At 36.4% G+C, this 72,089-nt stretch overlaps 4 protein-coding genes across 4 annotated transcripts; 2 read left to right on the top strand and 2 right to left on the bottom strand.

Annotated features, from left to right (window-relative positions):
• Positions 1 to 24,763: 24,763 nt before the first annotated feature.
• LOC141443049 (uncharacterized) lies at positions 24,764 to 32,960 on the top strand. Its single transcript, XM_074108267.1, has 6 exons — positions 24,764 to 24,850; positions 25,437 to 25,534; positions 25,709 to 25,754; positions 27,646 to 27,741; positions 30,212 to 30,340; positions 32,857 to 32,960. The coding sequence occupies exons 2-6, from the start codon at positions 25,458 to 25,460 to the stop codon at positions 32,899 to 32,901; spliced, it is 393 nt and encodes a 130-aa protein (XP_073964368.1). The 5' UTR covers positions 24,764 to 24,850; positions 25,437 to 25,457; the 3' UTR covers positions 32,902 to 32,960.
• Positions 32,961 to 36,355: 3,395 nt separating this feature from the next.
• Positions 36,356 to 37,287, top strand: LOC141443040 (growth-blocking peptide, long form-like). The gene has a single exon (XM_074108261.1). It carries the CDS (start codon positions 36,610 to 36,612, stop codon positions 37,063 to 37,065), a length of 456 nt encoding a protein of 151 aa, XP_073964362.1. The 5' UTR covers positions 36,356 to 36,609; the 3' UTR covers positions 37,066 to 37,287.
• A 443-nt stretch (positions 37,288 to 37,730) lies between these two features.
• Positions 37,731 to 42,258, bottom strand: LOC141443030 (uncharacterized). Its single transcript, XM_074108252.1, has 2 exons — positions 41,915 to 42,258; positions 37,731 to 38,518 (listed from the first exon to the last, which is right to left on the bottom strand). Exons 1-2 carry the CDS (start codon positions 41,985 to 41,987, stop codon positions 37,755 to 37,757), a joined length of 837 nt encoding a protein of 278 aa, XP_073964353.1. The 5' UTR covers positions 41,988 to 42,258; the 3' UTR covers positions 37,731 to 37,754.
• Positions 38,527 to 40,689, bottom strand: LOC141445379 (uncharacterized). Its single transcript, XM_074111222.1, has 2 exons — positions 40,677 to 40,689; positions 38,527 to 39,813 (listed from the first exon to the last, which is right to left on the bottom strand). Exons 1-2 carry the CDS (start codon positions 40,687 to 40,689, stop codon positions 38,705 to 38,707), a joined length of 1,122 nt encoding a protein of 373 aa, XP_073967323.1. The 3' UTR covers positions 38,527 to 38,704.
• Positions 42,259 to 72,089: the final 29,831 nt, after the last annotated feature.

The raw sequence follows: 72,089 nt of genomic DNA, 5'->3' as shown, positions 1-72,089 counted from the left end.
ACGTAGCTTATAACGGAGAAACAAGTAAATATTGTTGTACAAACATTTTAGCGTGGAAAAGTAATAATAACAATAAATTAAATAAAAAACCCGCCTGCAAAATATATCTAACAGTTGTTAAGGTAAAATGAACTGAAAAGATCGAAACAAGACGAAAAAATTTAAATAATCAAAAGCTAACAGAATTGAATGAAAGAAATCGATACAAGACCAATCACAAACGGTTAACTTAACGCACATGTCCATGTAGTCTTTCAAAATTTAATGCAATGTTATGAAATGCAGGCGGAGACAAATGCAAATGTCTCATTTTTCTGATCTCATTTTTTACGAATTGGCTGTAGATTTTAATGTCATTTTCGATTATTTGTTAGTGTTCCGTATTTAAACCAGATAACTAAAAAACTGTATGAGAATATTTGGCCATTTTCTTATAGAAAAGCGTCCAGAAAAATGCGACGATTAAAAACGCTCGAATATCGCCAACTATTAGTGTTTCCACTGTATTTAACAGCGTCGCTATTTCGGTGGAGGGCGTGCTCGGTGACAGTCTGTACAACCGTTTCTAGTTTATTTGTGGTTTAGGGCCTGGGACGTCTGGTCCCGTCGGCTAGTGCTCATTCTTTGGCTCTCTTGGAGCCATAATGAAGCGAGTAATACACGTTCATAAAGCTACTCCAGAAAGCTTAGGAAGCTGATAAGCCTATAACTGGAGAGGTTGGCATCAGGCTTACCGGGTTTGTGGTTGCCGATCACTTCCGCTGTTTTCTAAACAGCATGGTGGAAAAAATAACGGATTTTAGGAATCTTCCCAAGTCCCAGTAGGCTAGGGTAGGGTAGGGAGTTTAATCCAGGACTCGTTCCTTGACTCACACACGCGCTTCTTTGTTTCGTTTTGTAAGGTTAGAATCTTGTCTTGTTTTCTTCTGTCTGGTATTTGTAGTAGGCTCTAGCCGCAGCGTTTTTTCTATTACGAGTATTAGTAACCTAAGTTCGTCGGGAAGTGGTTGTCTTTTGTCATTCGTGTCCGGTATTATCTCGGAAGCGTTAGTTGAAGTGGTCTTTAGGTAATTTGTTGGGCTGTAATTGCTTGGTCTGTCTGATTTTTCAACTGAATCACCACTTTTTTTTATTCTACTGGATGGCAAAAACGAGCAAGTGGGTCTTTTAATGGTAAGAGATGACCACTGCTTCATGACCATTTTTGATTTATTTATTTACCTAATTGTTTCGTAACACACACACATTGTTCTGTTTTTCATACCTATACGAGTACAATTTAAGAGTACCCTATACAAGTTTAAGAGTACCCTATACAAGTAGACCTATACAAGTTAAGCTTTTAGAGGGGGAGGGATGCTAGATTTCAAAAAAGATTTGTTCTTCAAAATTCAATATTTTGAAAACGAATCATTGTATCGAAAAATTGTATTCACAGCTTCGTAATGATTTTAAAAGACCTATCCAACAATACCCCACACTATAATCTTGGACGAGAAAAAAATATCACCCCCACTGTACGTCTGTGGGAGGAACCCTAAAAGAATGTTTTTTTTAATATATTTTATTTTACCAGTTTGTTGGAATACTTGCTAAATTACAGCTTTCTAGCACGAATAGTCTTCTTTTCAATTTTTAATATTTTTTTGTAACATTATAACGTATATTATTAACTATATAACATGATAACAGTCATGAAATAATTTATTCAGATCTTTCTATTCTTTTCGAGAGCTCATCGCTCTTGATTTTGATACCCGTATTAGTCGTATTGGAAAAAAAAATGTTGACCCCCAATATTTGCATCTCACAGCCGCCATTTTTTTAACGTCACCTATCTAAGGACACTTGGGTTGTCGGGACGATTCTAATGATACCTAAATTGTCTAAATCCGTCCAGCGGTTGGAGAGATATACGGTAATAAAGAATATTATATTACATACAAGATACGCGCGAAAAACAATACCACTCCTTGCTGTCGAGTAAAAAACACACATAATATATACACACACACGTATAATAACAGTATTTTTAGAATACTGGTGAATCTAGAGCGCTTTGATTTGTTGTGCTGGGTACATTTCTACATTAACAACTAGGAACTATCAAAGAACATCGATGCACACAAGTACTATACATAGGTCGGTACTTATATCTCCAGATGAGTGTATAGACTGAAATGTAATCAGCTAATGGAGTCAGGTAAGGTTCTGTCTATGGAGATCACAATCTAGGTGCACGCGAGCTCCAGGCAGTATGGCGAATTATCTTTTATGAACGCTCTAATGATTGTAATGATAAAATTTCCTTTTTTACCTTAAATCAAACTAGCTTTGTTTAGTTTCATGTGTCCCGGTGTCTTTCTGGCGATTTTTGATCCATTTATAGTGGCGTTATTTAGCTAAAGTTGCCCGATCGTAAAATCTGCCAGATCATGAAATTCCTAGGCAGGCATATCATGAAATGGCGGCGTTTCATGACATGCCTAGGAATTTCATGATCTGGTAGACTTTACAATCATGCGACGACGTGAACACCTATATAAATGTGAATGACAATATTAAAAACATTAAGACGTTTATCTTTAAATTTTTACCAGAGCTTTTGTCGAGATTTTGTTTGAGATCTGTGAGTTTGTCGGTACTCAATCTGCAACATGTGGCATTTCTATAAAGTTAACCTGGTTTCTGCATAGCCTGTCCCGGAGGAAATCGGTATTTGCAATAAAAAGCCTTTGTGAAAAGATTTGGATATTAAGTAAATTGACAATACGATATGAGCAGTTTGCATGACATTAATTTAGTTACATTAGATTTTGTTATATAATAGGGGGAGCATGTGGGTCACCTGATGGGAAGCAATCACCGCCGCCGACACCTAGTATTAGTTAATAATACAAAACACAAGTTAAGTGTGGGAACTGATTGTTTCCACCATATTTACTTTTCTTCTATAGTAGACGCATCATTTAGATTTAGTTATATAAACGAACGGGCTTTGTGATTGCATTATTACCGCCTACGTTATTACCATACAGGACTTAATAATATAGGTAGGTACCTAAGGTACTACCGTTAAGTAACTACCATTCTGCCATATTTACTTTTCTTCCATCGTAAAGGCACCTTTTGGATTTAAATATAAATTATTGCGAGGCAATGAATGTGCTTTGTGATTGCATTATTACTGCCTTCCCGGGAGCAGTGTTCGGGGTTCTAAGTGCGCATAAAAACGTAGGCAATCAACGAGCCAGATGTTTTTGCTGAACACATAAACGGGAACGGCGTAAACTGTCAATTAAGCTCAAATTTCGATACCTTCGGAAAATATACAATAAAATGTATACCTTCATAAAATACCTGATGCTGCAAACGAGGTAGGTAACTTATCGCGGCCTTTACAGGTCCCACTACTGGCCACTGGCCTCTCAGAATGAGAACTTGGGTCGTAGAGGTCTCACAGCAATGAATTTTTTCGCAGGTGTGTGTATGTTTTGCGATTACAATTAATGTGATGGACATAAACTCGGAAAAAACATATAGGTATACGGTGACCTGTCGTTTCGCCGAGTTTCATTACGCAGATTTTCGTTTCGCAGACAACTAATGGCAGATTTTTCTTTTGGCCGAGCAACGTTTGGTATAATTTCGTTACGCCTATTATTCGTTTCGCCGAGTAGTCGGTAGGAAGAATAGCGATAAGCAGATTTACGTTTAGTAGATTGTTTGTTTCGTAATTGTTTCAGTAAACCGAACAACTCTTCGTCGAGATACGATAAGCAGAGTTATCACATGGCATTCATATTCTTAAGTAGATTTAATGTTCAGTCTATTTTTGTTTTGTAATCTGCGTAGATAAAATCGGTCAAACGACAGATAGGATTTTACTGAGTTGACTATATAAATATACTAGCTGTTATCAAAATGTAGTTAGGTGCGACGACGAGCGTTAGCGAGGAGGAGTGTTAGGTAGAATTGCGACCAACAACGCACGAGCCGAGCGAGCGAAGCGAGCGTGCCGCGGCAGCGGCCGGCGAAGTGTCAGAACCGAACTGCTAGCATCGCGACTTGGTTTGTTGTATAGACTCCAATATAAAATAAATACAAATGATGGTCAAAAATACGTTTATTACTTGCGTTATACCTACTTTTAAAACTTATGAGGGTACATAAGAAAATCATATAGAATGCGCGGTCAGCACGGCGTGTAAAAATGCCAATAAGGCCCATAGTGTAATCCACACATATTCGCGGCATTGAATGCCATTCCCCAACCGAAACGAAAAGATGCGAAAAGTTGATATGCGCACTGAATAATAAATAGTTCAACCGTTACAAAAGCGAAAGGTTGTTCGAGCAAATTTACAAAATGTGTAGTGATTAATAGGCTAAACGAATTTCTGTGAATAGTTGTTCCGCTTACTGACTCATATGCCAAGTAAATAGTCTGCTAGAGGTTGAGTTACGAAACGTTAGTCTGCGAAACAATACATCTGCGTACAAATTCATCAGCGTACCGTTACTCGGCGAAACGTTGTCTGCCAATCAATAATCTGCCTAAAAATAGTCGGCGAATCATTAGGTAACCAGGTATACGTTATGCCTATCTAATTTATTAAAAGTGTAAACAAACCGATTTCATCAAAATTCTTGTATAAACACCCACTGGATCGAACCAATAACACATTTATGTATAATTCGTGTCTTTTAAGTAGACGTCTAATCACTTTTTTTTACAAAAATCACTTGATTTCAATATTTATATTTAATTTGAAAAATCTTCGTCAAAATCTGACGTTATTTCTTGATATGAACATGTGTATAATCTGTAGTAGCATAGACTAGCGTAGAGATGGTGGAAAATTTGCCATTTCAAAAAAAGATTAATGCGCGGATGAAGAAGCGATTTTTATTTACTTTCCTTATAATTTAAAAAATAGTTACTGCTTTTATAATTGAATAAACAGTCTTTGGAATTAAATCTAGTATTGTAAATAATAAAATAGATAAAAATACGTTGATCTATTCAATTAATTAGTAATCGATTTACTGAACAGAATAATTATTTTCCAATAGGTTCTAGGTTTTCACATCACTAAATGTCTATGTTTGGGTTAAAGGCGTATTTGTTTACCTTATTATTTACGCTTGTCATAAATTGGATTGGAATACAATATAGAGTCATTCACGATGACGCGTGCCGTGGTTTTAATTACAATGTCATTAATGTCTAATTTTGACAAAATCACGCGTCTTTGCGGATGGCACTATATAGGTATATATAGATGCGAGCTCTGGCTTGTAAGGTACGTGTAGGTGTAATAAACATAAATAATAAATGGTAACATTATATTACAAATTTGTTCAAATAGTATCCCTATATAATATTGTATAATTGTGTATAAATAGTACCCCAATATAATATTGTATAATTAATGTATCTGCTTAATTATAAATCAACTCCAGAAGGGAGGAGCGAACTTCCTAAGACAAGTATTGTCATTCTTACCAGAAGGGGCCGGACATTATTATTAACCATGATAGTGAATAAGTACCTATTTTCGTTTTTTTTTGATTAATCCAGTGTTAGCAGAGCCCTGCTCCTAAGCAAAATGTACGCAGTATGGTCATTCTAGACTGGTTACGGATAGAAAGGATAAAGATTTTTCAGACTTTTCTTATTTTTGACAACACATGCTATGAATAAACCTGTACTTTTTGTTGACTGTACTTGCATTGTCACCCAAACTACATTTGCATACCAAATTTGAAGTCGATGCTATTAACCGTTGAAGAGTCCTATTCTGCGGAGACGATCCTGGCTGGACTATCAGGACGTCACTACTAGATTATTATATTGTCACGTGATTTACATAACTATGCCAAATTTCAAGTCAATCCAGTTGCTGGAAGTTGGTCCAGTTTAACTTGCAAGATTTGACTAAAGACAGACAGACAGACAACGGGACAAAATAAAAGCTTGTAATAAAGAAAACTCTCTTCGCGCCCCCGTGTCGTAGCCAGCCAGGTAAGGTATAGCTTGATAGCGGAAGGACGACTAATGAATAAACTTAACTTGTACTTAATGTGATCATGTTTTATTTGACAACGCAAATATTTTATTTTCATGGAATGCCGGGCGTTGGCCCGGCAACATTAATTTCGAGGAATATTTTGTGTCCGCGCCCGTATTCTTACGTTTTCTTCGGTTCGTTTAAAATGATTCCCCGTTTATTTTCTTTTGACACCAGATATTTCGCAATGTTTGTCGTTTTATGAGCTGGTGAACATTTCTATAATCGGTTTTTGATAGCGGTTATTTATTTCGGGCCTTCCAAAGTAGCGATAAACCGTAATGACGTTGTGCGAGCAAACGTAAGTGCTTTCGTTTGTAACACCTTCGTAGGTTTTCTCTCCGTCCCTTGCCACAATTATTTTACAACTAGTCATTTTGATTGACTTAAACTTTGTGCGTCTAGAGAAATGAGAGTAGGCAAATTGAACACCACGACCTTAACAATACTCTTTACATGTGCAAAATAAATACCTAAGAGATGTTACTTTTACTTAGTCAATTACATTTATTTCCAGAACAATACTTATACTTATGACTATTTTCCGTATTTGAAAAAGTGACTGAACTTTGTGCGGTGTTTACAAAATCGAAAGTGCATTTTCCCAGAGATTGCTAGATAAATTGTCCATCCCCGTAAACTGCCAACATAGTTATTTTATCACTATTTAAAAATATTATTTAGGCTTACGGTAAGTACAAACTTAAGTAAAAATGGGAAGTGAGAAAATATACTATTTACACCAAAATAAGAGGAGGACCAGCCTGGGGCATAGTTCCCGTGATGCTTGCCACATTCATTACCTTTCTGTACGGTCACGAGCGTTAATTTGAGACCCTTTTCGTAAAAAAATCGTTTGAATTGTCAAAGATGAAACCGACTCCAAATAAAAAAAAAAAACTAAAAACGGAACCGACTACAAAACCCTTGAATTTTTTTTTCTAGCACTAGGTACCTACTAGCTCGAAGTCGGTGCCTCAGCACGAGCCAGCAGGAATCGAACAATAGTCGTCTACCTCACCTAAATACTATGCGTTTCAATCCATCCTGCTGGGTCGTGCTGAGACACCGACTTCGAGCTAGAAGGTACCTAGTGCTACAAAAATATTTTCAAGGGTTTTGTAGTCGATTTCATTTTTTGTTATTTTTTTGGAGTCGGTTTTACTTTTTTGTTAAAAAAATTCTTTATTTCTCACTTTTTAGTGATTTGTAGCCAAAGTACATCTCACAACGATTCCATGAAACCCAAACACGGCTTAGTTACGTTGTTTTATAACAGAGTTCCGTTGCCTACCTTCCGGCTTCAGCATCAGATCAGTTCGAAAGAATCATTACCTTAAAGCTCCTTCATAGTCGCTTATCTAGGTATATTAATAATGATCGTTTAAAGACGAGCTAGCATTACTTAGCTTTGACGCTATCCATTGGTCATCTACGGTCTTCTTCATCATGTCCAGGTTACCAAATGATACTTTCTGAATGTAAATGCTTATCTTAATGCTAAAAATTCCAAAATCGCCATAGGTGTGCCTATAAAATTTGAGGTTTGCCCTCAATTTCCCTAGGATCCCATCATCAGATCTTGATTTGGTGACAATGGGACCACCTCAGAAGAGTACCCTTACGAATAAAAAAAGAATTTTGAAAATCGATCTACATTTGACTGAGTAATCGGCGAACATACATAAAAAAAAATACAAACATTGGACCATAGAACCTCCACCTTTTTTGAAGTCGGTTAAAAATTATATTCGATTTTAAGTGGGTCCGAAATTAATGACCGTACAGAGAAGATCAACGGCTAGGTGAAGTAAAACCCTGCTCTGGGATATCCAGCGACTCAAAATATGGACATCCTACATTTTATTGGACTTATACTCCGTTTAATTTAAGGTTTGAATTAACGGTCAAATTGTAACACACGTTTCTCGATATTACGAAGACAAACAGTCTAAAAATACGTACATGTACATTTATTAGCTGTATTTATTATGTTTTTATCATAGAAATTAACACAATTTTAAATAGTTTCCTTGTTTCATTTAAAAACGTGTCCAAATTGTACCGTTAAGTCTACGCGTTAAGTTTCAAATGTTAAAATAAATGTAGTATATATTGTCCAGCATTAACAGAGCTTGAAACACTCATTTTGATTTACGTTTAAAATATCACCGTGTATTTGGTGTACCTACCTGCTTTTAGCCCAATTAAGCAGAAATGGTATCACAGATTATCTGTCACATAGAATAACAAGAACCTAACATATAGTGAATAACAGCCTTTAGTTTCAATACGTTCTACGCCGTAGTCCCGTAGCCGTGTCGTAGCCCATCATAATCACGTAGACGTGCCTACAAGCGGCGAGCGTGCTTGGTACAAAAACGTCGTGGGCTGATAATACTGCCAGTTATCACTCCTTCAAAAAACTTTCTATTACTACTTAACTGGCAACACTGTTTACACAACTTGGCACGTAAGGTAAAAATCTTCTACTTACTATAGACTTGTAGAGGTCTGAGGCCTTGTCTAACGAATTTGGGATCGCAATCTTTTTCACCTCTTCTTTCTGTCTTATAGTATTAGACGATGATAGAAAGAGATGGTCAATGCGATCGCAAACGTCAGCGCGTTAGACAATACAACCTCACAGACAGACAGATTTCGCATACAAAAACTGTTATTTGATTGCGATTGCGCGCGCCGCAAACGTTAGGCAATACGGCCTCTGGTCACACTTACAAAATAATAAAGGCTGAAAAAGTAACTTTCTGCTAGGCAAAAAAAAGAAGAAACCAAAGCTATGACTAAAGTACCGCGTAAAGCGTAAGTAATTATTAATTACGCATGGGGCTTACCCAAAACGGTGATTAAATGGATTTGAATTGAGACAATCAGGACTGCGGGTAATCGACCCGCGGCTGTTATCCGGGATTGTTTACTTTTCAACCAATTGCCGCTCGAATACAGTTTACACAAATCTAAGGTTAGTAAATGTTTATAAAGTTTACTTAGATACCTATCTACTTTGGCTCTGCTTTAAAATGTTTTTCACAACATGCCTACCTACAGCTCCATTTCAGTATATTGGGTTTGTTCCTGCTTTCATTTTTATCACGTAACTAGAAGGCGTAACAGCAGTTTCTGATTTTTGTGGCTACAGATTAATTAATAGATAAATCCTATAGATGGCTAAAATACCACGAACAGGACTTCAAGAGACTTAAGAAAGAGAGAATCAAGGTACGCGGAACAAAACCCGAATTCAAATCATAAAACAGGACTTATCACGCAAAACAGATGAGTAATGTTTACCTCGATGTTTCGACCACATTACAGTGGCCGTGGTCACGCACGAGTAGACACTACGACGATGTGGTACGAGTGGCGTCTACTCGTGACCACGGCCACTGTAATGTGGTCGAAACGTCAAATACTCGTGTGTGTGTGTGTGTGTGTGTGTGTGTGTGCGTGTGCGTGCGTGCGTGCGTGCGTGCGTGCGTGCGTGCGTGCGTGCGTGCGTGCGTGTGTGTGTGTGTGTGTGTGTGTGGGTGCGTGTGCGTGCGTGCGTGCGTGCGTGCGTGCGTGCGTGTGTGTGTGTGTGTGTGTTATTACTCGTGTGTTTTGTGTAATAAGTCCTGTTTGTGGTATTTCAGCAATGAGTGAAAATCACGAAAATTTAAAACATTAAATCCTAAAAATCTCTATAGATAGCGGAAAACTTTACATTTTTACAGAGTAGGTAAACTAATACGTCAACTCTAGAAAATAGCAGTACACTTGTGCATAACAAGTATTAGTACTTATTTATAGTTTCTGGAAGCAGATGCCAGAACCGTAACGAGGAAAAAAGGGAATTGTGCTAACGATACTCCGCGGAAGATACAAACACTGTAAGAAATATTTATGGAGGTTTTTCGGAACGGAATCCCTGAGGATAGCGACGCGACGGCGAGGCCCCTGAAAATAGGGGAAAACACGTTTCAAATCCCCCGCCACGCATAACTCTTAATACGGGGATTATGCAATGGCTTCTAAAAATCTTGGGTGCCAAAATAAAGATAACAAGCAATTACGATACACGCACCAAACGAAATAACCATCCAAACCTACTCGTATTAAACAGGTAATAAAATTAAAACTCTGATCGAGTATTATCTAACTGTAAAAGATGCTTATCAAAAATTTTAATATTGTTTTAATATTACACAGCTCCCATGGGATTAACTTCCGATTTGGACGTCTTTTCCTTTTTCCTAAAACTTATATATTAAAATCAGCCCCGATTATGTGCTTACCTTCGTTTTTTGCGTTCACCTGGGCCTCGTAAATATTACTCAGGACCATAAAATGCATTAGTAAAATCTGCCCTGAATAATGCCAAGATGGTGTTCCTTTCTGCGACTAGGTAAGTATAACAGCTTTCAACGACTGGCTACATAATAATAATAATTTGGTAGACTGGCAAACAAATAAAGACACAAACAACTACCTATTAAAAAAAAATCTAGTCACCCATCACTACAATGTACAGAAATATGTAAAAGTTAGCACACAACACAAGGTAAGTAATACTGAGATTAAGTCAGTTGTTTTATAATCATTGGTGGGGCGAGTGAAGGCCAAGCCTGGTCCGAATCGGGGCTAGCATGAGTAATGCTAATTAAGTAATGGCTCCTCGGGGAGACGTCGCTAAGGGCTAGCTTAATTAATTAATGACCACTCATCCCTCCCGATAACTTTGAAATGATGAGTTTTAAGTCTGTGGCGGCACAAACATTGGATTGAGGTGTTCGCGTGGAATTTGAAGATATAATCTTAGGTACGGCTCAAGTAGGTTAATAGATAAGAGGCTTCACCGTAAGTTTATTTCTACGTCATGCCAATGTATTTAGAACGCTGATAATCCAACAATTAATTAAATACGTATAAAAATCACTTTTACGTTCTAATGGTTGTACGTTCCTTGCTCTTATAAACTTGGTACTGGAATTTGACTTGTAACTCGACGCTTTCGGCATGCTTTCGTTTGTTCTGACAAAGGGAATATTTGATGTAATTAAAGTAGGTCGCGAATAAATATCTTAAGGCGTTATAAAGCGTAGTGATTGTGTTACGATGGGGATGGGAGTAATTACATGGCCCGTAAAGGTGACTTGTAAACAGCGGGGGCGACGGCGCGCCGGCTGGCGACTCATTCGGGGGTAACGTGACTATTGCTGGCTCCGCAATTTGCTTTGTTACCTACAGTCGTTCAAACTAAATATCGATGGTAAATTACTTACGGGCATAAAATTTACATAACATTCTATCCTTTGAATATAGTATTTCAGTAATATGAAAATATATAAAAAGTTATAAAACCCAAATGACATCGTAGCTTTGTGCAAATACTTGTTTGAATTTCTGTCGCATAAAAATATCCCGTTGGATGGAATTTTATTGCGGATCGGTTCAGGAAATATTGAAGAAGTTAAGATTGAGGAAGTGACGAGATTGTTATTATCGCCTCATCTCTATCCCGCGCGAGGGCTGAAACAATCGTCGTCGTCCCACTCCAATCGGATGTCGGGTAGTAAAATCTCTTCTGTTATGATTTCCATCGTCGATTTCCATTTTTTCTTATTATTGACTATTTTCACAAGATTTCTTCCTCCCTTTGACATAAAATCCCCTGACCTTATGGAACGAGGCGTAATATAAATTGTAAGATTGTCTATTATTGTTCAGATGAAAAAACGTAGTGTGAGTGTAACTTCCTATTAGACATGTGAAGGCTTTCACAAGTCTGGGAACAAAGGAATCTAATAATATAACGCTGAATTATGCGATTTTGTGGACTTAACTAAACAATGTTTGCGCCCTAAAGTTTTTTATTAAAACCCGTCTGAATAACACTCCATGCAGAAAACAAAATATTCCAGAGCAAAACAATTGGCCGTAGTTTAAACACGGCTTTCTCGCAACTCAAGAGGGCGGAAGCAAAATTTTTAGCTTTTCACAGTGAATTTTTTGTCGTACTTACTCCTAAAACAAAGCGTAATGACCCGCACGGCACGCATTTGTTCGCGAACAATCCGAATAGGCCATTTTTCATCTCGAACAATTGAGGGCGGCACTCCGACACAATTGGCAGAGTATTTTGTCAAGCATTTGTCGTACGAGACTCTGGCGCACAATATAAATATCAAGTGCACTCTGTACGACCTTCTTCACGTGTTTTTGTTAGATAAGTTAAACGTTACAGGGAAAACGGAGGTCGGTTGCGTCTAATGGTTTATGGCACAATACCGTTAAGGCTATTTTTTTTTCTAATGAGGACATATATACGAAACGTTATTTAAAATTAATAAAAACATAGAACAGTAGTCGCAGCGCTCGCTCGCTCGCTCAGCTTGCATGTTGTGGTCACAATTGTACCTAACACTCCTCCGCACCAAAAATGACAGTAAAAGTGACCAATTATGTATTATTAGGACTTATTTGGTCCCGTCCAGTGCTGATTTTGTAAGATGGTTATGTATGAGGAACTAGGTGAATGACGTAGGTACAGTCAGCATCAAAAGTAGCGGATCACTTTTTTACTCTGTCGCATTGACACATTGACAATCCTGCATGGCGTTTAGTACGTGGCTGTAATACGACAAAGTACAAAAGTGCATAGCTACTTTTGATGCTGACTGTACGTCTTCTATTTATTCTATATTTTTTATTTTTATGCTATCCAGCGCACTCAAAAAGCTCCGCTTACGCCTGACCGCACCCGCTCGTTTATTTGAAAAGAGCCCGCTACACAACCTCACTAAGAATCCTCGCACCGCTCAGCTACCTCGAACAGCTCAGGTGGAAACGCAGCCTAATACTAATAAATACATAGATTAAGCAATTCGCAGCGCTACGTCTAACGTGGCGTGGTATAACTATGACATGCGAATAGTCCTAAAGACTGTTTTGCGCTAGCTCCTAGTCCCATCATGAATATTCACGAGTCCTCTAAAACGGTTTTGCTTGTGCGAGTGGCTTGTTAATGGGCCGAATGAATAGCATAACAGGCATCCATCTTCTCTGATTTCATATTGATCATTTACACGTAAGCAAGTAGGTATATTATTATACCTGCTTACCTGTGAAACATCATACCCACCTACCTGCTCAATTTTAATAACGAAAGAAAAACTTCAATGAGGGTTAAAAGACGGGCGAAATATCGCTAGATGGCGTTAGTATCGTAGGGTTTTTTGACGTTACGTTCTTGCTTGCAATTGGCTAATAACTAAATGAGCCAATGAGGGCTATCGTTTTTTGTCTCACTAGATGGCGCACTGTTGCGTGAGGTTTTTAAGTATGGCTTTCAAAGTCCGTTATTACGGGCGTGAAAACAAAGTTTAGATTAAAATCATATTTAACACACCTTAAAACTATACCATATAAATATCGAGCATGCCACAGTGTTGCATAGTCCCCGTTTTGTTCGGAAAAAAGGGAGGACAAAGGTTTCCGAAAGACAAAACTGTCTCAAAACACAGACATTCATTGCCCCGGAACGCATATTTACCATAATTAATTTCAGATATTGCAAAATATTCACAAAATTATTCTAATTATAAATAAACCCGCGTAGCTCTCCCAAAAACTAAGAGATTTGACATTTCGGAGACCTCACGCTACACTAGCGCCTCTAGCGGCGAATTCATACGCGATAGCCCTCATTGTCAGCAAGACCGTACCGTCAAAAATTAATTAGCCAATTATTAGCTTTCATTTGATACCCATATCGTTACAATACATAATATATTTTTTATTCCTCCGCCATATGTTTTTCGCAGACGCCAAATTTAAATATTATAGACCCCATGTCACTCCGAATACATAATATATTTTTTATTCTCCGCCATATGTTTTTCGCAGACGCCATATTTAAATATTATAGACCCCATGTCACTCCGATAGTTCTGTTATCATATGACTAATCCAATGATACTTACCTCATATGTTAATAAAATCCGGTGTTCCCTTCTTTCACCGACAGAAATTTCACAGAATTTTTTGTTTCGCAGAAAATGTTTCATATAATATTTAGTCCTTGTATTTTTACTTCGAATATTATTGTTTCAATTACTATTTACTTGAATGAAAGATATTTAATAGAAAAACAATTACATTAATTTTATTATGTTTTTTTTTATTTATTTAACAATTGTATCAAACTATAAAATTATTTTCATAGAATTTTTTTTCACGATATTTTGTTTCGACGAAAATGTAAAAATAGACGTTATGTTGTCCATAATATAATAAAAAAAATTGTGCAACGAAATTATGAAATTATTACAGTAGTAAAGTGATTTTATTTTGTTGTGTTGCAAGTGTCCTTTAATAATAATTATGCAGATTTCAGTTTTATATGCATTTATTTCGAACGAATCGCTGCCAGAAAAGTAGGTTACTTAGATTTGGTTAGATTAGAACTGTGACCCCACCAGAAAGCGAATCGCTACCAGAAAAGTAGGTTAGGTTAGGTTAGAATTAGAACTGTGACCCCACCAGAAACCGGATCGCTACCAGAAAAGTAAGTTAAGTTTGGTTAGAACTGTGTCCCCACCAGAAAGCGAATCGCTACCAGAAAAGTAGGTTAGGTTAGGTAAGAACTGTGATCCCACCAAAAAGCGAATCGCTACCAGAAAAGTAGGTTATTTTAGGTTAGAACTGTGACCCCACCAGAAAGCTAATCGCTACCAGAAAAGAAGGTTACGTTAGGTTAGAACTGTGACCACACCAAAAAGCGAATCGCTACCGTTATAGAGGTTATGCATTTTGTCGCAGTAATGAATTGAAACATTTAGAAACTACCACCACATGAAATATTTTTCTTGGTAATAAGTTTTATATGAACTAAATTATATAAGAATAAAGAATATTTGATTTGTTATTCTATGATATGAATAACTACCTAAATAATGAATTTTATTTGTAACAAAAATCAATGATACTAATTTCTTCAAGTAAGTGTTCCATGTATTGATTATTCTATGAAAGAATAATATGAGAAGTGAAGAGAAAAGAAATGGACATACATTACGTACGAGTACATACCCACATACATGCATACATACATACATACATACATAGGTACATACGCTCGAAAAACATAACCCTCCTTCGGGCAGTCGGGTAAAAAACCGGCCATGCAGTGTAGGTTCCGTACTTATATGCGACAAATATTCAAAATTGATGATAGAGAACCAAACAGATAGTTTCAGGTTTATCATGAGCAGAAATATTATTTTAAAATTATTAACGCAACAAAAGTTTGAAAGGATGTAGCCATAAATACAACTCACGGACTCAGCGGAACTAGAAAGGTTCCTTTAAGGACTGCAGAATCCTAAAAATACCATTCAAAAACATGCCGCGAGCAACAGCGATGATTTTCTGGGACAATAGACGTGCCATTTTATGTAGTGCTCATACGTGTGTAGATTAATTATGCAATTTTCAAAGTAGAGCTACGCTCACCGATGTCAATAAAAATCTGGCCCCTTATGATTTTCATGGCGGCTGTGGCAGTACGTTGGAATTTTTCGTTTTATTTTATGATGGCGCGCTCTGTCGCGGAGAAATATTGGCTCAGCGAAATAGCTCGTAAAGAAAGCCGTTTTCTTTCCACGGGGTTACGCACCGCAAGCCGCATCTACACGTCGCCGGCTGCTATACACTTTCATTATGTCTGTTTCTGTTATGCAGTTGTGACGTGGCTGTGACGTTGCACTGTACTCGTATTTACTGGTTTTATTATAAACAGTTGGGCCCTTTGTGGGCAGGCAGGTACATTAGAATACGATAAACGGTACGATTTTAGTCTCATACTCCTTTATTGGTAATATAATTATTACATGTCATTTTCTTAAATTATTGTTTACTTATTCTAAAGGTAATTAATTAAATAATTTTCAGTAAGTAGCACTCTTTGGGCTAAAGTTATGGAACTCGTCAAAAGTGTAGAATGTGTGCCCGAGAAGCGATTTTTGAGTCGTCTATTAAACATGCCTAATAATGGTCTCCCACAATACAAATTCGCATGTTAGTGACACGTTTCTGCTCTACGAAGTCGTGTTGCGATAATCTCTTAGAGATAAAATTCATCGGGTTTCGAAGCTTTGCGTAGTGTTATATTCGAAAGGCTAGTTATTTTGTGTGGATTCCTTGAGATGGAATGATACAAATAGAGGAGAACACGACTTGAAGATTTTAGATTCTAGTTCGTAAGTATTTACGAAACCAAGAGAAAGGAACATAAAACTTAGATTAAAGTGAAATACGAAAGATTATGTATTCGTTTTTGGGAGGGAGCGCAGATTGCGCGACCCCGGGCATTTTGCCGGTTCACCTCTCCGATCCTTTTTCCTCACACATCATTATTCAAGTTAAGTGGACAGCCCGGTCAGGTTAGCGGATGAGTAACAAAAATTCAAGGGCCATACATATGTAACGAGAGACGCGTATGGTTTATGAATTGGTTTGCCCCTGTCAAAGAAATTCGTAGCGTAGATACCTACATTTTTCAGAGCAAGTTTTCTGAAGTAATATTGTACAATCATTTAGGGTTGTAATTAAAGCAGCTTCTTTAAACTGTAATTTTTGGCTTCAAATTTAATTATTTGTCTTCTGAATTAATAAATCAGCGACTAATTTTAATGCTTTTCAAGCGACTGTAAATTGTGTAATCCAAGCTACGTTTTAATAAATCAGCATGACGATTATTATATAGCAACTAAATTTGTAATATGCCTACAAATGTTCAGCTTCTAATAAGTGTATCTATTGCATCTAAAAAACAATTTTAACAGACTCTAATTTAATATTGTAACCTCTATTTTGATATAATAGTATAAAGAAATTATGACTGAAGCAACTATAAATGAACATCAAATTTAACAATATTATCATCAAAAAATTAACAGTGGTAGGTCTAATTTTATATAATGTCCACTATTTTTATACGTTTTATACTAAGGGCCCGGCCACATGTCCATGTTGCGTTGCGGCGTCGTAAACGCAAAACAGCGCGGCGCACGACGCGGTACGGTGCCGCGTCGTGGAGAAATACGGCGTCGTGACGTAAACGTAAAATGGCGCGGCGCGAAGAAACGGGGCGGAGGCAACGGAGCGGAACGGAGGCAGCGGAGCGGAGGTCGTGGAGCGGAGCGGAGGCAGTGGAGCGGAGCGGAGACAACGGTGTGGAGGCAGTGGAGTGGAGTGGAGGCAGCGGAGTGGAGGTAGCGGAGTGGATACAGTGGATTTAAGCGGAGACAGCGGAGCGGAGCGGAGTACCGTACCACGGAGCAGAGGCAGTGGAACGGAATGGAGGCAGTGGAGCGGAGGCAGCGGAGCGGAGACAACGGAGCGGAGGCAGCGGTGTGGAGGTAGTGGAGCGGAGTGAAGGCAGTGAAGTAAAGAGGAGACAACGGAGCGGAGGTAGTGGAGAGTGCCTCTGCTCCGTGGCATTCCGCGCTGTCTCCGCTCCGCTCTAGGCTACTGCTCTGCTACTCCGATGGCTCGTGGTACTCCACTCCAGTGCCTCCGTTGTACTGCCTCCGCTTCGCTGCCTCCGCTCCACCACGCTACGGCGGGGCTTCTATTTTCGGCTTTGAGGTACAAAAGGCAACGACCGAACCTATCATTTCTTCTGTGTTGTGTGTGTATCAAGGCAAAAGCGGCTCGCCAGAAAGTCGACGAAGCCGACGAAGTGGCGGGGCTTCTATTTTCTATTCTGAGGTTCAAAAGGTAACGAACGAACCTATTATGAAATGAGTGTACTTTTGTTAAAGAATACGAGCACCTGTAAATCTGGTATAATCGTAAACAAATACATGCGACTCGTTGCGGTATTCTGAATGCAGCACGCTCATTGGCGGGCCGGCCAGTTACGGCGCGTGCGCGCTCTCGTCCCGCGCAGCGCACCATGAGGTGTGTTGCTAAGTTTCATTAAAAAAGAAGACGAATTATTAATTTAGTTGCTAAGTTATTATTTACGATGCTCTTTATTGGGGATTAATTTTGATTAAATTAGTAGACAGATATTGAAGCTCGAAAATAAATAAAGTAAGTAGCTGACTTACAATATTAGTCGCCAAATCATCAATTTTGAAGATTTATTGGTAGCCGAGTTATATTATTTGTTGTTTGTAAATTGTCGCTCGATTTTGCATAATTTGCTGGTATTGTAAAAATGGCATATTAGTTTAATGGAAGCTGTTATATTAACCCGTTGCTTACATACAAAAACAGATGTTCCGTTGCGGATGCTAAATAAAACTTTAGTCGCTGCACTTATTATTTCCCAATCGTGTTATATTAGTGACACTACTAGGAAAAGCAATTAGCCAATAAGTACATAAATGAGTGAGATTGCGTGTATTAACAAGCTTGGACCTGAAATCTTATTCCGATGACTGAAAAATACCTAAATACTGATGATGATTGAGCTTTTCACGTCAGAGTATATTATAAAATCCTGGATTTCCTCTAAATATACTTCTATTATACAATCTACTGTTTGATAACCTATTGATATATTTGATTTCATTACATATTTTACATAGGTACATTAGTATTTTTTGTTATTTACTGGTAGATTTCTACCTGGTTTAATTTTGCCTCTTCTTTTTTTATTCTGTATTATATAACTTTTTTATGTTTGAAGTTCAATTAATCTGTCATCTCCCAGGATAACAGGATCAAAGGAATTTGGGCACAAATTTCTGCCTCTGGGAGAGGACAGGTTAAATTCACCGATAGATTGACAGAGTATCACATTTGTAAAGAAACGGTTATATCTTCATTTTAAAAATTTCCAAGTTCCTACTTAGAATAAACTTTAATATTTATTACTAAAGTTGAAGTCAGCATACCATAGCACAATTTTGTACCTTGTCGCTTTATAGCGATATAACATAGCTAAATGTCTATGCGATCAAATCGAAAAGTAACCCGCTTCTTTTGCATTTGAGTGCGCTTTAGATAGTCTAGTTTAAAAATAATCTACCAGGTGTAGATTTCAAACGGGATAAGCGGCAGAGCCCCGGTCTCCCCCGGCTGTCACTGCACAAGATGGGGCGACCATTTGCGAAAATTCAACAATCACGATGCATTTCCCTTGGGAACGCTACTCACACGTCACTTTGGAGTCAGATGTGATAGTATGCTCTCTGATTTATGATGTCAGTGGATAGGTCAATGAATGAGATTTAAATATGAAGTTTCTGTATAGAGCTGTGATAACTAATGGTGCATAGGTGCTGGTATGTACAGTCAAAGAAACTGAATCTCGTACCACGTTCCAAGGTTCCAACCTTTGTGCTACTAATGTTATGTTGACGTTCCATATATACACCTGTCAAAGAAATCATAGTGAAATCGGTTATGAAAAGGTTCCACCCTCGTAAGCAACTATACTTACATAGAATAGTATTTATGTGAGTGTTACATTCATTGTTTGTAGTTAACATTTTATTTTATATAAAATGACATCTCGTAAATACCATCTGATATTATAATTTAGGTCAAATCAATATGCTTTATTTTTGACAAATGTTTGAAAATTTGTTTTTAATAATAAAATTGGCTTTGATATTGTTATTATGCGAATAATATTTTCACAGATAACAATTTTTTTCAAAGAAAACAGTTTGTCTTAATACTTTTCATAATTTCCGGTTTTTTAAACGCATTATAGAGATTATAGAGAGTTTATAATGTATGTAGATAAACGTTATTAACTACCTACACGTCAAAACTGTCGTACCAGGGACTTACAGGGACTGTTGAACTTTAAGTTAGCTAATTACCAAAGTTCTAGCCCACTAGACTTGTTTTCTTCTTTTTAGTATTTTTTAAGGCAGTCGGGATTTTTGATTTTTTGAATTTATTGTTTTTTGTAAATTAGTGATTTTCGGATTTTACCTTTAGGTAGGTACTTACGCTGTGATATTTTATTTCATTTTTTATTTTTTTATTCGACTGGATGGCCAACGAGCAAGTGGGTCTCCTGATGGTAAGAGATACATACGAGTACATACCAAATTTTGCATTTTTTCATATGTTTATCAAAGGATAGGTTTTGATATACTTCCGGTTTTTGTGTGAACATACAAATTCAATGGTTCATTTATTTACACACCATAATGAATTTGTATTTTGATCGAGTTAACTTTTATAAACTTAATTTTTTCACAGCGAGAAAAATATGAAGTAGGTTATCGTGATACATCCATGCGTTACTCAGAAAAAGGGTCTTCACAGACGGACATACAACAAAGAGATCCTTTTTCCTTTTGATGTACGGAACTCTAAAAAGTCGCTTTTTTCTTACTTACCCAAAAGCGAAACCCTATTTTATACCCTATTATAGCAAACATAGAAACATTGTCTGTCGACCATTAACGTAATGTTTCCTGACCTGAGAAATGACCCACGTGCCGAGACGCCGCCTCATAATTAACACCTAATGATTATATACGACCTGGCTTATTATCTACAGGAAGATAGGTGCGATAGCGTGATGACCATTGTTTTATTGTTATTTACAATCCAAATGTAGAAAAGTGGTTAAGTGTCAAACATGTTCCGGATCATGGCCTGAAATGCCGAAGTTCAAAACCTGTCAGGCCAGAATATTTTGTGCTTCAATTGCATTCCTTATTTTTTAGTTTAAACCAAGAACCAGACAAGTCATACATAGAGTTGAAACACGTTCCTTAGCATTTATTGTGGTGGTTGAAAGTGACATATTAGGTAAGTACCTATTTTTTTTTTTGTAAATGTTGTAGGGTGGGCTGCATGAAAACACATATGTATCGCACAGAGATATAATAAGCAAGGTAAGACGTTATATTTAATTTATATGGACTTCCGCAAAATACCGTCTGAATAAATTAAGAAATTAAAAACTATTACAAGTTCAATAACCTTAGAAAAGTTGAAAAACCACCTACATTGTCATTTCGATGTTCAATATCACGAAAACAGCTGAACTGATTAAAAAAATAACATAGAACCACCGCAAAAAATAACTTTTACATGAAAAACTGCATGGAAACCAGTCTATCCGTTTGAGAGCTACAATGACATATACAGACAGACTGAGAGACATTAGCGTCAAATTTATAACAACCCTCTTTCTGCGACGTAGGTTAAAAATGCCAGCCTGTAAGGATTTAAAAGCCTGTTAAAAGTTACTTAAACCAATATCATTACGGCATATGAATGCAAGTTAGTGGGTACTACAAATATTAACCCACATTTTACACGAACGTTCGTGTTCCATATTCCCTACACTTACTACCCTGCCTATTTAAACAAGTGCGCGTGTTTATTCATTCAAGTAAAGGAGTAATTTTTCCGACGTTAACCTTGTTTTTTACACAGTGAAAATTTTTAGTAGGTAATTTAAAAATTTTAACAATAATATTTTGAAAGTTCTACATGATATATTATGCTAAAATCGAGTTATTAAATGTTAGTGCACTGCTTAATTTCATTAACTCGCACTGTGTACGGATTATTCGTAGGTACCTTGCGAGTACCTACGGCTATTTATAACCGTTCTGACTAACTTTCGAGCCATTTTTTCTGTTTTTAGCAAGACCTGTGAGTTCTCCCTTAATTATTAATGCAAAAGAAAACAGATATGTACATAATATTTTTTAAAAAGTGTATTTAATGAATAAAGTTCGATTCATCATCATCATCATCATCGGCCTATCTTAGTCCACTGCTGGACATAGGCCTGTCCAGTTGCACGCCACTGAGCACGATCCTCGGCCAGTCTCATCCAGTTCTTGCCAGCTAATCTGCGAAGATCATCGCTCCACCTAGTCTGAGGGCGTCCTACGCCACGCTTGCCGATTCGCGGTCTCCACTCAAGAACTCGTTTGCTTGTTTGAAGTTCGATTATGCATGAATTATTGGAAAATAGTTTTAGGGAAAAAGCATGTTTTCTGGACCAAAGGTCTTTTCTATCTACCTGGCTCGAATCACTATCTCGAACTTTTTGAGTCCACCGATTTGGTTTTAAAATACATTTTTGAAACGCAGATTACTTAGCGGATAAAAGTTCTGCAGTGCAATGGAATGGTAACAGTTGATTTATAGTTTGAATTGATACCGGTGGATTTAGTTGACGGGGGAGGTTTATTCGTTTACGTAAACTTTGAGATTGGCTCTAACAAGACTGGGAGAGGCGGAGAGCGCGCCGGTGATTTCTACTCTTAAAATCCAATTTAAATGCATTCCTCTGTGCCACAGGAGGCCCCGTCGATACGCTCCAGGGGCCAATTAACTTATTCATCCTTAACATTTCATTGCTCAACTTGGCTACTTCTTTTACGGTACACTCTTTATGTCTGACTCTTAACTTTTGTAATTAGGTTTGAAGAATAACACAATATTGTTTATCTATACCCATATAGTAAATCCTCCATTATGCTTTCAAAAACCATAAATAATGACCAGCATTACGACATTGGATTCTATTATGAACACGGCTGTATCGTAATGGTCATTATCGACATCTGTATCGTAATGAGATTTCATACATCAATACAGCACCGGGGCGCGCCGCGCCGCGCGCACGAGCAGCAGCAGGTCGTCGCGGGCGCAGCTCGTGGGGCAGACAGTATACCTACCTAGTTCTCGTAAATGCAGGTCATTCTCAATGGTTCTTGAACATATGATAGAGGATTTAATATATAGATGTAGATAAAATATTGTATGCAACTTTTTTTTTTATTCAACTGGATGGCAAACGAGCAAGTGGGTCTCCTGATGGGAAGAAATCACCACCGCCCATAAACATCTGCAACACCTGCAACATCAGGGGTATTGCAGATGCGTTGCCAACCTAGAGGCCTAAGATGGGATACATCAAGTGCCAGTAATTAGGCATTAAAACTGTAACCTTTTAACTGTACGTAATTAGGCCTTAAAACACTCATGTGATGTGACCCGTGACCCTATTATGAAACTACATTCATGTTTTATTAAGGACCCCTATTACGATATAGTTGCATAAATAACTATTTCACGCTTACTCGTACGGTGTGACGTCAGCGGGTGAACTACACTGCTAAATACTGTGACATTGCAATATGGGTCTACATTATACATATGTAACTGAACTCTATTCAATGAGCTCTATTTAATTTAATTTTTATTTTGTAATTTGACATCTAACTGACTGAATATAAATAAATGAGTCAATCGCAAGCGAGGCTGCAGGGCTACTACGAAACTCGAAGTTCGTTTCGTGCGGTCCCTCTTGCTCTCCTATTAAATAGTGTCAGAGGGACCGCACGACACAAACTTCGAGTTTCGTAGTAGCCCTGCTGTTACATCAAACGTCAACCCTCACTATACTAATACCATCTAGCGGTATTTCGCCTGTCAAGAAATCCTCAATGTAAAGTAGAGAACATACCGTATTTCTTTCAAAATCAGAGGTTAGTCTATCCACTTTTATTTTGTTACATGATAATAAACGGCGTCCTACTTACCTACGTGAAAAGAAAGTTATTCTTACCTTACCGAAGTTTCGAGAAAGTCATTTAAAATGCAATTTAAGCGCCCTAATAGAAACGTTCGCACTAAGAATTGTTGCCAAGTGTAATGGGTTCAGGTGAAATTAACGCAGAAAAATAGGAAAAGTTAGAACGAGTTTCCCGCCAAGGTTTTTTGCCTCGACGAAGTAGCGCTGTGATTGTAAACTGCTGAATTTATAATGCCATTTTCGAACTCCGGTTCATCGAGAAGTTTTAAACCGGTTCGTAATTTCAGTCACGAGTAATGAGTACGCTCAGCATTCGTTGGAAGTACCTAACAGCCTACTGAAAAGTTACCAGAAAACAATTACCTACCGTTTCAAGATCGGCTACTTAAATAGAACCCAATCTTTATGTCCAACTACTCACTTCTGCAAGCTTTTACAAGTAAGTAGTCATAACTAATTCCTAGAAATATCTAACTAGAACCACATAACGTATGCTAGAAGTAAAAAATATTCAAAATGAATGTCAGTTCTGGTCATTTGTATTTACTCAAATGACCTCAACATTAGTGATGAAACAGATATCTCTCATAACAAATGAACTCTTTAAAGCAGGCTCTAAAAGTATTTTTGTAATGTCGTTTCCAACAAAATACTTTCTTGACCCTGTTTATTCGAAAAGGATGCGATGACTCAAGGAGATTCGAAAGATATCTGTACGCCTTCTGCGGATTACTTTGCAAGTCTTTTATGCGGAGAAGGCCAGTATCATCACTACTTAAGGATATTAAAATCCCTTCTATCTGTGTAAGGAGCTTGTTTTCTCGCTGACGGCGTACCGTTTATCGAATACCTAATCCAGATAAAGGAGAGTGAATTGCTTGCCTGTATTAATGTACCGCGTCGTACAGTTTGTTTAGCTGTTTATAAAGGAAACACCCACTTCCGCACTCGATTAACCTAATCTTAGGCGTTCCTTTCCTACCTAAATCTCTTTGCAAACACAATAGGCTCAAAGTTTGTTACGAGTTCCGTCCGACGCAGTTCTTGGAACCGTCATATTGTTTTTGCAGCTTATTGTGATATTGACTTCGTATTTTATCAGCTTGACCTTATTACTGGATCATTAAAGTCATGTAAATTATAAAATATGTGCTCCAATTTATGTTATCTCACAGTCACTTAAGTCAGTGCAAATATTTGATTCGAACCACTCGCACATTATTCGGTAGTCAAAGTAAGTACCTATATCAATTTTTTAAGACTAAATATAGATCCAACATCAATTGTTGTTACACTGGTGTATACTGTTTCAGTTAAGTATAACTTATAAATAAGCATGTCAACTAGTTACACTAGGTTTAGTACGTAGTACCTACAATGCAATATTAATCTTTGGGTTTGATTTAATTAATAAATAAAAATAAGTTTTGTCAATGAAATCGTTTCAGTACCTATAACAAAAACTTTTTTGCTGTCTGTACCTTTATTGAACTTACTTGCACTGTCACCCAACTACTTAACTTTAAAAAAATTCAAGTGAATCTGATCGCTAGAATTTGATGAAACTAGACTTGCAAGGCTTAAAGACACCTAACATACCTGCATGCTACCATACATGCATACGAACACTGCAAGTTAAATAAATAATCGTTATAAAATTCATCTTAACAAACTTTAAATTTATTTTTGTCGAAATTTACACCAACAGTACCTATTTGCAAACAATTTGCAGAAATTACTAACGTAGTTATTAAGTAGCGTCAGATTGTTTTAATGATTTTTAAACAATGATATAATAACGAATTGCTTATATATTTCAGAAGAACGTCAAAGCGAAAATTATGAGTAAAACCATTCTAATTCTGCTAGCCATTGTGGCTATTATAGCCATAGCTGATGCTAGATCAGTTTGCGGAAGGTAAGCTTCATTAGTCTTATTAAATATAACGTAATGAACAAACAAACTACCTAAATCAAAAGGTTTGTTCTAGACCGCAACGATTACACTAGTTGTAACTATCTGATGGATTTGTCTTTGAAAAGTTGTTAACTAGGTTATGTGGGTATTTTGTAACATTTCTTTTTTTTTCAGAAGCAATCACCATTCGCGATGTGACGAAGACGATGACAGGCGGCAGGTAAAATTAGTACTTAGGATTTTTTAACGCTACTTAGATGACTTTTACGGTTTAATTAAATAGGTATAACAACAAGATTGTAAATTTAACAAATATTTATAAATGTTTACAAAAAGGTACTTGTATTAAAAAAGTGGGTCAAACTTCTCTTGCTTGCTATAGAACAAGATTTGAACTGCAACATTTTATACTAAGCGCCTTATTGTAAATTATAGCAAATACAGATCGCAAACAAAAATTGATTTACAATTTCTTCCCTATACGGGTAAAGAAGTAGCCGTGTTTTTAATTTAGTCTTGTCATAGTAAGTAACTGATATTTTTTCTTTATTTACGACAAAATATACTTACACTATTTCACAAAGCATTGTCAAACAGTGCCTTTATAGTGAAGTATAAGAATGAAACCGTACCTAGACGAATATTTTAACTAGTTAGTGTTTTTTTTTTAATAAGTACCTTAAGTTTCTTAGTATGGTCATATTATTATTTTTTATCGATAGTAGACTTATAATGTAGCACACTCCTGTAGATATTTTTTTTTCACTTTCCGTTTTTCGTAAAAATATATTGAAACTTTATTTCGCCATACCACACGTTTCGTGAGATAAATAGGTTTTGTGCCTTGGTCTGTTTGATTAAAAAAAGGGGTCGGATTGAGAGCTGTCAGATGTCAAATGTCGCCGTACGCACGTACGTGTGAGTACGTGTGTGTACGTATGTATCGTTGTATGGCGACCTGGCGACAGATGATATGTGGCAACAAGCTGGCGTAAACAGGATGCGAGTGGCAATGGACAGACAAGACTGGAAAAGTAGAGAGGAGGCCTATGTCCGAAAACAGGCGCTATAAGGGATGTTATAGATAGTTAGATAGATGGTGACCTACATTTGACAACTGACAGCAATCAATCATCATCATCACCATCATCATCGGCCTATCTTAGTCCACTGCTGGACATAGGCCTCTCCAGTTGCACGCCATTCAATACGACCACTTTTTTTTTAATCAAACAGACTTAGGCACAAAACCTATTAATCTCACGAAACGTGTGGTTTGCTGAAATAAAGTTTCAATTTACGCTTACAAAAAAAGGGCAAGCGAAAAAAATATCTATCTACAGGAGTGAGCTACACTATAAGTCTACTATCGATAAAAATACATTATGGACTATCCTAGGCCCATCCCAGAAAACTTAAGGTACCCAATTAACTAGTGAAATTTTCATATCCATTATTGTGGAACTTTATTAGATACTTGCTCAGCTGACTGAAGTAGCGTAACAAAATATTACGAATGTTTCCAAGAAAATACGACGAAAAAAGCTTATTCACTAACATCTGTACTGTACCACAGCTCTCTAGGGCGCCGCGGCGCACCGTTTGGGAACCCCTGTATTAAGTATTTTAGCATATTTACATTACGTAAATATAAAACAAATTTAAATAGCCTTATCTTTTGGAAACTAAGTAAAATGTTGCTACGATAAGAACTGGTCACTACCGAACCTAGTTATTACTTGCGTTTTACCTTGTTTAGTACCTACTCAATGTACTCAACTTATCAGTTATGTAGTGCTGTCAAGAGGTAAAGGTTACTTCTTGTTATCATTTTATGTTATTAATTGTCAACTGAAGATAACATATTTAGATCAGACCAGGGGTGAAGGAATCATTATGGAATAAATAACAAACATTTAATATTGCGCATGTACAGACTCCAAAATATAAACGTGTGAATTGAAATCTACTTTATTGTCATAATCTAATTATTTAACTATCGTACAGTTGAAATATTTACCTCAAATTCCTCAAAATACCTATTAAATATAGTGTCCTGTTTCAATATTATCAAGTTGTTTTATAACATTTTTCTATTATTTTCATTTCAGAAAAATAAATGCGACGACTCATCTTCGTCATCTTCGTCCTCGTCCTCGTCATCTTCATCATCTTCGTCTGAGGAAGACGACAACAAATGCCGCAGCGTGAGTACTTATTTTATCACGGCAATCTCACTTGTTCCTGTAATTGGTTCTAAGAATTTAATTATTTTTAACCGCCTTCAAAAAAGGAGGTTCTCAGGTTGACCTGTGGGAATGTATGTATGTATGTTTGTCCGCGATTATCTTGCGTTTGGTTTTCAGAAAAGAATTTGTTACATTATTTAGGAGAAGGTTTTAGCATTTTAACCGACTTCAAAACAATGTAACTAAGCCGTGTTTGGGCTTAATGGAATCGTTTTGAGAAATGTTTTGGCAACAAAGCACTAAAAAGTAAAAAATTAAGTTTTTTTCATAAAAATGTAAAATCATGGTAATAAGGAAGCCATGGTATAGTTTTGTGTTTGGGAGCGCCAGTTGTAACCCATCGCACTTTTAATCATTTGTTAACGGCAATAAATATTCATCACATAAAATCAGATATAAACAAAAATTTAGATTTTTTATGTTGAATGTTTAAAAAAATGAATCTTGTTTCTTTATTGTATAATTTAAAGAATTAGGAAGACTTTGTTTATATAGGTAATGCAAAGCTTTAACAATAACAACTCACTAAACTCTTTGTCTTAAGAATCACTCAGACAAATTTAATTGGTTGTAAAATTACTGACTGGAATTGTATAAAATCTTTAAGTGGCCATAGTGCGCGCAGTGGAACGCTCCAATTTGTTTGGAGAATGTTTGCGTTACGCGGGTTCCTTCAAGCGAGCCTCGATTGCGGCTCTAATAAGCAATAATGATGAAACTGTTCTTCAACTTTTGCCGCGTTATTTCATATTTTTACTCCCATTTTGTAATGAACAAAATGGGAATTAAGTGCAAGCTGAAATTTTGTTATTTGATAGTTCATTTAATTGTGAAGTTGTATTTGACTCAATAATGGAGTGGCAGGTTTTTTGCACTCTGACAATAAAAATAATGTTAAGTATGGGACTGTTTCACCATCCATTGATTAGTGTTAACAGACGGAAAAAAAGCCGTGGTGGCCTAGTGGTTTGACCTATCGCCTCTCAAGCAGAGGGTCGTGGGTTCAAACCCCGGCTCGCACCTCTGAGTTTTTCGAAATTCATGTGCGGAATTACATTTGAAATTTACCACGAGCTTTGCGGTGAAGGAAAACATCATGAGGAAACCTGCACAAACCTGCGAAGCAATTCAATGGTGCGTGTGAAGTTCCCAATCCGCACTGGGCCCGCGTGGGAACTATGGCCCAAGCCCTCTTGTTCTGAAAGGAGGCCTGTGCCCAGCAGTGGGACGTGTATAGGCTGGGATGATGAACCGCATGCGGATATCTTGGACAGGGTTTCATTGGGTTCAATGAAGTCGGTGTCTTTTATATTAACCTTGAACTGTAAAGACGTGTCGTCGGCAAACATAACTATGCCCGACTTTTGGCTTACCATATAAGTTAGGTCATTTACATAAATAAGATACAGGAATGGGGCAAGAATGGATCCTTGAGGTACTCCCATTTCGACCTCAGATCCCGGCAATATCGTTCCGTTAATCACTACCTTTTGATTTCTTTGTGTGACTTAATGAGTTCTAAAGCGAGGCCACGAATGCCATAAAAATTGAACTTACAAATTAAAGTATCATGATCCACACAATCAAAAGCTTTCGAAAGGTCGCAGAATACACCTATAGCGTCATGTGATTCCTCCCAAGCTTGCAATATAAATTTAACTAAACTATGACCCGCGTCTGTATGTAGTAGATCTACCTTTTGTGAATCCGAACTGCTGTTGATGCATGATTTTATGGGAATTAAAATACGAGATCATTTGCGTCAGCATTATTTTTTCGAATATTTTGCTAAACGCTAATAGGATGGACACCGGACGATAATCAGAGGGATTATCTTTATCACCTGATTGAAAAATAGGAACTACTTTACTATGTTTCATCAAATCTGGAAATATGCCTTCATCTCTACGGCTATTAAAAAAAAGTTTTATAAAAACCTAAAATACTTACTTAATTTTAAATACATTTCTGCTCAGCCGGTATTAACGATTTAAGATTATTTTGCAACAAAAATAAATGTCAAAAGCTATAAATTACAAATACCGCAACTGAAAAACTTGATTTGAGTATACATGTTTTTGTTGACACTTTTACTAAGGTTTTTTTTATTTTTGGTAGGTAACCTACCAGTTTCCTCTCCCGTAAGCTTGTCGTGCAACTTACGAACACCCTTTACAGTCGAACCATTTTATTCCTGACCCACCGTAGAACGTTCTCACAGTAAGTGTCATAATTAATTCCTTTGTCAAGCAATGCGACGTCCCTATAACTTTTTCTACGAAAAAGTTTCACAGTGGGTCACAATTCAGTTGGTTCGATAGTACCTACATTTTAAAATTAATGAATTAGAGACTTTATTTACAATTTTGTCATCTACTAAATATCTGCATCAAGTCACATTTTTCTTCTAATGACATTTTTGTTACAGGGTCACAGCAAGAAGAATGACTCTTCTTCATCGTCTTCCTCATCTTCATCTTCGTCTTCGTCTTCATCCTCATCTTCAGAGGAAGACAGGGACAACGCAATTTGTGACAACGATGATGATGGTAACCATGTAAGTGGCATGTTTTGACTAGACTTACATGTTAGGTATGAATAAGTATAGAAATATTCACTTTACATAAAGTTCTATTTATAAAGTAACTCTTTATTTATTTGGCATTAATTATTTAGCATTAAGTATGGTGATGGCTTGAAATATAAAAATAAAATAGCTTTTAACAAAGTTATCAGCCACTTAAAAATTATTGATTTTTACAAGTCTAGAAGTCATTATCTGCAATACTTTACTAGGCAAAGGTCTCAAAAAAAGGGTTTGGCTGTAATTTTGGAGGTTCTTTAAAATGAACTGAGTTTCGCCTTAGTTAGGACGTTTATGTGCCAACAAAGTTTTACATTTTTAAATATAGTACATTGTTGTAGAGGCTCGAAAGTAAGCAATAGATGAACGAGTTAGTTTGAAGGCCGACCCCAAGTAGAGGCCTTCGATAATACGAGTTTATCTATTGTACTTTTGGCCTAGACTAAACATTGTGCTTTTCACGATCACTACGAGGAAATAAAATATATTTATCACCAAACAAACAATAAGAGTCCAATGACTGCGTTGCTCCCGCCGTGTGACACTCTTTACCGGCCCGGATAATACCGACCTGATTTTTCTTGTACACTCCCATAAAAACTCATGTCAGTTTGACACGAGTTTGTATGGGCGTTTACACGAATAATCGGGTCGGTATTTCCATGTCGGTATTATCCGGGCCGATAAATAGTGTCACCCCTCCTGCTAATTTTACTTTTTTGTTGTGCAATAATTATTTTTTTGAAACGAGTCCGTTCGAAGTTGCCAGAACGCAACAACTTATTTAAAAAATCAAAACGTCACGCGACGAGGACGTCATGCCCGACCTGCTGCGATGCTGTGGCGTTTTTTCATACTTAAAAAAATTAAGGCATTTTGTGCATATTATGCGTTTAAGAAAAAAAAAACACCTCATAAAAGTCATGAATGACGCATTCTCATTGGTCAATTTAATTTCACATGCATCAGACGATTACTTTTGATTGGTGCAATTGTCGTTTCAGGAATAAGAAAATAAAGAAATATATTGATACGACCTGTTTTCGTTATGTGTTACATTGTTGTTGTGTTTTGCGAGCCACAAATGAGTCAGCTGTTAAATGCACATATATAGGCAGTTTTGGGTACTGGATTTAGGTTATCTATGGCCACATTTTCGAGCAGTGTCGTGAAAAAAGTTTTTGTTTTATATAAACGTTCGCATTTTTCAGAGGTACAATCCTGAAAATTACCTCGACGCGACCACAAAATGTAGCGGGTGGTTATCAAGTAAAGTAGAGGAGCACGTTTCGACCACACTGTAGCGGTTGTGGTTACAAGTAGCCTCTATATCTCTTACTGTCGTGTAAAGTCAGAGGTATTATAATTATAATGACTTGTTTCTAAGAAAATATGCACTGCAGTCACATACATGCTCAAAAATTAATCGGCCATAAAAAAATACCGTCTTCAATAAAATATTACACATAACTGTGTAATACCAGATAATCCTCATTATTTATTGAGCATTAGATAAGATTTGATAAATAATTACGTATCCATTATTAATAACGAAGTTAAATAAACCAGACAACCATAAAGCAGGGGTATGATAAAAGGTTCAAAAATAGGATTTACCCGATTTAGCTAGTAAAGAGGTAAATTACCCGCAGCATCAACTAGTTAAATATGTTTTTACATTGGAAACCAGAAGAATAAAGCATTGTATGATGATTAAGGCGCTCACAGCCGCCAAACGTCTTAAAAGAGTATAATTTGAAAGGGAATCCTGTATTTTTATATGTTAGCTGTAAACTGAGAAAATGTGTTAATCTTCAAGCATTATTAAATAATGTGGATGTTTGAAAAAGTTTTAAATCAATAATTAACTTTAAGAAATTATTTAAAAGTAGTATAACAGTACCGTTATTTTAATTTGTTTACTACTAATTCATGTTTCAATCAATCCTAGTTTTATTTTTATTTTTAGATGTGCTATATTTTCTTTGATCTTATAAATAGATGTTCAAATTTTTAATCGAATGTCATTTTTAAAGAAAAGTGTAAAAAGTGGAAGAGGGACGAAAATGGAGCTTGGAGACTATTTCCACTGAATTGTATTTCCGGGCATTTTAAAAAAAAAGTGTACCTTTTCTATCAAAATGTATTTAATTTTTTCATATAAATTTTATGACTCAGTTTTGTGGCGCCCTGTATAAAAAAAAGTCACAAAAGTGACATTTTTGATTGGGATATTTTTTTAAACTGTCGGAATCGATTATGCTTTTGATTTTGAGTAGGAAAAACTATATTTTTTCCAAAATTGAAAAAAAAAGAATTTACAATTATTTGTGAAAATTCTCTTACATCTTAATAAAATAATATTTATAAAAATTGGTACAAAAACGGTGCGTTCTACAATATTGTAACTGTGTATGTGTCATTGAGCGTAATTAACATCAGGATGACAATTAATTGTGAAATTAATGCGTGACTATTTTCTTTTTCAGCACAAGAAGTCAAGACACTTGAAAAAATGCGGAACCAAGAATTAATTTGTAAATAACTATGTTATGAAGTTGAATTGTAACTAATAAAATGCCAGTAGTAATTATTTCTTCCTTTCCAACATTTATTCAGTAGATAATTCGATTTCATTCGATTGTGTTCTAGTTGTCAGTTGAGTTAGGCTAATAACTAAACTAAAGTATTTTCGTGGTAAATATATAGGCAATACCATTTTATCCATTTTAATAATACTGTTTACTTTACCACATGAGTTAATTGATCCATGTATCGTCGTCATTACACGTATCGGTGCCCTATTCATTTGATTAACTCCCGGTAATTAAATTAATTAGCTAACTATTAATTTCAGAAAGTCCATAGTTATCGTAAATATTAAATAATTAAATATGGAATGTTTTTCGAAGTGGCGGTTCGTAATTTTAGCGTTAATGTAGATTACATTGTAATTATCTCATCAAAAGTATTTTTTCGAAAGTCGCCTTTTTTGCATCCTTTATTTTAAACTACAACTTTAAACACAATTTAAAACTAACTAACGATGTTATCAAATCTTGCAAGTTGATTTTAAATCTACTAGTAATTGTCGTGTCCATGAAGCTTTGCAAGTATAAATTCAGGTAACAATTTATAGTACATTGTGCATTAAGGGGCCTAAGAAGGGGATTACCAACGAGTCTATTAGAAGCCTGACGCCGGAGGCAGAGCCTAGCCGTGTATGGTCTTAGGGTGTATTTTGACCAGTTACTTATCTGTTAATATGATTTAGAATAAATCGTGTTTCAATATAATTAGAGCGGGCTAGGAATAAAGTCGTTCGAGGGTCTATTGCGAGGGCCACTAACGAGGTTAATAATCATGCCTTCAGGTCTATTCTTTATCATTCATCATTACGGTAGGATTTTTTGTAACATTAATGACTGGCGTTGGGAATAGTTGGCTGTTAATGCAATTTTTTTTTCATTAGATAGCTACCGTGTTATCGCAGAAACTTAGACAATCGTTAAAAATATACGGTTCACAGAAATATAATAATCCTAGGCATGTCTAACACCTATTTAAGTTTTTGTGTTAAAGCCTACATTATCGATTTGCTTTAAAAAAGTTTCTTAGCTTGACGTCACTGCTAAATCACTGAATTATCATTTAATGTATGTTATAATCAAAGTCAAATAAAATGTACGGAACCCCAAAGAAGAAGTTCTGCGTGTTTATGTTGATTCACATATAATGAAGTTCCTCTTAATAGATACCTAAATCGATTACTACTTTTTAATGGTGTCATAAAAAAAGCATGATTCATTGGAATCACAAGTACAGTAGCCATATTAGCTATAACCTGCGACTCCGTCACTCATTATAAAAAAATCTGAAGAAAAACTATCATGTCCTGCCCAGGGCCTCAAACAATCTCAATACCAGATTTTATTGAATTCGGTTCAACGATTTAAGCGTGAAAAGGTAACAGACAGATAGACAGTAAGAGTTACTTTTGCATTTATAATATTAGTTTGGCTGTATAGCAACGACTTAAGCGCAAAAACAAATCTGTACAACTTATTGTCAAGTTTGTAGCGCGTATGTTATGCCGCCGTCCGTGTAAAAAGTACATAAGTATTTGGTGCGTCGAAAATGCTCTTTAGCCATCATGGCATAATTTGATGTCAGACGTCAATTTATTCTACCGAGGCTGATAACAATGGCAGTAATAGGAGTCAATTGATGTAATAAACTCAACTACCAATTTGTAAGCCGTATTCAATATCTAACTCAAATATGTGTGTTTACATTTTACTGGCGAACTGAGGCGAATGATCTTGAATTGTTAATTAGAACACAAAATATATCAATAGTAATGTGACTGAATATAAATAGCATAGGTATTTAACGTTTTGTATGAATGCCTACCGTGAGAAAATCTAAACAATGACGACTCAGTTGGATTAGAACGTTAGACATACTCGTATTAAACTCTACGAATTTGCTAATTATTTCAATATGTATATATATATTAGTTATGTACAGTCTTTAGGAATCTTTTGTTCTATGTTCGTGAATGAAGGTACTCAACATTTCCAACTTTTCAGGTAATACTATCAAGTTAGGTAATGAAATAAATTAACTTCACAATCATTGAAACTTATTCAAATATTAAATTGCAGTCATTAAGGCACCTGCTTCTTTTTACCTTATATACGTAGGTAAATATTGTACTGTGATACAGCTGATTAATTAAATAAAAAAATACAACTCCTTTTTGAAGTCGGTTTTAATAAGGAAAATTGACGATTAATTGAGTTATATGGAGCAACAACAAAAACTGTATGAGATTATTGCACAAAAAGTGATGTTTCGTAAAAACATTAAGTACAGATTTGTCTCTAATACTGGTTTACAACTACTTGTGTATACAATATACCAATCCAACTTCTTAGTTTACCTACTTTAATAAAGAAATGATATCAATTTCACAAGCATTCCCACATCACAATGTAAGTACCTCTATATTTCATACAGGAAATATAAAATCATTTCCAATGAAAGAAAAATCTTGGTCATTAGCTCATTCAGCGTAAATCCCTATCGTCATACTGATAAAAGTTCTTATATAGGTGGTATACATTGAGTGATTGGATATGATAGGAGGAACGTGCAGCAGACGCCGTTAGTTGATAAAAACTAGTGAATCAATAGTGAACGCGCCTAGCGTTGTAGAATGACGCCTCTGTGCACGCGGATACTAATGTTCGGAATTGTTATTTATTTACTAGTTCCTGTCAACACCGCTCCTATTTCCACCAAAGATTTTTTAGACATCTTCCAAAATCCGATATCCAGTTTTGTGAATGCTATTTCACCCAAGAAATTTGTCAAAAATATTGAAACTAGCACAGAGCGACAGAGTGAAGACAAACCAGAAGGTAAAATGATCGATGTGCCAATAAACACCGATCGTTGTAAATTTGGAACGGTGAAGGACGTGAATGGCGTTTGCAGGGATCCGTGGTGATTAATAAGTAGCACGTTACAGAATTTTGTGGCGCAGTGCTTTAATTACATTGCGAGAAAATGGACGCAAAAACTGTGTTACTGACAATATTATTAGTGAATTTAGCCGCGGGAGTGAGCTTTAATTTCCATGATAAACTACGCAATGTTTCTTTACTTGCGACGACTACTTCGAAGATGGACATAGCAACAAGTCAAGTAATAAGGGTGCCGCTTTTGGATTGTCCTCCCCATACGAGGCGTGACTCATTAGGACAATGCAGAACAATATTTTAAAGGTAACTATAGTTTTATTTGAGCTTAATTAAGATAAATTTTATTAAATTTTAAATATCTAAATAAACAATAAATTTAAATACCATTAGGTATTTAAACTTCAAGCATGATGAGATAACGTATTCAAAATACCTATTGTTTGCAAGAAAAATACAGATTGTTAGCATTTCTTAAACTAAAAGTTATGTATCTTTACAGGCGCTGTCGAGAAGTCGTCTGAGAAATTGATGAAATGGTCCAAGCACAATGAATAAGAACCGAACTAAATAACAAATTTAACGGAATAACTTCTTCATGTTTACTAACTAAGCTATTTATCAATACGTGATATGCCACAAAAGGTCAGGGATCATGAGTGTTATCTTTATAATTTATAAGTAAGCGTTCTCTGTAATAATTTTAGTTCAGTGTTAAACTCACTAGACACTATATACGTCTAACTAACTTTAAAAATGAAGTTAACTCTACTCTTTGCCGGTTGTTTAATATTCACAATTATATACCAAGTCGAAGGCGGCTTAGTTAAAGATTTTTTTGGCAAAGTTCATAAAACTGCTGACATAGTGCGAGAAGATGTCAAAAAAGTTTGGAGACCTGACAGTGTGGCAGAATCCAGTACCACGGCAATACATGATGATAAAAATGGAGAAACTAGTACAGCTGCTGCAAATACACCAGAGGTAAAACCAGCGGAAAAAAAAGAAAGTGAGAACTTAGCGCCTTTGTCTGGCGAAAATAAAAAGTCTGATGAAAATATACCAAAAGTAGAAAAAGAAGAAAAGCACGAGGAAGCAACAACGGTCTCAACTTCAACATCTACCGAAAAGGAAGGAAGAGAGAATTTTAAAGCTGCATGTGCAACAGGTTACGGACGTACTCCTGATGGCAGATGCAAACCTACATTCTGACAATGAAAGCTTTTATACAAAACAAAGTCTTACATTTTGTTATGATCATGTTACGATGTTTAAAAAGGTTTAAAGTTTTTTAGTAGTGAAACACACAGCTCAGACAACTTCTTTATTTTCATGTGTGATTTAATTAATAATCTGTAGACACTCTTTGTAATTATTATATTATGTATATCTATACAAGAACTCTTTCTAATAAAAACTTACATACTATCATCATTTGAGTTCAACATTATTTTTATCTCAGGCTCATTCCTGTGGCTTTTCACCTGTGGTACGAAAAAAAAAAGCTATTTCCCGGCCTCATGGGAATTTCGATTTTTTTTTCATAATGCACCTTTAGGATATGTGTGATAGGCGTGGCTGACAAATTTAAAATTTCTTGCCGTGATTTAAATTAAGCTTTTTCAGTCAGTTTTTGTCATATTACTATTTTAGGGTATAGGTACTCGTATTTACTTTGATGAAATTTTAGGCCTTGGTGATTAAATATGTATTGTCTTTGTGGATCTATCATAATAGTTATTGTTATAGCTTAGAAAAATGTACACTAACATTATTAATTATTCATATTTTAAAACTAAGTTCCATAGTAATATTCAATCCTTGAATAAAACGTAAATTAATGTGGTATAGCTAAAATAAATAATTGAAATCCGGAGTAGGTGCTAATATTTTCTAGTTTATTAAGTTTCTGGTGTTACAGCTATTGCTTGGAACATAGGAAAATGAATAGGACGCTTTGTTACACTCTGTTCACCTGCACTTTGATCTGGCTTTTCGGTAGCTTTTATTATAGATATGAGTTCATCAATAGCCCCTTGAGAAATAGGTTTTGTTGATGGATCTTCATTACTTGCAGAGAATCTGTCATCTATATTATCTTTGTCTTTTGTTTGACTTTGCTTATTTTTATTCTGTTCTTTTACGTAATTGAAGGCATTTTGAGGCCTTCCGTAATCAGGTATATTATTATGATCAGGTGGTGGCCACATATTTATGGGATGAGGCTGTTGCTCATGATCAGCAGGTCGTTGATTATGTGAAGGTTCCATGTGGTTTGGAGGTCCCCTATTACCTGGAGGTCCTCTATTAGCTGGAGGTCCTCTATTAGCTGGAGGTCCTCTATTATCTGGAGGTCCTCTGTTATCAGGAGGTCCCCTACTATCTGGAGGTCCTCTACTATCAGGTGGTCCTCTATTATCAGGCGGCCCTCTGTGACCTGGTGGCCCTCCATGATCAGGTGACCCGTTATTTTTCGGAGGCCCTCTATGCCCCGGTGGTGGTCCCCTGTGATCTGGTGGACTTCCATGGTATTTAAAGCCCCGGCGATCTCTTTCATCTGGTAATTTTTCTGACTCCGGAGGTATATCGTACTGAGGGGATCTTTTACTGACATTTTTTAATAGATCGTTTTGGTGTGACAATGAACTAGGAACGGACTGCTGGTCTGTCAACAATAAAATAAAACAAATCAGTTGTTGTCATGTACATTTTTAATACTAATTATTATTACAAATATAAAACCAAGAAGCTAAAACTTATCGTAGCTTATAGTGTGATAGGTTCAGAATATAAAGACATAGTAGATTTATTGGTAAACAATAACGCAGTTTTAGGTACATTATTTTTAAATTTAGCTTTCGGGCGTTACTGGGACCACTTGGAAAATAGGAGAAAGAGGCGGTGGTGTGATATTAGTCGAGCCATTAATACTGGCGTCTACGCTAATAAGGGGTTCTCCCTGACCTTTTCTGTTATTAGGCTCTTCCGTAGCTCCTTGGTTATTATTTGAAGAATCATTTTGAAACACTTGTCTATTTTGTAAAAAAGATTTCCTAAAGTCGTCACTGAACACGAGTTTGAGATTTTTTAAAAGCTGTTCATTATTTTCATCATTAGTATTATATGGTTGGTTATTATTAAATTGGTTGTGGGAGGACGGACTTCCATTCTGATTTGGCGATTGTTGGGGTTGTCTGAGATCTTGTGGGGTTGGTGAAGGAGACTCATGCCCTTGGCGAGAAGGATCGTCGTTAAATGGTGGAGGAGGTGGATCATGATTCCAATTAGGAGGTCCTTGATCGTTTGGTGGTGGGGGAGGACGTCCGTGTTCGTGATATGGGGGCCCACGTTCATGAGGAGGTGGTGGAGGGGGTCCATGATCATGATGCGAAGGTCCGTGGCCGTAAGGGGGCGGCGGAGGGTGATGGGGAGGACCATGATGATACGGGGGCGGTGGTGGTGGACCATGGCCATAAGGTGGAGGTCTATTTTCAGGTGTTCCAAATCCAGGTGGTCCATGATCATAGGGTGGTGGTGGTCCACGGTCATAAGAGTAGTCAGGAGGTGGGGGCGGAGGAGGATGGTGTCTATTAAAATCTTCAGGTCTCCGGGGATATCTTCCATCGTGTGGAGGTGGTGGTGGAGGCGGTGGTGGGCGGTGGTTATACTGCCCATAGTATCCATCCCATTCCCTATAAGGCGGGGGTGGTGGAGGAGGAGGGGGACGAGGTGGTGGCGGGGGATGAGGTCTATAATATTGCGGAGAGCTGCCATAATAACCATAATAACCATAATACACGCTTATGTCAGCTTCTTTATTGTTTTGTGATGGTTCATTTTGTGTTTCTTTACTGTTCATATCAATAGACGACGATCCAAGATCTGCAGTAGAGTCTTGAGATTGGCGTTTTGACCTGACTTGACCGTTGTTCGTATACTTGTGAAGTGATGATTGAATTTCTGACAAGAAAAAAAAAGTTTATTAAAAGTGTACCGTTACTTTTTTTATTAATGGGAATTTAGAAAAGATTTTAATTCTTCTAAGTACAGTCAAATTTAAACATTTTTCCCTAATATGTTTATGAAATCCTTATGAAAAAGGCGCTAAAATCAATAGGTATGACTACTAAGTAAAACTTTTCTTATGCCTTACGTCATCGGGCAGACATCTTTAAACGTATCGAAAATACGAACTGAAACATGGATGCACAGAAAAACCAGAAAAAGAGACCAGTGCTGGGAATCGAACCCAGGTCCTCAGCATTTCGTGCTGCGTGCTGTACCCCTACACCACCAGCACTTGGCTTTATTATTTGCATATGGATTTTGCAATATTGATAAGTAGTTGAAACACCTAAAGTGTTACTAATAACACTTTAGGTGTCTCAACTACTTATCAATATTGCAAAAGCCATATCTATTTGTATAAGGTGTAGTAGTTTTTGTTCGCACAATTTCATTGAGTCAATTACTGGGAACTCTAAGAACCACTTGATTTGTTTGAACTATGATGTCATGAGTCATAACAAAAACTAGGAACTTATTTTTATAAGTTACTGAGTATTTTATCAAACAAAAAAATTACAATGAGTCACTTCAGGTAACGTTTATAATATAACTTCCGTCAACTTTTGAATTAGGTGTCATATATTTACTATTAAGTATTTGTATTTCTGCAGCTAAAATAAAAAAAACAATCGTACGGTGTGTGGTACATCAGTAGATAGGTGGGCATTCAAAAGTATTAAAAGGTGTCAAGGTGATTTTTTTATAATATGAATATTTGGAGTTATTATAGGAGTCGAGGAAACTCAATTACGTACCAGGGTGGAACATTTTGTGCTACTAATGTCATGTTGACATCCCATACATTTGCCAAATAAATCGTAGCGAAATTGATTACGAAAAGGTTTCACCCTGGTACGTGATTCAGTTTCCTCGACTGTTCGCTAATTGGTCTTCTTAGACAAAAGGCGAAAAGGTTTCGATTTTCCGAGTACCTAATTATTATAATATAATAACGTAAAGAAAGGTAAAAAAAATAGTTACCCTAATGTTCTAAGCTATACGACGAGCACATAAGTAAAAAGAAAATTTTAACGCATATAAGTATGATTTATACTTAGTGCCATCCACGAAGACGCGTGATTTTGTCAAAATTAGACATTAATGACATTGCAATAAGAACCACGGCACGCTTCATCGTGAATGACTCTACCTAAATATATTATCGCGATCACACATTTTAATTTTCGTGACTTTTCCCCAGTGACGCTGTCATAATTTAGTAGTCACTTATTTTGATGCACCTGTGCGACTGCAAATCCTGAAGAATAGTCAGGTCTAACAGCTGACGGCAAATGCTAGGTCTATCTACTTATGTCTGTGTCAGAGTTTTTCATTTTTCAGAAAACTGCACTGAGGAAGGGGAACAATCTGGCTTCGAATGATTTCTTTTACCCCAACATTTATGTATTATGGAATTGTCCTAGATAACCCAATTACGTGATAATACGCTTATTTCCTCCAGCAGTGTAAGTAACATTACGCAGAATAATGAGTTATCTTAATGAACTCAAAAGAATTTGGTATTTTAAACCGATAAGCAGTATCTAATAAAAACATACCAGAGGAAAGTCCCTTAACGATAATAGATCCGCGTCTTATGTGTAATGTTTAATTTAAGCCAATATTACACTTACGTCATTACGGTATGTACATCTTATTAAATTTATTCATCTTCAGTTCTTCGAATTTTAGCTTCAATACGGCTAATTAATGCAAACACGCGATAAAATAAGTCTGAGTATTATTATCGGATTGTAATTAACTAGGTATTAATTATGTCTTGATATTCAGGAATCTGAAGTTGTATCCCAAGTATCTTAGTTGGCCTCAGTATTAACGATGTTTCTAAGTATTATAGATGTCCTAAGCATCCTCAGTAACTAAAGTCTATGCTACGTATCGAAGTACCCCAGTATTGAATAAAGTGTTGACTGAGGATTGACCCACTGACTGAGTAACTAGACAATTTAATTGTAAATAATAATGTGAATACCTTTCGGGAGTTCGTGGGGTCTGCTTATTACGGACGCCAAAAGCACGCATAACAGGAAGGCACACCTCAGCATTGTAGAGAATTAAATAACTGATAATTATTATAAGATTAGACGTGGCGAATCCGCCGCATGCTATCGCATCACTGCTTCTACAGAGTGCCGGGTACCGGTATAATTAAACCTGTTTTTGTTGTTAGCACTTAAGCCCAGAAAAGGTGGTTCAAGAATCGTCGTGGTCAATATTGTTTGCTACAAAAATAAACATGTCCATTGTACGTAACGTGATTTTATTGCACTGGCGTTAATGTTGTTAGTCTTGGTAAATAGAAGTCACTGTTCGAATGTTTGGTTCCTTTCCCTGTTTATATCAGTGGTATTTGATATTCAAAGCCTCGGATTAGTACCATATGCCCTGATAACTTTAGCACATTGTTAAATGAAACTATCTGCTTTCATGTGAAATTAAACAGATGCCCCATACCTAGGTATTAAGTGATACGGGTACACTGTTAGTGGTACCGTAAAACGGGTTGAGTAGGAAATGCGGGGGGAGCAAGGATGCGAATCCAGAATTTCTTTTTTCAATAGCTACGTTAATTTTCGGGCTCATGATGCTCTTAAAGTAATTTGATTATATTTTTAGACATATTTTTTCTTCTTTTGGCAACCTTTGATGAACGATACTTGCCAAATCATACAATTTTAAAACACAAATTCACTGTCGAAGTTGATGCTCGAAAGCGGTGGATTTTTGTTTGAAATTAACTTCGTTTTTATGTGAAATTTGCCAAAGTAAGTGTTAATGAACAGAAAAACATAAGTTATATTTTCCTTATTTATATTGGTTTTGTCATAGAAAACGATTCAACCGCATTTGAGGATTTTTATGGGGTGAGTAGGCATATATTGAGGGGTAAGTTGGGACGAAAACGGGGACAGTTGGGTCATGAATGGGGAGAGTTGGTGTAACGAATGGGGTGTACCGAAATGATAGAGAGGGGAGTTGGTGTTTGTAGTTCAGGGTTGTCAATTTACATGAGTAGTCAAAAGTGACGTAATTATAATAATTGTATCATGTAAATATTATTAAAAAAAAATTATTAAAGTATTGGAGAAGTTGAAGAAATTGCAAATTAAATAAACATTTTATATTAAAACTAGCTTTTTCCCGCGGCTTCGCTCGAGTTAAATTTGGGGTAACATGCATTTACTTTCTGCGATCCTTTTTTCGTGTTTTGATTGATTTTTCGGCACATTACAGACATTGTTTTAGACAGATGGTGCAATTTTTTTTTACCAATTCCATATAGACTATAGCAATTAAAAAAAATATCTAAAAAACTATACGTCATAAAAATATGTCATAAACTTACAGAAAACATTAAATGGTTTTATGTAGGACAGGAGTACATATAAAACATAATTTTGCTACACAAATAAAATATTCTCTTGATAAGTCAAGTTGTCATAATCCGAAAGTGTCAACCCTAGCAATTTTCCCATTTCACCCCATTGAAATCCCTTCTAACCCCAACTACGGGGTGAGATGGGATTGCCTACTATTATGTGTTATCGTTGAAACTATGAAATAAAACAACAAATTATCAATGACAAACTAAAATTCATACATCCGGAACACTTTTTTTTATATAAATCAATGTGCCACATATAAAAATATTTTTTTATCCAGGTTTGAACTTCGATTTCGTCCCTTCTCATCCCATTTTACGGTAATGATTTCGTTCTTATTGTTTAACTCATATTTTTCTTTATATATATAAAGAAAACTTATTACAAGCTTTATATTTATTTGCAGTGTAATGTAACTATGTTTGCTCGGGTGGAATCTTTCAACTCAAATTTGTATAAGTAATCTAAATCCATAATATAAATCCGATGACAATGCAATATTATTATGACATGGAGTTGATCTGATGATAAAGCTAGCGGGTGACTATAGGACCTCTGTGATAAACGACACGAACGCATCAAGTTTGGACTCATTTGATTCGTATTGACGAGTACTTTGGTAACCAGGGGCATAAAGTTCAGTCAGCAAAAAAACTTATATTAGAAGAATTTTAAGAAAAACTTTTACTGAACTGTTTACGGGACCCTTCATGTATGAGTCCGACTCGCACTTGACCATTTTTTTTTACTGTTTATACCTTCCACATTTTATTTAAGTATTCGCTTGATTTAAATCGAAGCCGAGCCACGTAAAGTGAAATGTAAAAGCCACTTAATACAGAAAGCGGCGACAATCTCATTCCGGACGACAAATTGAGAACACCTTCCGGTCGGAGCGTCCGCGGGGCGCCGTGGCCACAGAGACAGATGCGGAGAGAATTACAGTAGGCTTTCCATTTACTCACGTCTTTACGAGAGAGTATTTGGAAGAGGCCTTCAGATGTTTTTAGAAATATGGCATAAAGGCCAGCGCTTAAACACTAAGGCTCTGTTTCACCATTCATTGATAAGTTTGATGTTGCAGATATCTGTGATGCCGTCTCTGTTTGTTTCGTCCGAGTAAACAGAGACAGCATCACATTGATCTCTAGCATAAACTTATCGATGGCCTGTTTCACCATTAGTGTTTTAAAATGAAGATGATTTTAATAGGATGTTTGGGTTAGGCGCCACTCGCTTGCAGATGCATCTAATACCATTTTTAAGTGAGGATTAACAGTGAAAGGCGATTGTGGCATCTGCAATTTTTATATGGTGACTTTGGGATAACAATAGAACTAAGAAAACCAAAAAATCTTTCATTATCCACGACATACCATACTTTAGTAAGCTCGACCAGGAATCCAAAAACTAAAGTGCATTTCAGTTTTTTATACCTAGGTAGTACCCCTGGTCAGAGTATTTGCCAAGTAAAGGATTATTATCTACTCATCTAATTATTACGAGTAAACAAACAGTAGGTATTAGCCCAGGGTTGTCCTAGATAGTTTCATATAGAGTACAATGTTGTATAACAGAGCTCTGAGCTTCCGTTTCGTTTTCAACATGTTCAATTTCAGTAAATGTCCTCTAATTTGTATTATAGTTACTAGTTGCATTATTATTATCCGGGCTACACAGCCAAAGAATCTGAATCACGCACGCCACCACTGCGGAACTCTTTCGCAGTGAATCTTGGATTATTCCACGTTAAGTTAGCCGTCCCACCCCATACAACTAGTTAGTTAGGTACCTATTTGGGTTAACGTATGTAGTCTTATTGCCTATTTCCCAAAAAGAAGTAACAGTTATTATCTACATGATGATTCAAATAGATCCAAATCAAATAGGGTTAAATTTTTTTATCAATTTAAGAATTATGCAGAAATAAAAGTTCAACGTTGACATGTAGAGCGACAACCAATACAGGGGCGTAACAAAATTGCATTAATATGTATTTCTAGATTACTAAAAATATTTTATAAATAAATAAACAAAACTGAGTCTATCTAGAACACGGCTAAATCACTAAGGCCTGCCTACTCTATTTTGATCAGATAGTTCGCGGCGTTGTCTCTGGTAAATAGCTATTTATTGTGGCAGCAACGGGACACCTGTCTCGCACCGCAGACCCCCAAACCCTGTCACCTATCCTTGGCGTTGTAATGGCCTTCTCAGTTCTCACCTGCCTAATGCTCACAAACATAGGCGGGGCAAATTACTCATTTACCATTGAGCGCAGTTGATTTTATCAACTGAAGCTTAAAAGGTGGTATCCTTCCTTTTTGCAGAAATAATATTCCCAAATGTATGTATGTTAATACTTTATTGTACATAAAACACAAAATAATACAAAAAGAAAACAACAAAACCAAAAGAGCTAACCTAAACAAGCAAGGAAAACTCAAAGATAGGCGAACAGTAATTTATGCACAGTGAGAAGAAATAAATATACCTACATACACACAAACATCACGCCTGTATTCCCAAATGGGATAGGCAGAGCACACGAAACGTTACCGCTTCGGAGCCACTTTTAGCAATTTTAGCACTGATGTATTAAACTGTAGATCCACATTCGCGCGTCCGAATATGTCCGAGCCAAATGAGCGCCACTTTGGTAAATGTGGTCTTCTTTTTTCTCAGTACGTTGTTGTCAGTACAAGTGTAACGATGCCCACGTGTCTTTAAAAAGTGACAAAATCACTCGCGAAAACGGAAAAAATCTGATGGAATATCATAGTTTCAGTGAGTATTTGTTATTTTTTCTATTAAATTCTAATATTCAGAGAGAAATATTGATTTAAATTAATTTTAAAGCTATTTCTAAATTGCTTGTGGTGGGATCAGTGTTTCTACGCACACGTAAATATTTTTATTAATTGTGGAATATGGCCGCTAGCGAAATTCAACTGTAACTTAGTAAAGACTAGGTTCAAATTTCGTCACGTATTCTTTTAATTAATTTTAATGATTTTATTTGTTACACAAACAAATAAATAGTTCGGACATTCTTTGAAGGGGATTTTGTTTGGCAATGTTGTCTTCAGTTTAATACATCAATGAATTTTAGGTTTAAAGTTTGACAAAAACAGTACAATAGTGACAGGTTGCTAGCCTGTCGCCTACGGTATACCTTAACCTATATCCTTTGTCGCCTCTTACGACATGATCACGGAAGAAATGGAGAGGTGTTGTTCTAACCCGACACCACACGGGTATGACAAAAATATATATCATACAAATATATATATACATATATAATATACTTACTATTTACCTGGACACGATACACACTTACACATTATGAATAAACAATACATAAAAATAAAAAGAATAGGACTACTTCCACAGTTTCTTCAATCTATCCCTTAACGAGGCCACAGACGGGGACTCCCTAATGTGCAAAGGCAACTCGTTCCACAGCTTCACGGAATGAATGCTGAAAGATTTAGCATATGAACGCGCATTGTTCGGCGGGAAGGCAAGTGTGAGACTGGAGCTGGCCCGCAAGCGATGCCCGCTGCCAGCGGCCAAGTAGTAAAAAATGTTTCATTTGCCAAATTGTTTTATATCACAACTCTCAATTTTCTTCGAAACTACAATTTTTTTAGGTTTTTTAGAACACAGTAGGTTATGTTAGGTTCCTTTTCTGAAAGTTAGGAAAAAACTATGGTTTCAGAGAAAATTGTGAATTGGGAAATGAAACAGTTTGACAAATGAAACATTAGGGAAATCTCAATATTTGCATGACTTATAAAGTTTGAATGTATGAGACTCATTGAACATCATGTAATGTTAAATTTCATTTCAATATTTAGCCGAAAAGATATATTGATTGAGAATCTTTAAAGGTTCTTGCTGTGTCGTTGCGCAAGAGAATGTTTATAAACAGTTTTATAGCTAATATGTAAAGTATTTAAGCCTGCATGTATGTGAATTCTTTTTTGCACATAAAATATTTAAAATAAAAGCAGAGCTATCTCTGCGTACAAAGGCAAACTTGTCTCTAATAAGGGATCTCTTCCAGCTAAATTATATTTTTCCTATAAATAATAGTATGCTAAACGGAGTCCTTAGAATAACAAAAATGTTATGGAAGTGAACACAATCCTTGCCCTACGATTACTGCGTTACCTACCCTAATAAAACACATTAAACAAACCCGCCAACAATTTCCTATTGCATCAAAAATTGCATAATAATGACGAAAATGGCAGAAAAAGAAAAACAAACAAACATTCTACTCGTATTGTATGAGTCTGTGCAGTAATTTAATTTAGAGCCTTTGTGATTGCTGCGACCCGCTTAGGTGCCGCAGTAAATTTGCAACAATCCGAAATCAGGCGGAAAACTATCAAAGTTTCGACTAAATGAACAAGAAGTTGTTCTGACAGCATCTAGACTTCCAAGACTGCAGCCAGTAGTTTGGAAGAACGATCAAATCTTCCTGCTAGTTCCCGGAAGTTCAGTTGACTTCGGCTCAATTGCTGCCAATGATGGTTGCTGGCTGGTTGTTTATAATTAAAACATTAACTTTAATGACTCGTTAGACAAAATAATGCAAAGAAGTTGAAAAGATTAATGTGGAAATAGTTGTTTTCGACAACAATAAATGTTTTTGATGAGACAATGACGTATAAATACACATAGTCACATAGTATATTAAATAAAAGTAAATTAAAACTTGGAAACTGATTTAAACATTGTAAACAGAAGAAAAAAATTTAATGTTATATTATTCTCGTTACTCAAACAGAATTTCATAATAAGTACAACATATTATTTATTTAAGTTATTAATGTGGGTCCCTATATACCCATTTTAAATGGCGCAATTTGACATGCTTGCTAAATTCAATTAGTATCCAACTAAATCACCAGGCGTTTTTATAAAATATGACTTTCAGAACTGTAAACCTTTACTCATAATTTTTTCTACATTTCGTCCTAAAGACTTCTAATTGATTCATACGAGTTAGAGACAGGATAACTCTTTTCGATAAATCATGATAATGTAAACATTTGTATTTGATGCTCCATGCAAGAACCCCTTTCAAATTTTCTTCTGTTATGTCTTTACATCGTAGGTACATAGTTTCTTAGCAAAACCTATTTGGTCCGTATGAAAACTGGAAGATATTCTCGGGGAAGCCATGTGTTATCCCGGTCGTTTGTTAAGCTCTCGAAATTATGTGGCTCCCCGGAGAGTTCCACAGTAAGCAACACCAAGCAACCCGTTTCGTTTTTTCTCTTCGGTACAAAACATACCTATTTCTATTTTCTTTGTTTCTCTGGTACCAAGGTGAGTCTATGAAGATAAACGTTGAACTCGAGTTGATTTTATGTTACTTAAGAATAATTTTAAAAAGTAATCATAAATAATACCTAATATATACCGTCCAAAATATAAATCGAGTGCCTTTTTAGTTTTTTTGGATTTCTATCTATACAAAGGCATAATAATTTAAAAAAAGACTTTATATTTATTTCTAAACATCGTCATATTAATTATTAATTGTAATCGTATAGGTTTGTGATTCAGTTAATTTGGTTTTGGTGGTACACAAAAATGAAGCGAATGTTATTATTACCTATTAGAACTATTAGGTATTGCCACTAGGTAGGTAGGTACTATTCTGCTTTCATTACTAGAACGTTTAACACAAACATTTGATTCGTGAATCAGTAGTTCCACATAAAGTTACGTTGTGCAGTTGTACGGGCACTGCACAAATAGCTCAATTAAACAGAGCTGATGGCCGGACATCGAAGCAACAACAAATGGACGACTCGTCGGCCCGCCGTTCCGCGCGACCAGTACAATGTCGTGTTCTAAATTGGTTGCGTGCCATCTATCTTGTGCTGGGATAGTTAAAAAATACCCGACACCATCAATTGGTCTGCATCCGAATGGAACGCAGCTATCGACTAGGGTGATATTATAGCGAAAACAAATTACAGATGCACCGGCAATCAGCGTTGGATGTAAAAAATGTTCATTTTATTTCGCCGAATTTGTCGGTTTGTAACGTCCTTCGTTAATATTTACATTCGCAATTAAAATGTTTTTGTTAGGTTGGTTATCAAATTGTGTTTAAAAGCAGACGATAACATGCATAATATCTAGGAAAGTAGCGACTAAGTAGGCCTGATAAATAGGTACTCGTTTTGTTGCCTACCTGCGTTGTGGAAAGACTTGGTTTTATTAATTAATTAAAAGGCAATTAGCTCCCGGCTATATTCACGGAATACTAAGCATGACTCTTGAGAAAGTTTTCTCGGGGCAATACTATCGCCGTTGCTTAATTGGCTAGAGTTTAAGCTTTAAATATTTACTAGTTTTAAGCAAATGCAGTTGAACTTAGGTCGAGAGTTTCTCGCAATATAAACTAAATTGTGTACTGACATTGCAGTGGGAAAGTTGGTCATGAAATGTTGATTATGAACTGTACTTACTCTTTTTGAAAATTCTTGACATATCTACTAAGAAATTTTATTCAAAATTCGTGCCACTATTTTATTTTAAGTCGTATTGTACCTAATGGGATATTAATTAAACAATATTTAAGAGGTAAATTGGATTAGTAAAAAGCAGTTCCAAGTTCTAAGTATATTTTATAAGAGTTTTGTTTTCGCTATGCTTATGTTTTTGTTGAATTAGTGAAAGGTACTGAAAATGACTTTGCCAACTTAAGGCATTAGGAGAAATGGCATCAAAGGTGTCAAGTAAAGAGCGATCTCTAAATACTATTACGGTAATGTAATGACATAAGCACGCCACGTAATTTTCGAGGGTGTAAACCCTGTGAGATATCAAAGTCACCTCCATTTTATGTTAAATAATTTAATCTCGGCGCGCCCTGCAGCGTAACATGTCTTAACATAATTTAATCAATATTGTTTAGCACGAACAAAATTATGCGAGATTTCTATTTATAAAGCGAGGCAACGTTACACAGTATGTACCTGTGGCATTCGGTATTCGCAGCAGAAAAGGAAACGTAACAAAAGAACACCTAAACGTTACGAAAGCTCAAGATCACTCATAGAATTTTCAGTAGGGGCAATAAAAAAACATTTTACCCTTGAAGGGTACTCGGAATGGTGGGTTATATGCGAAAAACAATAATGTGTTCGATGTCTCAGTCTATCAGAGCGAAGTCAATGGCGAGCTCAGCAAAAGTGTCACGTAATATGTAAATCGTTCAGGTCGCGATGTGTCCCGACTGTCAAAGGCATCCGCCTCCGCCGAATGGATCTCCACCCGATTTTCTCAATGATCACTTCACTTTCGAAGGAAACAAGGGTAAGAGTTTTCTTATAAACAGATTCACCTCGTCATTGTTTGGGATTGTTTTCCAATCGGTTGTTGGTAGTAGTTAACTCAATAAGTTATCCAACTGTTTTAAATAATGTATCAGTGATGTTAAAAAATATAATTCAGCAAATATTTATTTGTGTCAATTTCAAAACTAATAAATGTAAATCATCAAAGTTTTAGTTACATGCCCAAGACGCCACGAACTTAAAAAGTAAACGTTAGCAAAATTAAGACCGTAGTTGCACGATAATGATGGCATCCTTTTAAAATTTTCAGGAATTACAGATAAATAAGAGAGCGAACAGGAAGCTAAAGTGTTGCATCGAGACGCGGCGCTGCGTCCCTTGCGCTTTTATCTGAAGTGTCGCTTAATGGTGCAACAATTTCGTGGGAATCTCACGACGCTACGCCATTGTTTAAATATGCATCGTGTCACCACCGTTGACGTACTCAAAATATTACAACGCCCGTTAGCATAATAAAACGAGCATCGCTGCAGGCGGCGCATTAAACTCACTAACGAGGCGAGCGGGAAAATCAAATGTCTACCTTCATCGCTTGGTCATGTACTGTTGTCTATTCAAACATTATTCTGCATTCACAGCTGAAAGTAATGAATGACATGAGCATGTTCGGGCATAATTCAGTTGTTTTCACTGACATGTGATGTTTTGTTAATTAAGCTCAAATGTAAAGATATTTTCAAATCTTTACGAGTTAGTACTATATTTTGGATAGGGCATAAGTACCGTTTGTGGTCACTGTACCGTTTATGGCCATTTATTGTTCAAATATACGTTTGAAATAAATTTATAGAAGACATGACATTATAAATACAAACATTATATACACATTATTAACATTATAAACTTTATCCGTTTCTGTATAAACTTTTGAAAACTCACTAAACATATTATTTGACGACCGGATGGCTAAGTGGTTAAAAAACCTGCCTGACTACGGAGCTTGACGTTCCAGGTTCGATTCCCGGCCGGGGCGGATATTTGTATGAATAATACGAATGTTTGTTCTCGGGTCTTGGATGTTCAATATTTATTTAAGTATGTATTTATCTATATAAGATAAATTAAATTGCTTTATTGAATTTAAACTAAAAAAAAATATAGTTATTCGATATTATCATCATTTACGTACTTTTTCACAGGTTCCAATAAAATGTAAAAATAAGTGATCTCTTATAAATGCCATGCATCTTGAAAATATTAAATACTAACGCATATTAACGCATAATCAAAGTACTTTTATTATAACAAGCCAATGTCATTCACGTCTGATTGTTTGATTTTACAAGTATGATTTTCTATTGTATTTTTTGTGCTTGGCTTTAAGATCTATTGCAGAACTCATTTTATTGAAACCTTTACCAACTTTTTGATTCATGAGTATGACACTTGACAATAAAAAGCTGAAGAAGCATGATTTAGATACAAGATCCATGGGGTCCCGGCGCACACAAACTAATTAAAGAAATTCAAAAGCCCTGGTTGACACTGCTTGAAACCATCACTCTCAACGAATTTTAGTTTGTTTAGCCGCCATAATGAATAAGCTGCCAATAGTTATATTTCAAAATTTTTAAACTAAGAACCTGTTTTACAATACCGTATTACAAATGAAACGGATACAAAATTCAGATCTATTGTCAAGAAGACATTAATATCAAAGGCGTATTATAAAGTTAATGATTATATCATGGACAGGGATATTTGGAAATAATTCCGATCCGCATTAGCGATCCCTTCAAATAGCGAACCTACTGTGTTAAAAATAAAGTTGTGTTAAATACTTGTGATGTATACATATCATTTAATAATATTGTAAATCTGTTTTAAAAAAAAAAAATATATACCTCGTTGAGTTTCTTGCCGGATTCTTCTCAGCAGAGGTTTTTCCGAACCGGTGGTAGATTTTTCTTGACATTCATAAGTGCTTGTTATAGCCTAAATTGAATAAAGAAATTTTGACTTTGACTTTATTTAGTTTCAGCTATTTTATATTATATATACCAACCGTCTCTTCTTAATCGAACAAGACAAACAAAGACGGCATCATACTTAGATAACAGAAACTTAACAGAGAGTGGTGAAATCAGAGTATTACAAATGTTTAAGTTATAGAAAAAACAAACAATATGCTAAATTTAATTTTGATTTAACTTTTAGTATGTCTCACTGCTGGTTAAAAGCCTCCCCTTTTTTCTTTCACTCGTCTCTACTTTTATCCAAATCTTGCCAGTCTTACCGGAAACGGTGGAAACCATCTCACCAAATCCTTCTAGGTCTGCCTCAGCTCCGGTGTCCGTTACATGAAATTCAATCGGTGAAAACTTTGGCCCACCGATCCGCATATGCTAAATTATTATTTTTTTATTAAGAGTTTAACCAGTACTATTTATAATATACTTAATTAAATACTGCGACAGTGTGGTGCATGTCTCAGAGTCGTTGATGTTGTCAGCCAATAAATCGGTTAGTTTGTTGCTAAACATTTGTGTTGGTACGCGGGCGGCGTGGCGCCAGTATTTTCTCATAGCCGACAAGATTGAGCAGGAGTAAGGCAATCATAACTCACGGTTACGCGGCGAGGTGTAATCTCCGAGCGTGGACGCTCGCAATAATCCCGCTCGTCCATTCCATACGCTGGATAGTAATTTTTATACGCCCACCTTGACGGCTTTTGCTCGATAAATTTAAGTTAAATATTAACTGGCGGTTTTATTGTTGTAATGCGGCCTGCGGTACCGACAATGAAAAATGTCGTTAAAAGATACAACGCATCGATAACTCGAAACTTAGCCAATAGTTAATTGCTTCACTGGACTGCTAAAACAGTTAATCGGAAATATTATTTGAAACAGCCTACTGGTGCTTGTACTGGCTTCATTTTTTTATTTTTATCGGATTGACCTACACATCTTTCTAGCCTCAAAACTTAAATAAACGCAAAAAAAATCTCGCTTGTGCAAGGTCCGCCCGGATTGCTACCACCATATTGCTCGCTAATCCTGCCGTGAAGCAGCAGTGCAAGCACTGTTGTGTTTCGGCGTGGAGAGTACGACAGCCGGTGAAATTTCTAGCACTTGAGGTATCCCATATTAGGCCTCTAGGCTGGCAACGCATCTGCAATACCCCTAATGTTGCAGATGTTTATGGGCGGTGGTGATCTCTTACCATCAGGAGACCCACTTGCTCGTTTTCCATCCAGTCGAATAAAAAAAAAAATATATTTTTTTTATTACGAACGGCTGCAAAACAACATAAATATTAGAAACTACCAAAAAAAAACTGGGCAAGAGCGTGTGGGACACGCCCGAAATAAGGTTCCGTAGCCATTACGAAAAAAATTAAGTACTATTTTTCTAAGGATTTCGTATTTTGTACGGAATATTCCAAGTTAAGGTATATTCATTTATACCTTAGGCTGCTATTTACTCTTAAACTACTAATAATTTTGAAGAAAACTTAACCGTTATAGTTTTCCTTGTAAGTTTGATATACTTTACTACTATTCTGAATTTTTTCAAATTTTTCCACTCACGCGTTTTGATTTTAGAGGGGGGGGGGGACGCTCGATTTTAATGAAAATTTGCACTTTAAAGTTGAATATTTTGCAAACAAATCACTGAATCGAATGATACCCCACACTATTAGGTTGGATGAGAAAAAAAATACCCCCACTTTACGTCTATGGGAAGTACTAAAAAAAAAATTTTTTTTAATTGTACCATTCTGTCGGCATAGTTTACATAATAATATTCGTCCAAAATTAAAACTTTCTAGCACTGATAGTCCCTGAGCAAAGCCGCGGACGGACAGACAGACAGACAGACAGACATGGCGAAACTATAAGGGTTTCGTATTTGCCATTTTGGCTCATCATCCCAGCCTATATACGTCCCACTGCTGGGCACAGGCCTCCTCTCAGAATGAGAGGGCTTGAGCAGTAGTTCCCACGCGGGCCCAGTGCGGATTGGGAACTTCACACACACCGTTGAATTGCTTCGCAGGTTTGTGCAGGTGCCATTTTGGCTACGGAACCCTAAAAACGATGAAAAGCAAATACCTGATGAAGTTGAAGCTATACAATTTGATTTTAAATTTTCAGTTTGATTTTGAGTGTGCAAATATCACCTAGTCATCTTCACTGCTCAATGTAGGGCAGAAGTACCGGTTTTGGCCACCTTAAACCCGTTTTTGGCCAGTTCACATTTGCAGTTGCAGTCATGTATAAAAAGTTATAGTATTAATTATAGTATTCAAATAAATAAATATCATGGGACACTTCGCACCAATTGACCTAGTCCCAAACTAAGCAAAGCTTGTACTATGGATACTAGGCAACGGAATTTTTTGAATTTTCCGTTTATACACAATGTTGTAACAATGTTAAATATCGCGATTCATTTACTGAGCAAGAATAAATGGGAGCGGTCTTTTGTAAACGTTATTATTTTCCATTTGCTACAGAACAAAGATGTCATTCAAGTCTGAAATAATGAAGGACGTTTACTTTGTATTTTCAGATTTTTCCTGCATAAAATGACAATTGGTTAGCCTAGTTAAATATTTTGTAGAATGATGTCTTCATAGCACGCTTGCTCCAAACACGTATATAGTTCTCTCGGTATGACGTGATGTTTAGGTAACTTAAGATTAAGCCAAATCCTGTTTTATTAAGCATCTCATATAATCACTACTCATTCTCTGAGTTTCGTGGGATAACTATTGAAGCAGAGGAAGACTAAAACCAAAAAGGAAATAGATATGGCGGGACTATTGAGATGCATAATACGAAGTTAAATAAATAAATAATAATTAAATATCATGAGCCAATTTTACACAAATTGACCTATTTAAATAGTCCCAATCGTCGGACTTGCGCGACAGGAGCATGTTTTTCACAGCGAAGAGTGGCAGAAAGAACGGAAAACCTTTAACCAGCAGCGGGACACTCTATAGGCTGTACTTATAAGTAGTAGGTAATCAAAAATATTTTCTTACGTTTACTTATTCGCCTTTATTAAATAAACATAGTCAAGCCAGCAAGCAATAGACGTTCTCGTCAGGTCGTGAGACATACTTGTCTCAGGACTAAAAAGGCCGCAATGGGCACTTTTACACGTCATTTTTAGGGTTTCGTACCCAAAGGGTGCCAACGGAACCCTATTACTGAGACTCCGCTGTCTGTCTGTCTGTCCGTCTGTCACAGGGCTCTATCTCTTGAGCCGTAATGGCAAAATACAGGGATGTATGGGGTCAGAGTAAGACAGCCGGTGAATATCTAAACTAAACTATATCTACGTTCAGTGGAAGTGTAGAATGCTTCCACCGTCATAAATTTTAAAATAATTACCCTCAGTTAACTTCTGAGTTTCTGATCCTAACAGTAGTTAATACGTACTGTGAAAAAAGTAAAATAATACGTATAAGCAATAACCTAACCAACTTAGAAAACTTAAAAAATCTCCAACATTGCCATTTCAAAGTTCAATCTTCAATCTCACAAACGGCTGAACCGCTTTCTACTCGTATCAAATATAGCTAAGAATGACTGCGTGGAAACTGGCTTTAAAAAAACCGCATTGAAATCGGTTCACCAGTTTGAGAGCTACAACACCACAGACAGACAGGTTTATATAGACGTCAAAACATCCTTTTTTTGCGTCGGTGGTTAAAAATGGTACTTAAACCGATTTATCCGATAAGTAATCACACCTAGTTGCACTAAAATGGGCCCCTCAAGCTGCTCAATCAATGGCTCCGTCAACAACTTTCTGTGAAAAAAGTTCGCGCTCAGACACAGGGTAAGAAAATTAACATGTTATTGAATTTTTATGCCTTCGTTAAACATATACTCTAATACAGGCTGCAAGCGTAACTGAGTTTATTGCATCTACTACTTTGTCACAAGCACTAGTAATTACTCATTTGTAAAGTATTTTGAACCTAGATCATACTTTTGTCTTCTCGGTTTTGTTGCTACGCACTTAACAGTGATTTATCTACTATCTTCATCTATCTTTAAATGAATTTCTATGAGAATTCCCTAAACTTATACTTATCGCGGTTTTTATTTGAGTAGGTACATAAATTTGTGAAGAACACTCGCACGAGACTTAACGGTTGTAATTTTGAGATTTTTCATGCTAATATACCTCCCGATCTTTAGAGCATTGGAAAATGGCTCATAAACCATTCCAGTAATTCAGCTTTTAGCGATTGATTTATGTATAAAATTTCAATTCAAATCCTTCAGGTATTTTTGCGCGAAAGATTAAAAAATACATATAAAACTTTGGTATTTTTTGTATTGTGTAGGATTACAGTTAATTTAATTTTTGTATTCATGTTATCAAACGAGCAGGGTAGAAGGTACTCTAAAGAACTACTTAATAGCTTTTGTGATAGTGGAAGCTTACTATACAAGCGGAACTTCCAATGAATACATCACTTTGAAATAACTGCAAATTATAAGTCTAATTCAAAACAATGAAGCAATTTCTATTCAATTCAGAGGAGCACACACGCGTAAATCAGGACTGAAACGCAAAAGAGTTTCCTTTTGGCGCTACCCTAAAAAAGGTAAGTGGGCATGGCACGAAATGTGGTGGGTATGTCGAGGTTTAATCCACGCAACTAACTGCACATTCAATTTAGATTCGTGCATAATGCATGTACGGCGAGCCGGCACGGGTCCTGGGAACATTTGCTGTATCTAATTACGTATTATGCTTTACCATGTAGACAGGCACGTCTGCCGACGATGAATATTAGATCACGGTCCGCCTCACAATGCCAGCCTCGATAATTGCAACCGATGCGCAATTCCTAATTGCTTTGCTTAGTCTCTAATGGTCCTTAATTGAGACATCCAATGGAGAACACAATCAAAAATGTTGAATGTGAAGATTTAAATAACATAAAATAAGTAGAGTACCTATAAATTTTCACTGCCATATTCAAGTACAATTTCAATTTGCCTTCAGAGGTGGAGTTTTTTGTACGTTGTAAATTCCAAACTCAGTAGTTTATGTATTCAACAGGTTTCGGGTTTAAATTATCTATTTATTTGTAAAGCTAAAGAAAATAATCAAGCTTTATATCAAAGGATTTTTTATTTGACTTAGCAGTTACTGTATAAACGAAGTAATTTATGAGAGCTCTTTTTGGAGCATTTATTATATTATGTACTCGTAGCAAATCGTTGGTTACATTTAGCGCGGCTATTCATATATAGACGACCCTCGACCATCTGCGAGTTGAACATGCCGTATTTCCTCATAAGGGTGGGAGAATGCCGTCATAACTCATGGTTAGGCGGTTCCCTAGCGTGTTGTAAGGATGCCCTTAACACTAGTCTTCGTTTTCTTGGGGGAGCACTGAGTCTACAATTTTAATTCTTGTGAACCATAACGCATTTTGTGTAAAGTGACTTAAAGCTGGAAAAAACGTAAAATACAACTAAATGTCTAAGTATTAATAAGATTATCGAAATACACTTAGGCACAGATTTCTATTCATACCGACAGTTGAAAAACACAAATTATTGTCTTTCCTTATGTTTTGTGAAACCATCGTTGTAACGTTCTGCTACAGTGTAGGTGACGAAATGGTTTTCTCTAATGTCAAAAAAACTGTCCAGAATTGCCGAGTTTTCATAGGTATATCGTTTTATGTTCGTTATTAACAAATCATAAAGGTTTTAATTTTATATCTGCTACAAATGTCCTGTGTTACATTAAGACATATTATTATATTGATTACAAGAATATCTGTACAGTCGGCATCAAAAGTAGCTGGTTACTTTTGTACTTTGTCATTTTACAGCCACGTACCTACTTAGCGCCATACAAGACTGACAAATGTGTTAATGTGACAGAGTATCAACTACTTAAAAAAGTCTCAAGCGTATGTATACATTGAAGTAAACGACGTCACGAAAAAAACGTGAGACGAAATACTAACTAGCGAGCAAGCCCCTGAAATGGCGTAAAATCCTACATTGGCCCACAGTGTGAGCGTCTATTAGGCGCTGTATCCTTTACGTCAGGTGCCTAGTTTCCCACGACCCCGCTAAAGGTTACGGGGCCTGCTTTCACGCATTTTATTGCCTAAACGCAGTTTGAACTCAATTATTTTTATGGTCGAGCAAATTGCTATTTTGTTGCTTTATCACGATTATTAGGTGAAATTAGTTCTACGATTGATAGAGTTTTTTATTCGCTCATTCCCATTGGTTTTCTGGATGTTTATTTTTTGTTGTAGCTATTTCTCTTGTTAATGAGGTCGTACGTACCTACTAGTAATTGCTCTACTTTTGTTCTTTTTCTCATGTAATAATCAAAAAAATATATAACGTCCAACTGCTGAACATAATATCATAATGAGTTTATCTATGCGGTCCAAATTAAGATTAATTAGTTAACCTTATCACAAATTACTGACCTATATTGTAAATTATTTGTGCCTACCTTATGGCTAGATGGAAAACAATTTTCAGAAATTTTGAAGGTTTGTTAGGCCATGCTCTGATCAAAGCCTTTATGTGTTTGACATCATCGCACGCAGCAGCCTGGAACTCTTTGTTCGTGTAACTGTTTTTAAAAGTACCTGACACGTTTCAGAGCGCCGGTGATTCAGTACAAGTGTAAAAAGGCGAATCAACCAGTTAACTGAATAATTTGAATGTAATATTACCAATTAATAAAGACGAAAGCGGCAAATTGAAAACAGCAAAAATAATAGTTCTGTAATAAACAAACTGCTAAAAAGCATACTTACATTCTATTATCATCATTTACCTATTTCCAAATATCCCTGTTCATTATACAGTGTGCTAGAAAATCAGATGCGGATATGTTGAGGGTCGATTATTTCGTTGTTAATTATTTTCAATTTAATTAAATAAAAAAAATACAGTTAATGTTAATGCGAGGATCATTATTTTTGGACGGAATGGAATTTTTTTATGAAATAAAAAAAAATTACGACACAATACTTAAATAATTAATGTGTAGGTATAATTGATTCTTAGAGGTTATTAATTACATACCCTGAAAATATCCGCACCTAATTTTCTAGCACCTTATACAGTAGAACCCGTTTACATAATAGGATCAAATAAAGCCGAATATTGGCAATCAGGGGAAAAAACTCGTGTAGTTTTGAAAATTGGTACAGTTATACCTTGCAGTATCCAGATGAACATACTAAAAGTCCTCAAGGGTGGGGGGTGTGCTGACGGTGTAAGGGGGGGTTGAAAGTACCTTTTTTAGGTTTTTGCTCATATCAAATTGCTCGTGCAAATAGCATTATGATTACTTCGGACAAAAGTTTCTACATAAAATTTCCTTTTTTTAAGGTGGTAGGACCTTGTGCAAGGTCCGCCCGGATTGCTACCATCTTCTTGCTCGCTAATCCTGCCGTGAAGCAGCAGTGCTTGCACTGTTGTGTTTCGGCGTGGAGAGTAAGAGAGCCGGAGAAATTACTGGCACTTGAGGTGTCCCATCTTGGGCCTCTAGGTTGGCAACGCATCTGCAATGCCCCTGGTGTTCCAGATGTTTATGGGCGGTGGTGATCTCTTACCATCAGGAGACCTACTTGCTCGTTTTCCATCCAGTCGAATAAAAAAATAATTCGTACAAATTTCGTCATATTCGTTTTTTCTCTACGATTTATACTTTAGGAGCTACGGGTTGTGTAAGTTTTAACAGATTTATAAAGTAGACGATTTAAGAATAACGAAATGAGTTTAATTTTTTTTATTTAAGAATAGAAAAAGAAATCAGTCTGTCTTTATTATCTTATTCATCGTCTTCTACATCAACATCTTCGTCTTCTACTTCTATGATAATGCACATATACCTACATCGTTTCAACAAGAGCCTAAGCAGCGGAACCATACTAGACTAGAATCAGTGGTGGTAATTGGCTCCACGCTTCCATCCCACATTTCGGGAGGCATTTCGTTACCCAGCCACTCTTGTAGTTGGTGGAATACTCGTAATGCGTGATATTTTGCTGACCCTTTAGTAGGGAGGAGAGAGGAGAGATCAGCTTTGGACTTGGTGCTCGATTTTACAAAAAGCGAGTATCGATGGCTGAGTAGTGGGCGCACGATATATCGTCAATAACATCGTTTCTCTTGATTTTGCTATGGTTTCCGATGTTGATGTTACACACCCTGTAGCTCCTAAAGTCAATACTTATGACTACTGATCGTAGACCAAAAATAAAAATGATAAAATTTGTCGGATTTTTTATGTAGAAACTTTTGTCTGAAGTAATTATAATTCTATTCGAACAAATATTCGAGATATGTGCTAAAACCTGAAAAAAGGTGCCTTAAACCGCCCCCCCCTCCCCTACACCCTCAGCACAGCCCTCACCCTTGAGGACTTTTAGTATGTTCATCTGGATACCGCAAGGTATAACTATACCAATTTTCAAAACTACATGTATTTTTCCCATCATTTTGTTAATTTTCTCACCTATTAATACGATCACGTTTAATACGATTTCCCGCGTAATAAGCCGAGTTTAGACTAGCAAGAAAAATCGTGCAAGTTGCATTACATTGCGAGGCCGTAAAACCAACTAGTTTGTAGTGGTCAATCGAGCGCCGCAATGTAATGCAACTTGTACGATTTTTCTTGCAAGTCAAAACTCAGCTATACGCCATTTTACGCCGGTCCCTGCAATTTTAGGCCTGTTTTCATACATTTTTTCACAGTTAATACGACTCGCGTCCCGTCTAATACGCCATCTAAAATTATATTTAGCCGCCTTGCATCGTCGCTTAATGTTACCAACTTAATGTATTTGGGTGAAAAAAATTGGGACTAATTCGGTTTATTATTCGGAAAATCGTATTAAACGGGTTCTACTGTATTTATTTTTATGCCAGCAACTGTAAAAGTATCCCCGTAAAGCTCTTACCTGGCAACATCCGCACAATGAGTTCGGTAAACGTCACAAAACGTATTTCCACGGACGGTGAGAATTGAATTTCTAGTCTGGGAGAAAAAACGAAACAGTTTTGTTTAAACGACTGATTTGAGAGCAAACACCCTGCGCCGTCAGGGAAGCAGCCCGCATCTTAACTACCTAAAATGGGGGAAATCGAAAGAATCAAGTTGTCGTAAAAATATTACTTCACGAAAGCATTTTGAGATTCCTAGAGGCAAAACGATTTTGTTGCATAGGTAATATTATAATTATTTATTGTGTTTTTTATTATATACTTTAATTGTTTTTTTTTTAAGTATTACTTATTATTATTTCATTAATTGTGATATAGTTGAGAACATTTATATAGGTTTAAGTTGTCTTTTATTGTATTTTATTTATTTTGTCATTTTATAATTTCATTTTTTTCTTTTATAAATACTGTTTGTGTAATCCAAGCTACGTTTTAATAAATCAGCATGACGGTTATTATTTATCTAGTTTAATGTGCCATCTATCTTAATTTTATAAATACATTCATCATCATCATCTCAGCCTATATACGTCCCACTGCTGGGCACAGGCCTCCTCTCAGAACAAGAGGGCTTGGGCCATAGTTCCCACGCGGGCCCAGTGCGGATTGGAAACTTCACACGCACCATTGAATTGCTTCGCAGGTTTGTGCAGGTTTCCTCACGATGTTTTCCTTCACCGCAAAGCTCGTGGTGAATTTCAAATGTAACTCCGCACATGAATTTCGAAAAACTCAGAGGTGCGAACCGGGGTTTGAACCCACGACCCTCTGCTTGAGAGGCGATAGGTCAAACCACTAGGCCACCACGGCTTTTACTAGGCCACCACGGCTTTTACTAGGCCACCACGGCTTTTACTAGGCCACCACGGCTTTTACTAGGCCACCACGGCTTTTACTAGGCCACCACGGCTTTTACTAGGCCACCACGGCTTTTACTAGGCCACCACGGCTTTTACTAGGCCGCCACGGTTAGTCGTTACCCCGTGAATCCGTCCGCGTAGAATTCGTTTTTGCTATCCCGCGGGAACTTTGCAATTTTCCGGGATAAAAACTATCCTACGTCCTTTTCCGGGACCGAAACTATCTGTACATCAAATTTCATCTAAATCCGTTCAATAGTTTAGACGTGATGAAGTAACAAACAAACAAACAGACTTACAAACTTTCGCATTTATAATATTAGTGGAATAATAATCTAGTGTATTCTTATTATTCCGTCAGTTAGTAAATATTGGACATGTGTTTTTTCTTTAGTTAAAATTCCGCGTGACGTCACGCCGTGTGACACTTTTTAGCACGACATTAGGTACGCGAAGCCACGGATACCTAAAGGCTAGTGTTATGTTTTCTTGTTAAAACCCATCTACCTACATCAGGTTGATGGGAACTAAAGCTTTGTAAAATCGGACTGTATTTGAAAATAATATACAGAGAAAATTAAGAACTATGATCAAATTGCCGACCTAAAAAAAATACAACAAAATCACAACAACTTTTGGTGTGCAAAAAATATTTCAGGCGCAAACTTAATTAGTGTGTTTTCTTTGATTACCGCCATCAGTGCACCGGGTGCCGCGAAGTGCGGTCGTCAGCCAGGTGACTCGGCGTTCTTACTAAATTACAACGTTTTACTTCGCCGATGAAGATTACAGCAATCAGCTAGAGTCACCCGCTTTACAAGTACTTATTGCTAATTTTGTGACATTTACATCTCCGGTCTACATACCGTGTTTAGCACCACATGCCTCCTCTCAGATTGAGAAGGTTTGGGTTGAAGTTTTCACACTGACCTAGTGCGGATTTGAAACTTACACACTTTTCAGATTGTCACATGTTTTTTTTAATAAACAAGTCGCGCGGTGGTGGGTCGAGTTTTTCGAAATTCATGAGCGAAATTGCATATGAAAGTGACCACGAGCTTTACGGTAAAGATAAACATTGTGAGAGAACCTGCATAAATCTCCAAAGAAATTCAATGGTGTGTGTGAAATTCTCAATCCGCATTGGGCCCGTATGGGCACTGTGGCCCATGCCCTCTCATTCTGTTGGACGTACATATTATAGACTAGAGTTTACCCGCGGCTTCGCACGCGTAAATTAATTGATCTGGTAGTTACAATTGAAATTCCGGGGTTTTACAAAATTCCCGTGGAAAGTCCCAAAATGTATATCGTAATCTTCATTGAGGTGTTATGTTAAGAATAACTATCCCGTGGAAATATAGACATCCAGCTATCTACATACCAAATTTCATGACTCTAAGCCCAGCCGTTGTTATTTCCAGATTTTATCTCTATCCCGTAAGAATATCGGGATAAAAAGTAGCCAATGTGTTATTCCAGATATCCATCTATCTACGTACCAAATTTCATCCAAATCCGTCCAGCCATTTTAGCGTGAAGGAGTAACAAACACACACACACACACACACACACACACACACAGCTTTCGCATTTATAATATAAAAAGTAAACTTTCGCATTTATAATTATAATATAATAAGTAGGATAAGTACTATTAGTAGGATAGTCAGTCACCTGCTTATAGATCTAGTGAATAATGTTTTTTCATCGTATCAAGATACCTAAATACGAACTTTTCCGCCAAAATACATCATTCATTAGGTACTTCTGTACAAAAACAGTGATAATAAAAAATCAAAGAAGGTTTACGACCACTGTTTCTTATGCATATCTACAAATCTGCAACTGGTGTGCCGAAAACGCCGATGGGCGTCTGTTCTGCAGAAGCGTCGGCATCGCAGCAAAGTACGTAATCTGGCGCGCGGCAAGGAATGGGTTGACGGACTGCAATGCAGGATAATGAATAGATTTCTTTTCCCTGAATGTCAACACTGGCAATACTGGCATAGATAATAGATCGCTCGTTTTTGGCTCGAAATTCAAACTTGTGATTTTATTTTGCTTAACATACAAAATGTATACCAAATATCATATTTTTCTCAAGTTTTTCGCGATTCCCAAGGTCCAAGAATCTAATTGCTTTAAAATTCCAGAGAAATAATGCGTTGCTTGGGAGAAACGTGTCAAAATGGTGTTGTAGAACGCCATCCTGCTCTGTCTCGTTTTTTTCCCGTTCTGGCGGTTCACTTTTATATTAAAGATTGAAATGATGTTGATTTTTGAAAGGACTATCTAACCCAAAACCCATATCAAGGTCAAGATAGCTTTGATGATAGCCGATATCCAAAAATTGTAGATATAACTAGCTACTGCAAGAAGAAGAATGAAAAAATAAATTAAACACCGATAGACACTTTTTCCTACACAGTTGTTTATTCTGCTGTCTTTGTATCTGAATGACTCTCTGGAAGAGTTCACTTCTAAACGATGAGATCACATAAGGTCTTGCTTCTTGTTTTCATTTTTGTTAACTCACTGCAATGATTTGTTGTGTTCAAAAAAGATTATTCGTACTGTATTATATTATACTGAACGGCAAAAAATCTGGCCTTCAAATGTATGCCGTAATAGGTTATTTTGTATGTAGGATAGGCCAAATTTTGTACCGCTGAGAATATCTTATTCATGTAGAATACGAAAGCACAGTTAATGTAATATTTTAAATAAAACGTGGTAATAATAAATAATCATTCACAGAAAAGCTTTTTCTCGACGTGCAAGCTTCGAAGCTACCTAGTCCAGGTGATTGTTCAATTTCCTACAGTAGTTTCAATCGATACACTCGATATTTCAAAGCTTCCGACGGTGCCAAGCCATTGTTAACTCAGTGTTAAATAATGCTTTTCATCTCCTCCTTGTCGACTAAACAAATTACTTCATTTTTGGCCCGGGCGCATTAACAATGAAATTTATCACCTGCGTATGGGGTGCCTGTTATTGTCATTTTAAGGACCTTAATGTCTTTTTAGCTCAGGGAAAAGGTTAAAATATTTATTTTGAGCACAAAAATGTAATCTTTTCATAGTCATTCTGTTGCTAACGAAGGCAAAAAATTATGAGCGCCAAGTATGTTTAAGAGTTCGAAGAACTAGAGTACTATTTAATGACGTTGCAAAGCTGAAGAAAATGAACCGTCTCTACGGGTCCAAATTCAATTAAAATGATGACAATGAAGATATTAGATGAAAATTGAATACTTTGATTAATATACCTGGCCAAAAAACTCGTACTTACTCGCCTATCAGGAACTTGTCAAAGTGGATCGCTGGAAGTACCTCCAGTAATGTAATTTACCGTATCCATAATCTATGTTAGCGCTTTTGTACTTTGATGTTTTATCTGGTCACAATAATATCGTAACTTATTTATCGGGTGTGATAATGTCCATTCATAGGGATCGCATCCGATGTCCTATTGGACGCTGCCTCCCGAGAGACGGCCGCGGGCGCGGGCAGCGGTGCCACGTGACAGATGGCCGCTGCCGCACTCCGAGCAGATAATTAACACGTTTCTTTTCCGCGCCAGCTCCGTAACAAAACTTTATTAATACCGGCGAGGGCTTAGGCTTTGAGAGTAACAAACTTTTCTAATGAAGTCGCCACGCGGAATAACTCGCGGGCCACTTTTAATTTGTTTATTTTGCTGAAACGGAATTAATGCCGATGCTACAATGTTGCTTTAAGGAACAAAGTAAAGGTTTAAATGAGATTTCGGTCCGCGTCTTTTCGCACTTTTCTTATTTTGACATTAATTAATGAATTTTGTTATCTATTTCTGTGGCAGGAGCTCTGCTTCGTGCTTTTATGTTTGCAGATTAATAATTTTATCTTCGTTTTCTCGTTTAATAACTCAGCAAGAACGTTTTCGTGAGCACGTACTTAATTTGTTGGATGAATGAGCGCTTCCTGTCAGGCATTTCAAGCGCTAGTGGGGGTGTCAAAATCTGAGCAAATGTGTTTATGTAAATTAGCAAGTCCATTAACATTGCCTTCTCCTGCGAGACAGACGTACTCGACTATACGTGCACTGTGTTTATTGCTTAAATAAGTTATGATAGGTACCGTGTCTTAGAGTAGCGTGGAACATTACATGAATATTATAACGTTTCGCAGAACTTTTGCCTACAGTAGTATCTTTTGGTCATTTATGTATGTGTTTTCTTTCGTATTATACAAACAGTCAAATTTTCAAATCAAGGCCTTGGTGCATTAGGTATTTAATAGATATTTTCTATGAATACTAGCTTGAATGCAAAAAAAAAGAATCAGGGTGGGTAGACAATAAAGCTTAAAATTTAAAGCTCGTATTGTATCTTTTCCATTTCAAGGCTTGAAATTCTTCACGATAATACCCGATGATAAAACAATGTTTACGCAACAGTATCTGTTGTAGCAAATCTCAGAAATGCGAAGCATTGCGTATCTAAGTAGGTCGGGTCGGCGTGGGCGCCGCAAATACGCGTGCTATGCAAATTTGATGCCTGAAGTGACGCGTCGCGGTCGGCCAATGCCCGTCAATCTCAGCTATGCCACGTATCTCAAAGTTGTCTATTGTAGGTCTATATCGACTGGTCGAAAATTGTTAGTCATAATGTAATGTTTGACATTACTCTTTTTTTCTCTGAAACCATTTATTTTTCAGAATTTTTAAAATAAAACCTAACCTAACCTATATAGATTTCTACATGATGACCATAATGAAGTCAAATTGTTAAACTGCGTAATTTACTGCGGGAATCAAAATCATCAGGTTTATTGCTTTCAAATATTAATATTTGATTAGTCTGTTAACCGTAGGTAATGAAAACGTGTCAACAGATTTGTGCAATCACGTTTTAAAAGTTTGGTATAAATAAACGATTAAAGCAGAGTTTGAAAATCGTAGCGAGTCTCTAAAAAAAGAGAGTCAAAAGTGGATTTTAGCTAAGCATTAAGAACTTTACAGTAGTAGGTATGTACCTGTACGACTCTTTTACATGGACACAAAACCATCGATTTCTAAATCGCACTAGTCGTAATACGACGACTGTTTCTGCAAGTAACTTGCACAAGGCCAGTTAGCGAACAAATGGTTGGAGTTGGGCAGTTCCGCCCGGCGCCCACATTATGGGGCTTTATGTCTTCGCCTTCACCAAATAGAGTACGTGACTTCAGTTTATCAATTATTTTTAACAATTTATTATGTTCCACCAAACTGTGTGAACTATGGACCCATAATTTAACCACCTTGGGTAGCCCATAAGATTTTATCTACTTGTGAATATGCACAATGAATATGATATGAAATTTACGGGTTTTGTGAATGTCAATTTTACCCAAAAATTAAAGTAGGTAAAAATAATTACTTGTAAATGCAATTAATTATTTTTTGATAGATAATTTCATAACCTTTTCAAAGTTTGACGAAGTTTTATAAGTTTATGACTTATTGTAATTTAAGATGCCTAAAAATTCTATATAAAAGAAACAAAGCCAAAGCCTTAAATTATGCGCAATTATTTCATGAGTTTGTGTATTGAACACAGTTTTTAACAGGTATTAATTGTTATGTTTGAGACCTGTACTTATAAAATACTAGCCGTTACTCGCGTCTCCGTCCGCGTATAATTCGGTTATTGTATTCCGCGGTAACTATGAAATTTTCCGGCATAAAAACTATCCTATGTCCTTCCCCGGGACTCAAACTACCTGTATACCGAATTTAATCTAAATGTGATGGTGTAACAAACAAACAAACAGACTTGCATACTTTCGCATTTATAATAGGTATTTCCAGGATAAAGTAAACATTTCCCAGGAATTAACTTTTATAACGAATTTGTATTTGCTTGCCGAAATTCTATGCACTCGAAAAACTCCATATTTGTTCGAAACTTGAAAATTATTTCATCCATCATTTTTCATTCGAACAGTGCATCCACATGATTACCTAATAAGACTCTTACCCATCATACACATCGGCTAAAACGGCTCTAGTGCGTAAATTCAATTCGCAATTCCAAATACACGACGGATTGAAGTTAAGTTGAAAGTTAATCTCACGTTGGTTCACGAGCGTGAGTTCCCGTGGGGCGGAGGTGAGAAGCGAACCCGGCTGACCAAAAGGCAGTTACCCAAGTACGTGATACTTTTGTCAAGTTTTCCGTTGACACCACCACCACCTTCTAGTGTATTTTCACCTGTAAGTTTTTATAATAGTACATTTTGACAAAAGGTTTCGTACCACCGTACCAAAAAAAACCCGTTCTTTTAATGGGAATCCTTTTTTTCTCGTATATCCCATAATGTAGGGTGCATTGTATTATGTTGTACATAAAACATATAAAAACCACTCCTTGCAGTCGGGTAATAACAGGTTAAAGAGAAACCCATGAACAAAGGCGACGAAATAGGTTTATTGTCTTTTAAAAATATTAAACGTTCAAGTACCTAACTAAATATTTTTTTGAAGAAATTCGTTTGTAAAATATTGAACTAGAAAATAGAAAAATATTAAAAGAGACCTACTGCAGCTTAGTAGGTTTTACAAGTTAATGACTAAGTAGAGCTTAATATTGAATATTTACCGCATGTAAGGCTAACTGGTCCTTGCATTTTTTGAATACCATAGATTTTTATCCAAAACTGGCAAATTACTTAAGTCACCGCTACTAATATAAAATTTATTACTCACGACGCCGCAGATGCCACAAACACCGGTAAGCTCGACAGAGCTAATACTACCCACGTAATACCACAAAAGAGAATGTAACACAAGGTGCAAGTTGCATCAGCGTAGTGCAATCCGCAGAGCCAGAACGATTGTGAGGATTTATCAATATGGGCAGGGAGATTTGCCTCCGGTCTGGAATACTGGAGTACAAGAGCCTGTGGTTTTGCTAGAAACAATTTGTATTTAACGTAACATGGTAATTATCATACTGTGTAGTTTATTTTGATCAATTGTGTATTTATATACTTACCGCCTTATTCATAAGGAGATACTCATAGAAACTTACAGCAAAATGTACCTACTCGGATGTGTCGTCAGTATCAGGTAATAATTATTTTGTAATCAAAACAGTTTGTCTGTTTTTTTTTATCTAATAAAAATCTCATCAGTAGACTAATATTTAAGTATTAATGAGTTATTCCGCAAAAAGCATTTATAAATTGACCCCTAAATTTGAATGTTGTAGATAATGACTGGTCACACTTTAAAATATACACCGTACATTTATGATAATTAAAAAAATGGAAACAGCGTGCTTACGACAATACATTTTCTCAATCACAAACTCGTATCTCGATATAACAATTAAGGTGCTCAGACAGATTATGTAGAACATTTTTTATGTAGTTGTATGTTTGGTTGTTACCTAAGTCTTGAACAGCCACATTAGTCTTATTATTCGAAGAACTAAGGCAGTGCAGTGGGTGGGTTGTTCGCAGAACTGATTGATCTGAGGGTGGAAAATTCTTCGAAGAAAAACGCAGATAAGGTTAGTTGCTCGCAAGTTGTATGATTGATATGAATACTTGCAATAAACGCTGCTGAATATGACTCTACTGCATTTTATCGATCAATCTGGAGAGACCTTGGCTAGAAAGGCTGAAGGCAAAATAAGAAAAAAAAAACCGGCCAAGAGCGTGTTGGACACGCCCAAAATAGGCTTCCGTAGCCATTACGAAAAAATTAAGTAATATTTTTCTAAGGATTTCGTATTTTATACGGAATCTTCCAAGTTTAGGTATATTTAATATCTTAGGCTGCTATTTACTCATAAACTACTAATAATTCTCAAGCAAAATTAGCCATTATAGTTTTCCTTGAAAGTTTGATATACTTACTCCTGATGTTTTTAAATTTTTCCACCTACCGGTTTAGATTTTAGAGGGGGGGACGCTCGATTTTTATGAAAATTTGCACTTTAAAGTTGAATATTTCGCAAACAGATCACTGAATCGAAAAATCGTCTTAGCAAACCCCTAATGGTTTTAAAATACCTATCCAAAAATACCCCACACTATAGGGTTGTATCAGAAAAAAAAATTACCCCCACTTTACGTCTATGGGAGGTACCCTAAAAATTTTTTTTTAAAATTTTGCTTGTACTATTATGTCGGCATAGTTTACATATATATTCGTGCAAAATTACAGCTTTCTAGCATTGATAGTCCCTGAGCAAAGCCGCGGACGGACAGACAGACAGACAGACATGGCGAAACTATAATGGTTCCGTTTTTGCCATTTAGGCTCCGGAACCCTAAAAATGGTCGAGAGATTTATATATTATATTTCAGTTACAATCAAAACTCATTTTCCGCAAAAATGTAGGAAGCAGGTAGTTTATGGTCTTTCATGAATATTGTATTCGATACAATAAACTGCGATAACGAGCTTTGTAAGTACCTAAAACCGAATCCAATCGGAAGTTAAAGAACATATAGAGGAATATCCTCTATGTTGGTGAAAAACGAGCTAAACATTTTCAAAGTAAAAACAACTCTTTTTGCTACACTTATTTTTCTTGCTATATACAAAACAGACAGCGGATCAACTTGAATAGTCTAATATATTCAAAACCGAACGTTCCTCCAGCCATAAAACTCTTACGTATGTTTATGTAATTTAAGTAAAGGGCTAACATAATGCGGGGTTTATTTGGGTAGTGCCTCGGCTAGGATTTTTACGAAACGCTGAATTTACAATCGCCTACGAAAGCACACTGTCTTGAGCAATCCCTTTGTTTGTTCTATTCAAATCCAATGCTAATATGTTCACGGAATCAAAGCAGACGGATGTTCTTAGCTTTCTTGGATTCCGACAAAATAAAATGGTCATGAGGATGATTGTACATCTTTTTGTCAGGCGTTTTTAATAAGTTACCATTGTGGTATTTAATTTAGGTAAAGTTAATTTAATTTAGTAAAAGACTTATTTTACAACCTTTTGTTTTATTTTGTCGAAGTTTACGTTGACGAAGCTCGTGTAATGTTTGTGTGTAGTAGTAGGCCTTCGTTCAACTTTGACGCACTGCTAACCTAACATTACTTAGGTAGGCATAAAAAAATATCGTTCTGTCCATTAGAGGTCAATTTTACTAGCGTTTAGTATTTATCCGTTGTTCGGTAAAATATTGTAGAATACGAAATATACATATACAAGTACAGCCAACAAAAAATACAGGCACTAAACACCTTGAATTAAAAATAAATAAACAAGTAAAAAGTTATTAAAACGTGTTATTACAAGAACAAGTATGTAATGATTATTACGTTACAGTGACAATATCAGTCAATATTGGGCACGGATTTAATCTAATGTAAGCTGGGTGATAAATATAACCGTGTGGGCGAACATGTGTGCACAGGCGGCCGCATTAGTGGCCCTCTAATGACGGTGCCCAAAAGTTGGCAACTTGCGGAATCTATCGGCTCACTTCTTTACGAGCCCCCATTATCATCGCTTGCGTCTTTCCGATAAAACGTGCACCCTT

This window comes from Choristoneura fumiferana, chromosome 2 (genome assembly GCF_025370935.1).
Source record: "Choristoneura fumiferana chromosome 2, NRCan_CFum_1, whole genome shotgun sequence".
Classification (NCBI taxonomy): domain Eukaryota; kingdom Metazoa; phylum Arthropoda; class Insecta; order Lepidoptera; family Tortricidae; genus Choristoneura; species Choristoneura fumiferana.
The sequence above is the reverse complement of the archived record's forward strand: the minus strand, read 5'-3'. Positions and strand labels throughout refer to the sequence as shown.

Coding starts and splice junctions, on each gene's coding strand:
- LOC141443030 (XM_074108252.1), bottom strand. CDS start 41,987: ATGCTGAGGTGTGCCTTCCTGTTATGCGTGCTTTTGGCGTCCGTAATA. Junction 38,519..41,914: donor ACCCCACGAACTCCCGAAAG/GTATTCACATTA, acceptor TATTGTTGACAG/ACCAGCAGTCCGTTCCTAGT.
- LOC141443049 (XM_074108267.1), top strand. CDS start 25,458: ATGAGTAAAACCATTCTAATTCTGCTAGCCATTGTGGCTATTATAGCC. Junction 25,535..25,708: donor GCTAGATCAGTTTGCGGAAG/GTAAGCTTCATT, acceptor TTTTTTTTTCAG/AAGCAATCACCATTCGCGAT. Junction 27,742..30,211: donor ACGACAACAAATGCCGCAGC/GTGAGTACTTAT, acceptor TTTTTGTTACAG/GGTCACAGCAAGAAGAATGA.
- LOC141443040 (XM_074108261.1), top strand. CDS start 36,610: ATGAAGTTAACTCTACTCTTTGCCGGTTGTTTAATATTCACAATTATA.